Here is a 69,503-nt window from a genome sequence, read left to right as displayed (position 1 = left end):
ACAATGTCCTACGTCCATGCTAATGTAGGAGTGGGGAAATGTTATGCTTACTACTGTTTCTTTTAATAATTTAGTACAATTAATAAGAATAAAGAATACACTTAACAATATACAACAAATAACATTAATGTACGATGTAGTTTAACACTGTTCTCAACTATAGTCATTTTGGTATACTTGAGCACATTGATAAAGAATAGGATAAACTTAACAATATACAACAAATAACATTAATGTACGATCCCGTTTAACACTGTTCTCAACTATAGTCATTTTGGTATACTTGAGCACAGTGATAAAGAATAGGATAAACTTAACAATATACAACAACAATGTACGATCCCGTTTAACACTGTTCTCAACTATAGTCATTTTGGTATACTTGAGCACAGTGATAGAATAGGTTAACACTGTTCTCAACTATAGTCATTTTGGTATACTTGAGCACAGTGATAAAGAATAGGATAAACTTAGCAATAATACAACAAAAAACATTAATGTACGATCCAGTTTAACACTGTTCTCAACTATAGTCATTTTGGTATACTTGAGAACAGTGATAAAGAATAGGATAAACTTAACAATATACAACAAAAAACATTAATGTACGATCCCGTTTAACACTGTTCTCAACTATAGTCATTTTGGTATACTTGAGCACAGTGATAAAGAATAGGATAAAATTAATAATATACAACAAATAACATTAATGTACGATCCCGTTTAACACTGTTCTCAACTATAGTCATTTTGGTATACTTGAGAACAGTGATAGAATAGGATAAACTTAACAATATACAACAAAAGACATTAATGTACGATCCAGTTTAACACTGTTCTCAACTATAGTCATTTTGGTATACTTGAGAACAGTTATAAAGAATAGGATAAACTTAACAATATACAACAAAAAACATTAATGTACGATCCCGTTTAACACTGTTCTCAACTATAGTCATTTTGGTATACTTGAGCACAGTGATAAAGAATAGGATAAACTTAGCAATATACAACAAAAAACATTAATGTACGATCCAGTTTAACACTGTTCTCAACTATAGTCATTTTGGTATACTTGAGAACAGTGATAAAGAATAGGATAAACTTAACAATATACAACAAAAAACATTAATGTACGATCCCGTTTAACACTGTTCTCAACTATAGTCATTTTGGTATACTTGAGCACAGTGATAAAGAATAGGATAAACTTAACAATATACAACAAAAAACATTAATGTACGATCCCGTTTAACACTGTTCTCAACTATAGTCATTTTGGTATACTTGAGCACAGTGATAAAGAATAGGAAAAACTTAATAATATACAACAAATAACATTAATGTACGATCCAGTTTACCACTGTTTTCAACTATAGTCATTTTGGTATACTTGAGCACAGTGATAAAGAATAGGATAAACTTAAAAATATACAACAAAAAACATTAATGTACGATCCAGTTTAACACTGTTCTCAACTATAGTCATTTTGGTATACTTGAGCACAGTGATAAAGAATAGGATAAACTTAAAAATATACAACAAAAAACATTAATGTACGATCCAGTTTAACACTGTTCTCAACTATAGTTATTTTGGTATACTTGAGAACAGTGATAAAGAATAGGATAAACTTAACAATATACAACAAAAAACATTAATGTACGATCCAGTTTAACTCTGTTCTCAACTATAGTCATTTTGGTATACTTGAGAACAGTGATAAAGAATAGGATAAACTTAACAATATACAACAAAAAACATTAATGTACGATCCAGTTTAACACTGTTCTCAACTATAGTTATTTTGGTATACTTGAGAACAGTGATAAAGAATAGGATAAACTTAACAATATACAATAAAAAACATTAATGTACGATCCAGTTTAACTCTGTTCTCAACTATAGTCATTTTGGTATACTTGAGAACAGTGATAAAGAATAGGATAAACTTAACAATATACAACAAAAAACGTACATTAATGTACGATCCCGTTTAACACTGTTCTCGACTATAGTCATTTTGGTATACTTGAGCACAGTGATAAAGAATAGGATAAACTTAACAATATACAACAAAAAACATTAATGTACAATCCCGTTTAACACTGTTCTCAACTATAGTCATTTTGGTATACTTGAGCACAGTGATAAAGAATAGGATAAACTTAATAATATACAACAAATAACATTAATGTACGATCCAATTTACCACTGTTCTCAACTATAGTCATTTTGGTATACTTGAGCACAGTGATAAAGAATAGGATAAACTTAACAATATACAACAAAAAACATTAATGTACGATCCCGTTTACCACTGTTCTCAACTATAGTCATTTTGGTATACTTGAGCACAATATACAACAAATAACATTAATGTACACCATTCCGTTCAACACTGTTCTCAACTATAGTCATGTTCATATACTTGAGCACAGTGATAATATGAAAAACATAATAACACTATAATATTTGTAGATGAATGACGCGGACACGTACATATGTTCATAAGTAATTGATATAAATTGACTTTTAAAAGTGGAATTAACACAAATGATTGTAGATAAATATGACGTGAATTGCACGTACATAATGTTGATGAGTAGTATATTTATATAAATCGACTTTGAAAAGTGAAATAACACTAATATTTGACTCTCTGTCACATTTACATATCACACGTTAGACCATTAATGGAATATGCAGCTCCTGTTTGGTGTAATATCCCAGATAAATTAAGTGATGAACTAGAAAATATCCAGATTTCTGCAGGTAGAATATGTACTGGTGCGTGGAAACATACAAGTCATAATGCATTAAGACAAGAATTAGGCTGGTTATCATTGGAAAAACGTAGACAATTTCTTAACCTAATACTGTTTTTTAAAATTATTCATAAGTTAACACCAGTGTATCTTTACTCCTTATTTAATTTTTCTGACAATATTGAAGTTTATAACTTGCGTAACATCCGAAATATAATAATTCCATTTTGTAAGACCACATCATATCGTTTATCTTTTGTCCCATCTATTATAACACATTGGAATGAGTTAAATAATGAAATAAAAAATTCCTCATTTCTTGTTGAGTTTAAAAAATTGCTACTGAAATCCAATTTGTTTGAAACAAAAAAACGTTCTTATTATGATACAGGTGATAAGAAGATTAACCAAATTCACACTAGAATCCGACTTGGTTTCAGCTGTCTCAATTCGCATTTATTCTTACATGGACTTCGGGACAATCCAAATTGTACTTGTGGCTTTAATGTTGAGAATCCGCTTCATTTCTTATGTTACTGCCCTAATTATAATACACAAAGAGATATTCTACTTGTAAGCGCTAACTCAATTATTGAGGATATCTTAGCCAAGGATTTTTCTTTAACATTTAATTTTACATTTTTAAGTGAAATTTTTATTTTTGGTTCCGATCTTCTTTCGAATTGTGAAAATGCTTTATTATTTTATTATGTACAACAATTTCTTGTTAATTCTGGAAGATTTAATTGATGTTTCTGTTAGTTGTTTTAAAATGTTGTATTTGGTAATCTGAGGCGCCTTGAAGCTAAGATGGTTCCATCTTGTAAGGCGCCTCTGTGTAATATACTGAATAAAAAAAAAAAAAAAAAAAAAAAAAAAAAAAGTTGTACACTATTGATCATATATGAATATGACGTGAATTGCACGTACATATGTTGATGAGTAGGCCTATATTGATATAATTGACTTCGAAAAGTGAAATAACACTGATTTGTAAATGAATATGACGTGGACAAGTACATTTATTGATGAGTATATTGATAAATCGACTTTTAAAAGTGAAATAACACTAATATTTATAGATGAATATGACGTGGACACGTACATATGTTGATGAGTATATTGATATAAATCGACTTTTAAAAGAGGAATTAACACTATTGATTGTTGACGTGAATTGCACGTACATATGTTGATGAGTGTATTGATATAAATCGACTAAACGTTAAATAACACTATCTTGTACAAGTACCCTCACTTGCACTGATGAGGGGCTAGTGTTGCCCGAAAACTCTGCTAACTTTTCTGGCTGTTTTACTTTATCGTTTTGATTTAGCTTTTCGCTTCTTTTTTTGTATCTCCATGGAGACCACAGCATTATTATTATTTCAGTATTTTGCCTTTGGATTTACTAATATTAAAAGTGAAATAACACTAATGACTGTAGATGATATGACATTTATGTTGATGTATATAGTTTTGTATATATAATATGCACACGTACATACGTTGATAGGTATTGATATAAATAGATTTTTAAAAGTACGGTAATAGACACTTTATTTGTAGATGAATACGACATGGACAAGTTGCAATAAATTCTATCGTTATATCGTATGTTGATGGGTATTGATATAAATCGACTTTTTTAAAGTAGAATAACACTAAAATGTATAGATGGATATGGCCTCAACAAGTATTGTATTAAGCGGTACTGTATATTGATAGACTTCATACCTGTAATGTCAATTAAATCTGGCAACAAGAATTGTGTTTGATCCTCCTAATAGTATTCTAATAATCTTGGTTTGTAAAGGAGGCATGAAAAATCTAAACGCATAGCCAGGGGAGGGGTTGGAGTTTCGAACAAACTTCCCTGTGCCCGTCCTACGGTTTTTGTGAACTTTTTAGTAGCGTGCAAACGCGACTCTACAGCCCACTATGTCGATCGGTCGGTCGGTAAACACCAACTCAAATTTGAGCACGCGACTGCAGCCATGTATAGGCCTATGGCCTGTTTATACTAGAAATCAGCAGTGAAAGTATATGTAAATAATATGTGTTAATATAGAATTAGTTTTTTTATTTTTTAATTTAATAAATAGTATTAAAGTTGATCTTATTCTTTATCACTGTGCTTAAGTATACCAAAATGACTATAGTTGAGAACAGTGTTAAACGGGATCGTACATTAATGTTTTTTGTTGTATATTGTTAAGTTTATCCTATTCTTTATCACTGTGCTCAAGTATACCAAAATGACTATAGTCGAGAACAGTGTTAAACTGGATCGTACATTAATGTACGTTTTTTGTTGTATATTGTTAAGTTTATCCTATTCTTTATCACTGTTCTCAAGTATACCAAAATGACTATAGTTGAGAACAGTGTTAAACTGGATCGTACATTAATGTTTTTTGTTGTATATTGTTAAGTTTATCCTATTCTTTATCACTGTTCTCAAGTATACCAAAATGACTATAGTTGAGAACAGTGGTAAACTGGATCGTACATTAATGTTTTTTGTTGTATATTTTTAAGTTTATCCTATTCTTTATCACTGTGCTCAAGTATACCAAAATGACTATAGTTGAGAACAGTGTTAAACTGGATCGTACATTAATGTTTTTTGTTGTATATTTTTAAGTTTATCCTATTCTTTATCACTGTTCTCAAGTATACCAAAATGACTATAGTTGAGAACAGTGGTAAACTGGATCGTACATTAATGTTATTTGTTGTATATTATTAAGTTTATCCTATTCTTTATCACTGTGCTCAAGTATACCAAAATGACTATAGTCGAGAACAGTGTTAAACGGGATCATACATTAATGTTATTTGTTGTATATTATTAAGTTTATCCTATTCTTTATCACTGTGCTTAACTATAGCAAAATGACTATAGTTGAGAACAGTGTTAAACGGGATCGTACATTAATGTTTTTTGTTGTATATTATTAAGTTTATCCTATTCTTTATCACTGTGCTCAAGTATACCAAAATGACTATAGTCGAGAACAGTGTTAAACGGGATCGTACATTAATGCTATTTGTTGTATATTATTAAGTTTATCCTATTCTTTATCACTGTGCTCAAGTATACCAAAATGACTATAGTTGAGAACAGTGTTAAACGGGATCATACATTAATGTTATTTGTTGTATAATGTTAAGTTTATCCTCTTCTTTATCACTGTGCTCAAGTATACCAAAATGACTATAGTTGAGAACAGTGTTAAACGGGATCATACATTAATGTTATTTGTTGTATAATGTTAAGTTTATCCTATTCTTTATCACTGTTCTCAAGTATACCAAAATGACTATAGTTGAGAACAGTGTTAAACTGGATCGTACATTAATGTTTTTTGTTGTATATTGTTAAGTTTATCCTATTCTTTATCACTGTGCTCAAGTATACCAAAATGACTATAGTCGAGAACAGTGTTAAACGGGATCATACCTTAATGCTATTTGTTGTATATTATTAAGTTTATCCTATTCTTTATCACTGTGCTTAAGTATACCAAAATGACTATAGTTGAGAACAGTGTTAAACTGGATCGTACATTAATGTTATTTGTTGTATATTATTAAGTTTATCCTATTCTTTATCACTGTGCTCAAGTATACCAAAATGACTATAGTTGAGAACAGTGTTAAACTGGATCGTACATTAATGCTATTTGTTGTATATTATTAAGTTTATCCTATTCTTTATCACTGTGCTCAAGTATACCAAAATGACTATAGTTGAGAACAGTGTTAAACGGGATCGTACATTAATGTTATATGTTGTATATAGTTAAGTTTATCCTATTCTTTATCACTGTGCTCAAGTATACCAAAATGACTATAGTTGAGAACAGTGTTAAACTACATCGTACATTAATGTTATTTGTTGTATATTGTTAAGTTTATCCTATTCTTTATCACTGTGCTCAAGTATACCAAAATGACTATAGTTGAGAACAGTGTTAAACGGGATCATACATTAATGTTATTTGTTGTATAATGTTAAGTTTATCCTATTCTTTATCACTGTTCTCAAGTATACCAAAATGACTATAGTTGAGAACAGTGTTAAACTGGATCGTACATTAATGTTATTTGTTGTATATTGTTAAGTTTATCCTATTCTTTATCACTGTGCTCAAGTATACCAAAATGACTATAGTTGAGAACAGTGTTAAACGGGATCGTACATTACTTTTATCCTTTGCTTTACTGTGCTTTGATTTGATAAGCAAGTTTGGTTGCCCGCGCCCCGCCCCCATATGCTGCCTACTAAATTAGGATTCCCTAGCTTTTCTATAAAAATTGAAGTACCCACAATGCACGTTATACGGAAGTCATAGTCTTTTAAAATACAGACACAATAGTTTTTATCGTATTGTTTTCATTTAAATATCACTAAGATTGTCTTAAACTACAAACAACTAAAATTTGTGAAGGTATGCAAGTGTTTCTAAATATGTATTACTGGTAGTATTAATACAATTTGGATTATATCATTTTCCAGAAAGGTAGAAAAAAACATAAAATAGTTGAGAATTCTCAACTAGCCAGGATGGTATAGGAAATATAGCTCCCATTTTTTGTATTCTTAAATTTTAGTCGAGCGCCCTCTGTAATATTTGGCGGAGTCTAAACCACGTGACAGTGTGGTGGTGTATCAGGTGACTTTTTATAGAGAGAAAAACTTTTGACGTATCGCCAGCTGTATCTTTGTAGTTGTTTTTTGATAAACTGAGAGCATGGATTAAAGAATAGAAGGATATGCATCGACGTGAGATCAAGGGTTCCTTGACTCTCGCCGACAGACCGCGGACCGCCCACAATGTTATCAGTTTAATTAACCGCATGGTAACAACGAAACGGTCGCGTGCCTAATATATTGTTTACTGCACATGTGTGCAACGACATTTAACCTTGTTGGCTACGCTTCTTTCGCGCGTTCTTTGGTGGCATGATGTTTTTAGCGCTAGCAACAAAGGCGACGAACAATTTATACGACGACGAATTTAGTTATAACCTTTCTGATGAGGAATTGTAGATGCTATAATTGTAATTAGTATAGGTTTCTGCCGCGATTTATCTAGGTAGAGGCCTACGCTAATGTTTTTATGACATTAAAGTGCATTTTATGATAGCCCTACATCTGAGAAAATAACTATTTGTTGTCTCAGCCTACATGTACAATTACAAAATCAGCAAGGATACTATTACTAGGCCTAGGCTTACTAGTAAACCATATGATTTGCCGACATTGATACTGCCTAGGCTAATCTTAAGTGCAGTAGATAAAACGTGTAATCATGATCTATATACTCACCGTTGTCTTACTTCTTGTGTGAATAATAATAGGTACTTCGTTTGTTCGTGATTAAGTTTGCCCTGCGTGTACTTTTCAAAACGACCGCTAGGTAACGAATCGCAACTATACATAGCCAGCCAATCCCGGATCAGGGATCGCTGTTTTCATTCAATTAGACCCGGTGATTGGATGTGATGTGGATGGCATAACCACTAGCCAATCACCAGGCACTACAATTTAAATATAATCACATCGATGGAGATTTATGAAGAAACCACTGCTTAGCTATATATTAAAAACACGATTGTTGTATGGGTGAACACCGGCCACGCTAACAACATACATGGTCAAATGCATAATTTAATATTCTATAGATTAACGCAATTTTTAATGACAGAAGATGGCAGGCAAATAATGATAATTCAAATATAAAAAATGCATATTTTATTAATATTACCAACTACTTAAAATTACCAGTCGAAAGAAAGTGAACTTTTCGTAGTCCGATTGTGATGAAACTAATAAAACAGAATTATTCAGCAATATATTTTTGTTGTCAATTAATCATCGACGCAGACATGTCAATAGAACATTCAGACTGCGCATACGATTGCTACATGGTTACGTTTTGGTCTAAAAAAATGTAACAGTTGATTCTCAGCGTTTTACAGAGGGCCGCGGTTAGAGACACGGAGTTCAATGAGCGTGTTTGTTTGATTGGCAGCAGTGCTTTATAGGCAACAAGCGCGTTGTAAAATCGTTTGATGTCACCGTCGATGCATATCCTTCTATTCTTTAATCCATCATCTGAGAGCTAGCTATCACTTATGCCATCCTCTTGTAAGTTGTATAATTCATTTTGTACGGAAAATTCATTTAATTGATTGTACCGTTTGGTATACTATTATTCATATAAATAAATATCAATAATAAATATATAATTTTATTAATGAATGTTAGAGATATATTATAAATTAAAATAATTATGAATAGGGAAAGAAAGAAAGAGAGAGAAAGAAGAGCTCCCTCCTCGCCTAGGCTAGGCTGCCTCTACTCTACTCTCTATCCACACTCGATCCTCTCTCTCTCCGATCCAGCAGGCCGAGTGCAGTGGTGGTATCGTTAGTAGGCCTAGTAGTAGTAGAACTGTCTGAATCGTTGAATTTGGAGGTATCTGAGGAGGCGTACCTCTCTCTAGCTAGGCTAGCCTACTTAGACTTATACTAGCCTAGCTAGGGCCTAGTTACTCTAGCTAGGCTACTCTAGAGCTAGCTACTAGGCCTAGCCTACTACTAGACTCTAGGCTAGGCCTAGTAGTACTAGGAGTCTATGCCCTACAGGGTTAGGGTTAGGCGCTAGTCAGCTACTAGGCGTAGGCTAGGTTAGCCTAGCTTACTAATACTAGGCTAGTAAGGCTAGGCCCTAGCCTAGTTAGACCTGAATACAGGTCAATCCGTACCCAGGGCCATGCTATTAAACTCATACCCACCAACTCGTACCCAAATTTTGGCTTACCGTACTCGTACCCAAAATTTTGGCTCACCCGTACCCATCATTGGCTGACCCGTACCCAAGTTTAATGCTATTTAAAGTATATTTATATTACATTTAAACCCAGTTTTATTACATTGTTAGATACCAATCATATGTTCGATATTATAATGGCAAAAACTATTGACCTAAAAGTATAATATGTACAGACTCGTACGAAAAAGCCACAGCTTTCATCGTATTTGGTACGTCGTATTTGGTCAAGTTAATACTTGAGGGCGCTATTTTACATGGAAGATGTCAGTGGTCGGCTGTGCTGCATTCTATTTTTTTTTCATTTATGAATAGTTATTAATCTATTATTTTCTAAAAACAACTTTAATAAACAATGAAAATGACTTTAAGAACATCGATGTTCTACATCTTTCCTTCCAAGCTGGATGCATGGCTAAACTTATTATTATCATCAATAGCATTTAACTTGGGTGTGACTGATAGCAGATCACACTGATTCAATATGCTTAACAGTTTCAATGGTGTATTGGTTTAAGTTAAGGCCTAATAACATTTGTTAATATGATATTGTCATTATAATATTTAAAAAACAATTACAGAAAAGTACTGTCCGCCAACGACAAAAACAAAACAAATTTCAACAATCGTTCTTGAAGGCAATAATAGAACTTTGACTTTTGGGTGGACTATCCTAAGGTCGATCCTGGTAACAAGGGATTATTCTGCCCTTATGGCGTTACCATTCATAGTCTTTAAGGTATTCTGGCGTTTTTACAAGTCTGCCACTTCTTGTCTGTATGTTTGGGAGAAATTCTTTCTCTTGGTCATCTGTCATGTGTGCATTATGTTGAGTTGGTTCCATGTATGTGTTATCTTCAGGTTCGTTCATGGTTGATTCAGTTTCTGTTTTGGTGTTTGGTGGTTGTTCTTTTACCGCAAGCAAGTGCTGTCTGTTTCTTCGGATTGTTGTTTGTGGTAGCTGCACTTCACATGATCTTGGCTGTTCTAAGACTCGCTTAATTACTCCGATTTTTTGGTAGCCCTTTTTAGTCTGAACTCTTACCACTTGATTCTTTGTTAGCGGTTTCAACAACTTGGCAGTTTTGTCATGATATTGTTTTTGTTGCAGCCTCTTTTTTGAAAGTGCATTACTAACTCTTTTGGTTTGAAGGGCTCTAGGTTTCAATAGAGGTTTAGCTGTATACACAGTGCTTCTGGTTGTCCGTGACATAAGTCTTTGTGTTGGTGATTGGAGGTCATTGTCACGTGGCACGTTTCTCAGATTCAACAGGTTGAGATAGATATCAGAACCATCCTGTCTTGTTTTTTCTAGAAGAGCTTTTGCTTGCTTGACAGCATTTTCTGCAAGCCCATTGGATTTTGGATACTCCGGGCTTGAAGTTATATGTCTAATACCTCAATCTTCAACAAACTTTGCAAACTGGTGAGATGCATACTGTCTGCCATTGTCGGTTATTAACAAACTTGGTATTCCATGGGTGCTAAAGCTTCGCTTTAGTTTTAAAATCACACTTTCACTTCTCATATCATGCAGTGAGTTGAAATCAAACCATCCAGAATATGAGTCGACGATGACAACATAGTGTTTGTTGTTCCACTCAAACAGGTCAGATGCTACAATCTGCCAAGGAAGGTCTGGAATAGGGTGCAATTTCAGTGGTTCCTTTTGTTGATGTGGTTTTAGTGCATTGCATATTTTACAGTTCTCTACAAATTTGTGTATGTCACTCTGCATTGTGGGCCAGTAAACGATGGCCCTTGCACGCCTCGTTGTCGCTTCTACCCCAATATGTCCACCATGAAGGACTTTAACATATTCCTGTTGCAGTGATTTGGGAATCATGGCTTTGTGAGACTTCATTATAATGTTATCTTGAATTGTTAGTTCGTCTCTGTATGGAAAGAATTTCCGAATTTCGATCGGACAGTTCAATTGCCTAGTCGGCCACCCTTTCATAATAACGTTTTTAAGAAGCTGCATTTCTTCGTCTTTGATTGTAGCTGCTTTTAATTCGTCTTTTCGTCGCTCTGATATTTGTGATAGTGTCATTACCTCATATTCAAGATTGATGTGTTCTGTTGACTTGCAGGGTGCCCTTGACAGAGTGTCTGCCAGGTGTAATTCGGAACCTCTTTTGTAAACAAGTGTAAAATCGTAACGAAGAAGTTGCATCATCATCTTTTTAAGTCTTGCTGGGGCCTTGTGTAAAGGTTTTTTCATTATGGTTACAAGTGGCTGATGGTCTGTTTCGATGGTAACATGCTTTCCATAGATGTATTGGTGAAATTTTGTCGTAGCAAACACAATACTTTTAAGAAAAAGAAAAAAAAAAAAGAAAAAAAAAAAAAAAAAAAAGAGCTATTAAAATAGCTCTTTTTCGATTTGTGCATAGTTTTGTTCTGTGCTTGTCATTGTTCTTGAGGCAAAGGCAATTGGTTTTCGTTCTTGTAGGCAACCACAACCCAGTCCATACTTTGACGCATCACAAGTTAGTGTGATTTCTTTATTCACATCGTAAAATGCAAGGACTGGTGGGGAGATTAGCTTTTGCTTTAATCTTTCAAATGAGCTTTGATGATGTGGTTCCCATTTCCATATTACGTCCTGACGAAGCAGCTCTCGTAGTGGGGCTTTCATTTCACTGAAGTTGGTGTCTACAAACTTGGACAGATAGTTTAGCATTCCCAAAAACCTGCTCAGCTCGGTTTGGTTTTCAGGTGGTGGTATTTCAACAATTGCTTGGATTTTTGTCGGGTCTGGTTTGATTCCATCTTTAGTTATTAGGTGCCCAACGTAAGATACTTGGCTTGTTCTGAATCTGCATTTGGCCTTGTTCAGTTTTAGGTTTACTTCTTTGATTCTAGTTAAAACTTTGTCTAACTTCTCATTGTGATCCGCCATGTCAATTCCTCCTATTAGAAGGTCATCCACCATGGGTATCCTTCGAAGAGTGTCTCCATTGCCCTTTGGTATACTTCGCTTCCACTGTTTACTCCGTATGGTAGCTGTAAGTATTTGAATCTTCCTAGTGGAGTGTTAAAACACGTCGGGTTTGTTGATTCATCATCGAGTGGAATCTGCCAAAAGGAGTTTTTAGCATCGAGCACAGTAAAAACCTTACAGTTTGCAAGATTCATTGTCGCTTGTTCTATTGTACGCATGGAGTGGTGTGGCCTTTTTAAGGCTTTGTTTAGATCACGGGGATCGATACATAGTCTTATGTCATCAGTGTTTTTCTTTTTGGTTGTAACCATTGAAGAAACCCAATCGGTGGCTTCTTCTACTGGTGTTATGACACCAAGATCTGTCATTCTCTTAAGCTCGGTTTTTACTTTTTCTTCCATGGGTTTGGGTACACGCCTTGGTGGTCGAATGATTGGTGGTATATCTGAATCAATTTTCATTTTATATTTTAAAGGCAGTTTGCCTAATTTGCCATCAAACACTTCTGAAAACTTTGTAATCTCAGGAGCTTCAGCATCGGCTAGCTCGTGTACAATATCATCGTTGATAGTTATGAGGTTCAGTTTCAGAGAGTCGTCAAGTCCTAGAATGGGTGAGCAGTTTTCTTTCACTATGTAGAAGCTTGTGTTGTATGTTTTACCAGCGACAGTTATTGGTAGGTTTATTTGTCCCATTGTATGAATAATTGTACCACCGAAAGCTCTTAGGCTGGCACGCTTTGTGCTGTCAATTGCAGCTTCTTGTCCAATACCTTGTATCATGTGATGTGGTAAGACATTACACTTGGCACCTGTGTCTAACTTTAGAGTTGGAGGTTTGCTGCGTGTGGTGACGTTAACCTTGATATCATTTGCCTTATTGAGTAGGTCGATTTCAATTACTGGGTCAATTTGTTCCATTTCATAATCACACTCATCACTTTCAGGAAATTGGCTAATTTCTTGGACGTTTTTGTAACGCGAGTAGCTTGGACGCCTTCGCTCCTGTCGGACACTGTCGTCTGCATAGTGCCGATTTGCTGTTCTGCTTTGACATAATATAGCAAAATGACCTGTCCTGTCACATTTTCTGCACCTGGCACCAAATGCCGGGCAGTTTCTACGAGAGTGTGATTTTCCACAGCGAGTACAGTCTTTAATCCATGAGTTTGGACTAGGCCTAGTGGTACTACTAATATTGTTGGTGTACCTGAGATGGTCAACTTTTCTACTGAATTGGTCATAGCACTAGGAGTAAGCATTTCACTTGATTTGTCAGTGGCCTCGTGTATCTGGCAGATTTGTATAGCTTTTTCTAGTTTTAGGTCTTTTTCTCGGAGGAGGGCCTTTCTGACCCTATCGTTGTCTATCTACGACTATTCTATCTCTGATTAACTCATCTCGTAACTCACCAAATTCGCACGTGCCTGCTAATTTCTTGAGTGTGGTGACGTATGTTTGTATATATTCTCCACTACTCTTATTTGTTGTGTTAAACTTGTGCCTTTCAATGACAATGTTTCTCTGTGGTGCGCAATGTGCTTTGAATTTTTTCTTTACAATGTCAAGGTTTACCTTTGCTTCTTCGTTCTCAAAATCAAATGACCTGTAGCGTTCGATTGCCTCCTCGCCTGCTATATTTAGAAATATGAAGCACTTCTCCTTGTCATTTTTTGTACCGTGAGTGGCTGCTAGATACACCTCAAAATCTAGTTTGAATTTTCGCCAATTTTCGGCAACGTCTTTGACGCCCTATAAATGCGTGTTTTTTTTATAATAAAAGGTTAATCCCGGTCAGCAAAAACACGTAACACGAAATCTACGAGTAATTTGACCCCATAGCCCTGCATGCCTTACAGTACGTGTATATGATCCCCGATATGATCATTTCACTGAATTATTAATAAATACAATATATGGAAAACGATCATACGTCATTACTGGGTCGTCTCTTTGACGCCCTATAAATGCGTGTTTTTTTTTTATAATAAAAGGTTAATCCCGGTCAGCAAAAACATGTTACACGATATCTACGAGTAATTCTACCCCACATAGCCCTGCAGGCCTTACAGTACGTGTATAATTATGATCCCCAATATGATCATTTCACTGAATTATTAATAAATACAATATATGGAAAACGATCATACGTCATTACCGAGTCGTCTCTTTGACGCCCTATAAATGCGTAATAAATAATAAAAGGTTAATCCCGGTGTGCAAAAACACGTAACACAGGCTTTTTGCTTAAAAAATAATGCAACCAATTTTAAATTACCAATACAATAGAAATAATAATTATTTGATCGAATCTAATCAGGGAAGATAATGAGGTGATAAAAATTGATAAGTATAAAAATTATACGTTGTTGGTAGGCCTACTTTACCTGGGCTTAATTGAGAATTGTAATACTATACAACAGTTAAATTTTTTTATTAATTAATGTTCTCTTACGTAAATAAAGACACATCAAACATGCGTTTATAAAACTATAATACTATTAAATAAATGCCTAATTAAACGAAGTTTACAACAAATCAATGGTCATTTTTATTAGCACACATTTCACCGAGACCTGTAAAATAAAAAAACAATTTAAATATAAAAATATTCATACGGCAAAAGCATACCACTAGTTTTGCGCCGATCAACAAGTAATTATTCAAATTGGGTACGGGTAAGCCAAATAATGGGTACGAGTAAGCCAAATAATGGGTACGAGTAAGCCAAATACTTGGGTACGAGTAAGCCAAATATTTAGGTACGAGTTGGCATGGGTACGGGTTGGTTTGGGTACGGGTTAACCAAAGTGGGTACGAGTTGACCAATTATTTGGGTACGGGTTAGCCAAGTTGGGTACGAATTGGCATGGGTACGGGTTGGTTTGGGTACAGGTTAGCCAAAGTGGGTACGAGTTGACCAATTATTTGTGTACGGGTTAGCCAAGTTGGGTACGAGTTGGCATGGGTACGGGTTGGTTTGGGTACGGGTTAGCCAAAGTGGGTACGAGTTGACCAATTATTTGTGTACGGGTTAGCCCAGTTGGGTACGAGTTGGCATGGGTACGAGTTGGTTTGGGTACGGGTTAGCCAAAGTGGGTACGAGTTGGTTTGGGTACGGGTTGACCAGCACCCAATGACCAATTGTTGTCATATATGACAGCAGACAACTTCATGCGACATTGTAGCTTATATATCTCTTAAACAGAAATATGGGAGTAAATGTAAAGAACAGGTGAATTGGTAATTTTGGTCTTTCACTTTCATTCATGTCTGCCATTAATGCTCTGAAAGAACAAGTATTCATGTATTTTGTAAATGATAAGGTTCTAGTATATATTTATAAATGATCAGTACATTTTTATACATACAAGCCACCGTTTTATACAGTACTTTTAAAAATATTTATTAAATAGTGTTAATTACAATTAATGGTTTTGTTTTGTTGACTAAATATTTCATTGGATACTTCTCCGACAATTTTCTGACATATTATTCAAATTTTACATATTGTAATGGTTACATTGTATGATTAATTATCAACTTACAGCATGATTTCGTGTACAGTAGCTTTCTTATCTTACTAATCTCATGTGTGTGCTTGGTTGAGGAATGTTAATAGATACTCCATTTGCACTCAAACTATCTTCATTTACATTCTGAAAACATTACAAAGATACATAATATTGTGTTTTATTTTTTTGATTGAAATTCATGGATTGATAAGTACAGTACTGTAGTACAAGTAGTTTAATATAAATCAAAGTTACCATTGCCAGTAAAGCTTCAATAGACTGTAGAATTTTTATACCACAGTCATTATTGTCTCTGCTTTCATAAGTTATCTGAAAACAAACAGCATTGAATAATAATGAATACATATATAATAGGATATTGATTTAAAATACAAGAGGTAAATCAGTGTTTGAACAACCAACTTATTACAAGATAATTATATACTGTACATATATTGGTTAAACAGCTAATTTAATAGATCTACCTGTACATTCAGTTTGTTGAGTGGCCCAACCATTGCCACATTTCTTTAAAAATCTGTCAATGGTTTTATTTCCATTTCCATATCATCACTGTCACTGTCCATGATGAAGTAGTGTGTTCTGTGTTTATTTTAAAAAAATTTTTTACTACAGAACATTTGTTTTGATATATATGAAATAAGTATAAATCAAAGAGCTGCATAGGCAGGATATAGAAAAAAATCAAGATCAAATAAGTTAAAACTGCCTCAATATAGATTTATTCTTACGACATGTTTCGGGCATAGCCCATCATCAGGTGAAAAGAATTGTAACAAAGGATAACATAATATAAGTCACAAAATTACATAATAAAACAAATCAGCCAATCAAAGATGTTAACAAACAAAAGGCATAGTTATAAAGGCACGCCTCCAAAAGCTATGAAATAAGTAGTCAGGGTTGAAGTTTATGAAACTGTAAAAAGGCATTTCGTTAAAAAAATATCATTATATACAACAATAAATTCAGTAGAGAAAATATCACGTGATTGCGGGGCGCCCTCGCAATCATCTTTTGACAGCGTGAGCACCTCATCCTTTTCAACTCACGCTGTCAACAGATTACCACGCCAGTTTTTGGCTAAGTAAAATAATTTTAACTTTTACATTTACCAGTTCATTTTATCCTCATACACTTATAGGCTGTGTGTACTCACACAATATACTTTGACTGGAATTGATCTAACACCTTATCTTACCCCCATTTTGTTCGATTTTTCGTACTTTACTGTAATTATGTTGTCTGGTTGTGTCCTAGGCTCAACTCATTCGTTTCCGGTTTGAGCGAAAGCCTCGCTTTCCATCACGGCTTGGGTAATTCGTCCGACTCTATACTTGGTTCACATCGACCTTTGTCTGAATTCCGAATCAGCCATCACTATGATAATACTGTTCTTTGGGGGGTGCCCGGCCTAAAGATAAACGACCTAACTAATTTTGTAAATCAAGTGGCAACATTCAAACCAGATATTTTGATAATCGACCTCGGATCGAATGACCTAGTTAAAAAGTAAGGTCTGCTTTAATGCACGGAGCTTCTTATGCTAACTTATGCCAATAAATAACAACAATATTATTATCTGTTATTACTGCAGTCACTGTGGACAATCCGGAACCAGATTTTAGAGGAAAATAAATACATAATTAAACAGAATAAACAAAACAAAATGCCAGGCAATACACTGGTGACACCATTTATGCTTAATCAACATTATTTTCCCATTGTTTTACATTCAAAAGAAATAAATAATAACTTGTTGTTTTTCTTTCTTGATGCTACGCTAAACTGGCAAATATTTTGCACACATCGGCAGCTCTTCCTCAAACCCCCCTACCTTGTCAAAAACTTAAAGAGAAAATAATCTCCCACAAATTCATTGAGCTGCACAATCTTCTCGACTTCAACAGCGCAGCGGAAGCTTTGACGCTAACGTTCACTGGTACCTTTGAACTTGTGCCTAAGCCCAAATGCTGCTGCACCTTAAACGAATTTTATTTAAGTAAATACACGCAGGACATCTTTACTTATTTTAAGTATATTAAAGACCTCATGCGCAGTCATCCAAATTAATGGTACTTTTACGACTGACAATTTCGAATGGCTAGGGAGTACACACTTTGCTCTTGGTCATCGGTTCGAGCCGACTTCCTCTATAAACTAGACGCAACGAGCTCACCATAAACCTCTAACCCATCCAACCGTGGAGCGTCCACTCAGCTTCTGTATCTCCTACCATAACACTAACAGATTCACTAGATGTGTCCAGACAAACTGTCAGTATTGCCACTCGTTTTTCAGTGCTCGGGATCCCAATAATTCCCACTAGAATAAGCGCACTCCTATCTGGTTACAAACACCACGCTTACTTAACCCAATGTTTCGCTCATGGCTTCTACCTTACATGGGGCTGCTTTTACAGCAACTAAATCCCAAGCTATCATCAACAACCTTCCGGAAATTCCGTACCTGAAAAATGTCGTATCCTCCACAACCTCTCCTATCCCTACGACTCAAACGCTGTCAATTACAACATCCCTGGGTTTTGCATAACAGTTCATTATGAAACAATTTCCAACGCAATTGACATAATAGACAAATACAATCACCCGGCATTCATGGCTACCAGGACACCAGTGACGCATACAGACTAATACATTTACATCCCACTCAATACCACCTCACAGGTTTCACGTGGTTAGGCCAGTATTAACTACTTTTTTTTTCTCTTTCGTGGGGCCAACCCACTTTTACTTCATTCTTCATATTACACATTGTAGTTATATATAGAAATTGTATAAAATGTCATTAAAAAAATGTTTTAAATATAAATATATAAATAAAAAATAAATAAAATAATAATGAAACAATTAAAAATTAATACATGTAATTTTAAGAAATACATGTTAATAATTTTCTTTTTAAGTTACCCCATTTCTTTTTTGCCTTGTTTATGTTACAAGTATATTGATTCTGTATAAGATTTTTTAGCTCAAATCGGAACAAGTTCCAGACGACTTTTGATCTCATTTTTTAATGCTTTTCTAATGATTTAATAAAATTTGTTTTATAAATACAAAAAGTAAACAATGATAATAATTAATTGACATTTTCACTTTTTGTTCCAATAACAATGTCTAGCCAATCATGTACGGTTTCTTCAAGTGTATAGCATTTTAGAATCATGTTGTTGAATTTTGTCCATACTTTTTGGATACTTTTACATTTCAATAGCATGTGCTTGTCTGTCTCAATTTCGTTTTGGCAGTGTTCGCACATTTCTTCAGAGGATATTTTCCATATCTTCATTCGTTGTTTACATGCCAGAATCCGATGTAGCAGTTTAAAATTAAATTGTGCTACTTTTGTTACATGTTTCATGCTATAGACTTTTTTTAACCATATTTCATTCCACTTAAAGTTCACATTTCTAAATTCTGTTTCCCATTTTGATTGACAAAATGGTGTAATAGATATATTGTTGATAATGTGCTTATAATAAAATGAATTTTTATACTTTTTACAATATATTGTTTGTACTTCTTGTTTCTCTCTCTTTTTTATTGTTATAAATATTTTCTTCCAATTTGAGGGAATTGCATTTACAATCGTAAAATATTCAATTATTCCATTTTGTTGCTCTGAAAGGGTGGGTATCAATTCTGTCGGAGTCATTAATCTGTGATTAACTATTTGGTTATCCGCACTTGGCGGATAACCCCTTGTTATTGTCAGGATCTTTTTTATTTTTTTTCTCTTTTTTTTTCTATTTTCTTCTTTCTTTCCACGATTTTTGTTCGCAGCGTATCTCTAATTCTAGTCAACATAAGATTCTATAACTTTGTCATAAGATTGCCCTGTAGCTGTAGATGTGCAAGAAACTTTTTTTTATGAATTTGGAGTCGCGCAGCGTAAGTTACGTGCGATTTTATGAATTTCAATGATTGATCATAGATTGAAAACCAAAAGTCATTTTCTATTGAAACTTCGTGAAAATTTAAGTTATATCATGCGCAAACTTTCTATGGATTAAAAATGGCATGTTTGACATAAAGTTACGCGCGCACGCGCGTTTAAAATTTCAAATTGCGAAATATCCATTTCTAATCAACTTTCTACGCGTTTCAGGGCATTTTGAGCATTTCAAAAATTCCCAGGCGTGCGCATTTTTTTACGCGCGCGTGCGCACGTAGCGCAAAAACATCTTTTTTTTGCTTGATTTTTGTTTTTTCAGCCTTTTCTAGTAAATTTACAAACTTTCAATCAATTTCGACTTAAAATCACGTCATACGAGCACGTAGAATTGAACAATTTGCGCGCGTTTTTGAAGAAAAAGTTCAAAAATTTGTCAAAATTATGCCTTTTTTAAAACAGTCATAGATTGTAAACTACGAGGTGAACTTTTTTGAAATTACACATTCTGAAAGTTGATGAGTTGTAGATATCGAATCATGCATCGATATGGCTAACAGGACATAGTGACGTCATCGTATGGCCACTCGAATATAAAATATAGGATTTTTGTCTCTTTCGTCATAGCTCATCACATTTAATAGAGCGCATCTCCACTTATCCAAATTCCATTTCCCCCCATTTTTTTATATTGTCTATGCCAATCAATTATCTTTCGCATGATATACCGTTTTTAAAATTGTGATGACGTCATCATGTCCAAAAGCGTCAATAACTTGGGCCACTTATTTTCACATATTCTTCACTGTATGTAGTACGTATACAATATATAGTGTATACTGTGTATACTTAGGCGTGACGTAAAATAGAGAGCGCACTAACATTTTTTCAATGGCATAATGGTTTTCTCTGCGCAATATTCTAACGTATGACGTGCACGTGGCGTTTGCTCTGCGGATAACCTAACTCGTCCGTAGTGACGAGTTCAAATCTAGTATATCTTTTATTGTTTTATACCCTGCTTGTATCCAACTTTTAAAATATAATGTTTTTCCACTGCATTTTATAAAAGTGTTTTCCCACAAATGTTGTTTTTCAACTTCGTTTACATTTTGCAGATATGTAATACTTATATTGTTAAAATACACTAACACTTTTAACATTTCTTTATAAAATTCAGGCATACATTTCAGTTCTACATGACTTTCAAAATTGGGCTCACTAGTATTGACAGTATAATTAAATGGATACATATAATGTTTTGGTAAATATTTCCATTTACCTGGGTCAGGGCTTAACAATTTCTTAACCCAACTAAGTTTTAACGAACTAACCATTGTGCTAAGATGTACCTTAGACCACCTTCTAATATTGAATTTATAAGGGTTTTTCTTTTATTTTTTCTCTTTTATTATCCCACAAAAATCTATATAATACCTTTTCTACTTTTGGGAATACATATTTAGGCACATTTATGACACTAGCATTATATACAAGTTTGGAAATTGCAAATGTTTTTATAATAATTATTTTTCCAAAAAAATAGAGGTTTCTTTTTTGCCATAATTGTAATATCTGATCAAGTTTAGTGATTTTTTCATTCCAGTTCTTTTCTTCGCACCCTCTTTTATTGTAGCCGACATATATCCCTAAGAATTTAACTGGATTCTTCGTCCATGTTAGATTAAAAGGTGCTGTTTCATTATTTTTGCTGGAACCAATCCACATTCCTTTAGTTTTTTCTTTATTTAATTTTAATCCAGATATATTACAAAAAACCTCTATTTCTTTCAAAAAGTGTTTTAAACTAGTCTCGTCTTGTGTAAATAAGACGGTGTCATCTGCTAATTGACAAATTTTAACAGTAATTTCATTTACATTATCTATATTACATGGTAACATAATGCCTTTACATAGAGGATTATCTCTTATATTGTTAGCCATTATTTCAACAGCAAGTGTGAATAAAAGAGCAGACAGAGGACATCCTTGTCTTACTCCACTTTCCATCTGAAAACTTTCAGATAGCCATTTATTATTTGCTATAATACATTCTGTTTCTGTATATAACAAAGTAATCCATTTTGTAAATAACATTCCAAAGCCAAACTTTTGGAGGCATTTAAAAATAAAGTTTCTATCTAACGAATCGAAGGCCTTTGCAAAGTCTAGAAAAACTATTGCTCCTGGTAAGTTACATGTATTGGTCTGGAAAAGAACGTCTTCGACTAAACGTATGTTTTCTCCTCCAAATCGTCCGTTGATATAACCTTTTTGCTCGGAATCAATAATTGGGGCAATTACTTTTTGTATTCTACCCGATAGGGCATGGGCCATTATTTTATAATCTCCAGTTTGTTAGTAATTCTCTTTTTCCATTTTTAAATAATAATTTTATTATTCCCATTTTTTGTGTTTTAGGTAATTTACTTTTATTATAGCTATAAATTAAGGATGCACATAAAATTTCTTTTATATGATTCCAAAAAAACCTGTAAAATTCTACACTTAGTCCATCACACCCCAGACTTTTATTCAAGTGCATTTTATGAAGAGCACTTGTTAATTCATCTAAAGCTAGTAAACCTTCACATTGCATACTGTCATTTAATTAAAGTGTTTTGGATTTTGATTTTTCAAGATAGCTATATATTAACAGAAATATTTTTTTTGGAATATAAGTTTTTGTAAAAATTGACCTGTTCTCTTAAAATTTCATTAGTGTCGGTAGTGTACTTTCCATTAGTTTTTAATAGGGTAGTAATTTGTTTTCTTTTTCCATTATTTTTTTTCAAGGCCGAGAAAAAACTTTGGGATTTGGGCTCCTTGGGCCTCAGATGTGTATATTTCATCAAGTTGTTTTATTTTATTTTTTAATTGACAGTCAGTTTCTTGGCTGTAGGTTGAATCAAGTTTTTTTGTAAGTTCGCTAACTTCTTTTATCAACTTTTCTTTAGTATAATTTTTTTTTATTTTCTTTCTTGAACAATATTTACATGAGAACTCTTTTATTTTAACTTTTAAGTGTTCCCATAAGCTGTCAGGTTTCAAAGTTGTATTCATTTTTTTTTTGTCTTTTCAATTATGTGTATAACATTTAACGCATATATTTCATCATTCAAGACCTTACTGTTTAGTTTCCAGAATCCTGGACCTTTCTTTTTTTCATCATTTATTATTTTCAAAGATATAGCTTGATGATCAGAGAAGATACAAGGTCGAATATCTGTAGAAATGATGTCACCATTTTTATAAAGGGCGTTTGATATGCACCAAAAGTCTAACCTTCTGTACATATCCTTTCTTCTCCATGTAAATTGGGATTTATCTTTATGACTTTGTCTCCATATATCAATTAAATGTAACTTATTCATGCATTTTTTTAATGCTATTGGTGATTTATCGTAGCTATTCACGCTGTTTTTCTGATCTACCGTTTATCTAATATGCAATTCATGTCACCTCCTATTATTATGTATTCATTAGTTACATCACATAATGTGTTTATCTTATTTTCAAGTTTCTTAAAAAATATTGCTCTTTCTTGCAATTGTTTGGAGCATAAACATTTACGAGGTTAAAGGTGGTCTTATTATGAATAAAACATAGTATGAGAATTCTACCTTCCTCGGCAATATATTTACATGTTATGTTTTTTAAATCAAACCTTGTTTTAAACAGTATTGAAACGCCTCTACTGTTTGTTGTGCCGAAACTATGGTAGCTTTCGCCTTTCCACAACAAATCTATAGATTTTTTCTTTTTATCGAAATGCGTTTCCTGTAGGAATATTATGTCTGCATTTTGCTCTTCGCAATAGTTAAACACTTTTCTTTTTTTATAATTTTCTTGTATACCTCTTGCATTTAATGAGATTAAATGTAGGGCATTATTTTTTGGTTTTCTATTCACTTTAAAATTTTTTTTTTGGATAATAAATTTTATTTTATTACAAAACAGTTTTACGAATGCTTAATCTGACAATTATAAGTGAGTTATATCTATAGTAACTCACACAATTGATTTATGATGACTTGCTGCTACCTCGTCGTTTTTTTTTCTTTTTTGGTTTTTTTGCCGCACTTGAAGATGAATTTGGTTTCTGTTCACTTTGTTGGGCGGGAACCGTTGAATCCTCTTTTTCTTGCTCTTGTTCTTGTATATTGTCCTTTTGCTCGGGGTGACTTTGTGGCACGATGAACGAGGTAATTTTGCTTTGAACGTTGTTGCTGCTACTAGTAAGTCTGACGGGCCATGCATTTCATCTCTCTCGGTTGATTCTTTGTCTTCTTCACTTTCTTCTACGATTGATTTGTTGGTGATACCATCACTCATTTTGTGTTGTTGTTCGAATCATCTTTTTCTTTTACTATTTTATCAAACATTTCCTGAATGAAACGTTCACCTGCGGATGGAAAGAAAAGAGGGTCGTCATGCTTAGGTGTAGATACTGATGAATCAGACATTGGTGTGGTATTGTTTGCTTTTGTGGGTTGAATGTTATTGTTGTTTTCGTTTGGTCGTATTTCATGTGCAAGATCGATGGCCAGTATTACTACGATAAAACGCTTCCCCAAGGCGGCGGATCTTAGTGTCAAATATTCAATAAGTTTTCTGACGGAGTGAAATATATCCTTACAAAAAAGTTACAACAGCCCAATAACGTGAAAATATTAGACGACATCCTCGTCATTGAAGACACACACCAACTGTGTGCGAACTCCTTGAAGATATCCAAGGCGCTTGCTGACCGCGTTGGCATACCTCTAGCACCGCACAAAACAATTTCACCCACCACCACCATTTCTTTCCTTGGTATTGAACATCTGAGAAAATAAAATTACGTTACTCCCTTTGAAGTTCAAAACTTCCTCACACACTTCACTCAACTACATTGAGAGCCCTCCAATCTCTTATTGAAAAGCTACAATTTGCCACCTGCGTTATACCCTCTGGACTGGCGTTCCTAAGAAGGCTTTATGCCCTACCGGCCGGTCTAACTAATCCCTTTCAACAATTCTGCTTTCTGACTCAACAAAGGAGGATCTCCAAATTTGGGCCGACATTTTTAGACAATGGCGTTACCATTTTTTCTTACCCCTACAAAAACTGACTTGCAGCGTTTACACTTCTACTCTGATGCCTAAAAAAAACCACAAAAAAATGCATTTGGTGCGACCTTCAAAAAGTTCTGGATTCAATGTTCAACATTTTGGTTCTCGAAATTTACCCATCTATGTCATGCTTTCGATTTTGCAAATCAACTAGCCAACACCCATGTAGTTTTCCACTGTGATAACCTAGCTGACGTATATGTGCTTAAAAAAAAAAATCGTCATCAAACGAAAAGGTCATGAGAGTGGTTTGCGCTATCATCCGTTTGTTACTACATGAGCAACATTCATTTTACAGCCAGGCACATCCCTGGTAAGCAAAACAGGATTTGTGACGCTCAGACCATGCTAAAGGAACACAGTATGAACCGCATACCTCTAAAAATACCAAAGCACTTACAACCAATCAACTTCGAACCCCTAAACAACTCAAGCTCACACGAGAGATAATGTGGAATTTACTAAGCAAAGGAATGCTAGTATCTATAAAAGGAAATGGCACCATTTTAACCAATTTAGGAAATCACTAAGCCTTCCACTACCAGCGACTCCACAGACAATTGTTCTCTACGTAAGTAAGCTGACTAAAAATGCACTGGCGATTTCCACGATTCGAAACTACCTTAGCGCAGTGTCATTCGTGCACAGGGCATCATTTATGGAAGACCCTAACACAAATTCAGCAGTCAGCATTTTATGCAGAGGAGTAGCGAAAACAAAAAAAAGAACTCTTTATCTAAACCGATCTGCCGATCACCTCCGATACCAACGCTAATTGGACATAAGCGAGGCAGCATGAAATCCAAATACGAATCCATTCTCTACAGGGCCTTGTTCATAATCTGTTACTTTGCATGCCTCAGAGCCAGCTAAGCAGTAGTCTACAAGGCCGCAGAACACACACTAATTCTAACTGATTTCAAACACTCTAAGCGTTCCTCACCTCCTTTCGTCTTGCACCAACAACCCGGAAGCCCAATATACCCAGTGAAAGCATTGCAACGCTACGTCAAGATGCGACCACTGAGGGCAGACCTGTTCTTCTTGCTTGAAAATGGAACACCAGTGAATAGGAAAATGTTTTCCTCGACGCTTAAACAATTAGCTCGCCATGCTAGTCTGGAACATACACAGTTTGACACTCATTCTTTCAGAATAGGTCGTTCTACAGACTTTCACCAACTTGGACAATCTCACCAAGACATTATGACTTTTGGAAAATGGTCGAGTAGCGCTTTCAAGCTGAACATCAGACCAATCCACATAACTTTGTCAAATACAGCGTTGTAAACATGGGTGCTGGCTGGTTGGTATACTCTTAAGCATGACTGGGTCTTAAGCGTCAAGCTTAAACAAAGTTTGATACTTATTTTTACAGTTTATCGTTTTACTTATTTTATTTGTGTTTTCTTTCGGTGACAGCGTAGATTGCACCGCCAATTATAATCATATGTTCAATCGGAGTCTACAATCCAGGTAGACTAACGTAGGTTGTTTCTATATTTTTAGTGTCAACATAATTGCACCGTTTATAAAACTCAATTCTCAAACGCGTTCTGGAGTCAACACATGTTGCTCCGGGAAGAATAATGTAGATTGTTTCTATAGGTTTTTCGGTGTCAACATCTGGGTGCACTGCCTACCTAATTAAAATGTTTAAACACGACTGGAGTCAACACATGTTGCTCTGTTTTTTCGATGTCAATATTTGGTTGCTCCACCTATCAAACGCTAATGGTCAAGCGCGTACTTGAGTCAACACATGTTGCTCCAGGTAGACTATGTAGATGGTTTTTATACGTTTTGGGTGTCAACATACGTTTCACCATCATGCTTCTCTGTTTCGATTTGATCTGAATGGCCTGTCGTCGGTTCTACCTGCACTTAATTTGGGCTGCTTTGTTGGCCCCTTCATTGCCAACTGTGTTGGCCCTTTCAGAGCATCCCAATGTTCCTTTTGTGTCAAAGTAAAAGTTTACTTTACCTTGTTTTTTCCAACAGAAAACAAACTGCTACCCAATGCCATTCAAACCTAGGGTTAAAAAAAGGTACAATTGGTACTTTATTTTTTCACAAAATGTCGGTCAGTCAGTTATTCTCGTCCACTGAGAAAGTACTGTAGGTTTACCATTAATTATCAACGCTATGTTCCATGTGTAAAACATTCTAAAACTAATACTGTACCTCAGTCTTGTTGGGAATATCAATAATTCTTTGTCAACCACCTCTATTCCGCCATTAAGGTGTGAATTAATATATTTTTTGTTACGTTTCCGGCCTAAATCTGCCACAGCCTTCTGGGCATCTATAGAGCTGAATATGAATACTCTTGAGTTCATCTCCTGTTGGAGGCATCTACAAAAAGTGTTGATGTAATTTGTTTAGGTATAAGTACTGATGTATATTTGCATAGTCTTACAGTATGTACAAAGTAAAACAAAGAATATATATCGCAAGTTCCTTCCAACAGTAATGTTTACGTCGGGATGTATATAACTATAAAAAACCACATGATGCTAACATATTAAATGCCATTTGGATATTCAGTTGTTCATTTTATAAAATTTATTTAGTAAAAAAATTTAGAATAGGCAGTTAGCATCCACTACTGGGTGTGTTGTTGACGTGTTTTCAAAAAGGATAGTTTAAAAATATTTCAATATTTAACTTGTTTCTGGTAGAAAAAATAAATATTAACTAGGCTTGAACTTGTCACTTTGATGAGTTAGTTATCCGCACCACAAACGCCATGCGAATTACGTTAAGCCTGTTTTATAAAATGCGCACAGAAAAAAAGATTTATATGCTATTATGATCTGAATCACAAGAACATTGTTGTCAGTGTGCTAATTTGTCATTTTTTCAGTGCTTATTTTATTTTGTATCTCCATTGAGATCCAGCCACTGGATTCAAATAAAAAATCATACAAATAATGAATGTTTATGAGTGTGATGGCATAAATAATTTCATGAGGTGAAAGATGGTGATTTTTTCATCTTTTACCGAATAAAATTATTTGTACCGTAGCACAAATATTTAAAAAATCTATTTACAATGTAAATCTAGATTCTTGACATTTCATTAATAACATTGAATGAAAAGCCTAGCCTACATTAGATTCAGATGGAAATGTAGGGATAGGCTGGGATACCTAATTTGGTTTTTATTATAACATCTAAAGAAGGAATTTACCTACAAACAATGTCAACCGGAGATCACCAGTTCTTTTTTTTTTACTTTTTATCATGTGACCTAAATCCATCAATCCAATCAAATGACAGAAATCTATTTAGGTGTTAAATAAATATAAATAAATAAATATGAATACCTGACATAAAAATCAACAATTGCGCTTGAAATTCCACAATTTACGTTTGTTGATGCAACATCGGACATTAGTGTAGAGACTGTTTTATCCTTCATTTCCCCGCCTCGTTTGTATTTTGGCCATTGTAGAACACTATAATTTATAATTTAAAAGAAAAAAAATGTTGTTACTAATTTACTGTAATACTGAATAATATAAAGTAGTTTATTAAAAAAAAAGAATTCTTTTGTACAGTATAATACAAAACTTAATAAATAATATATAATAATAATTATTATTATTAATGTTTCTATTTTATTCATGTTGTTATGGGGTGCATGTGGTTGAGATTTATTGCATGCATTGCCTCTTGAGATATAATTTAAGAATTAAATTTACCATACCAAATAACGTCGTCTTTATTTGCTGTGCCACAGCAAATAAACTTTACATCTCCTGAGAAAATCGATGCATTTACACCCGCACATTCTGTATGTTGCCAGCTTTGGCAAGATGAACAGCAAATCATATCATCACTATCTCCCCTACTTATGCACATCCCAAGCTTATTTCCAACACAGTGGTTAATGGCTTTGGTGCATTTTTTGATCTTGTTTTCCTTTCTGAAAATGTGACAATAATGTAATGCTTGTGAAATATAAACAAAATGTATCATGGTTAGGACATCTGCATACCAAGCAGAAGGGGTAGGGTTGGAGTCTTGGTTCGGCGACTTTTTAAGAACATTTTAATTCTAAACCGCCCGGTGATATACTGAAATTTAATTATTTTGAAATTTTAAAGAGGAGAAAATCTGTGAGAATGAGAAAAACCCGGAACATCAAATAAGTTCATTATTGAAATAATAATAATAGCAACTTGAGATTTGCATTAATGGGACTTTGTGGTTCATTGATGTAGATTCCTCACTAGCCTTGCAAAAAAATATAGCAATATTGTCTAACTGATGCTCATGACAACATGGCGTTGATGTAATAAACGATTCGTCTGTGTTCATTTCGAAATGAGTACTTATTTTTCGGTTAATTGCCATGGCCGAGAATTGAATCTGTAGAAGGCCTAGAAAATAACCAAAATTAATAAAATTATTAAAATGATCACCTATAATTTGTCAAAGTGATGAATTAAATTCTAGTTTATTTATTTTTTTTTATCGATTAAAAAAGTCATGGCTCTTCTGTCATTTTACCTGGGTACGAACATTTTCTTGATGTCTGCATTATCTCAGCCTTGACTGCGTAGTTTAGCAAGTCAAAGGCTGACGGATTGTCTTTTGGTCTCTTTGAAAGCAACTCTGCTGATGACAAGCAGTCACAGATGTACGTTTGTGCGAAACCAACATCATAATTTTGACCATCATGTGGCATCATTGACAGAAGCTGTAATGAAACCAGTACACAGTTATGTGCTTGTAACATGAAATAAATATAGCAGAATATATAAAAGGTAGGTTAATTACTATACACTTACTTGATCAATAATGTGTTGGTAATGATCAACACTTGAAACTACAGCTTTGAAAAAATGTTGATGACCATACATTAGCTTGGAAAGGGAATGGAAAAGGCAATCTCCGTTTCCGTTAACATCTACTGCTAAACATCGGATACCATTTAAAAAAAATTTTCTTGTCAGGAATCTGTGTGAAAGTTTTAACAATTTACTAATTCATTCCATGTTATATGTGGTTTAATCACAATTATCAACGATTAATTGATTTATTACTGTCCTCAGTTACAGGTAATTCATTAATGTGAAAAATGAAATGGAATTCTTTTCGAAAGAAAACATCTTTTATAATTGGATAAGTTTCACTACAGGAACTTTCAATTAGTTGGCAAATATAGATCACTGTTATACAATGACATGTAAAAACAAATGTTTTTCAAACCGTTCCATTGGTGTTATCAATTTTTGGTTTGAAGTTCTCTTGGTACTTATCAGTCTTCAATATGTCAAATAGTTGTGGCAGAATACTACTAACAGAATTGACTTCATCTTCAAAGTCTTCTCGGCAACTTTTTGAGGCCAGATTTTTTAAAATTCTTGTTGCCATCTAAATATACAAAATCACTGTGGTTATTTATAATTATAGCATGGAGAAATAAGTTGCCGGGAATTGCCAATTTGCCGACAAAATTCATGCTGGTGATCAATATATGTTATAGGTTGTATAGTACATGTTTTATTACATTTAGTAGTGGAGTTCACTAGTTAGAAAAATATAGTAATTAGACATAGACATGATTATAACTACAGTACTATCTTATATATTTACACAATCAAAATTGTACCCACAAGTTGTATCAAACAATTTGAAAAAAAAAATCAACCGCTGCCGAATACAACAATAATGGTTAACTTTTAAAAATAAAACGCGCGGATTTCGCATACAGCACAAATGCAATACAATAACAAAAACCTGTATGCTTTATGTGACATATTGAACAACTCTTTAGTTTAATTTAATCTTGCGTGGTCGCATCTCTGCAAAAGTTTGTATAGCGTGGTCAAAGCTGATAGATTTTGCGATTTTTCTCTCTATTGATAGAATAGCTAGTACAGAAAGCCGGTCCTGTCCCATAGTAGATCGCCTGTAATCTTTGATGATCTTTAGCTTTGAAAAGCTCCGTTCCGTCTCTTCCGAAGTAGAGGGTATTGTACAAAATATTGCATAAATTGGGCATTACAATCCGTAGAGTCGACTGGAACAAGTACTTAAACATATCTTGTGCCGATGCATTTTGTGGTATTTCGGTTGTAGGTGCATTCACAATATATTGTTTCCATGCATCATACTCGGATCTTACTGCTGGATCGATATCTGGGTGTGGACCAGATCCATAAACTTTGGAGAGGTCTTCCAGCTCCTTGGTGACTGTTTCATTGTCTCTCTTTTTCATTAGAGATGGCGTCAATAGAACACTGAATGCCTTTAGAATGTCACGATTTGCTGCAAACCGTTCCTTAATTTGCATCCGACACATGTCTATGCAGCCATAAATACATTAGCTTTAAAGGACTCTTCAGGTGTGAGTACATCATCTCCTGCCAGTTCACCGCTTTGTTGCTTTCGTCGTCTTTGACGATGTTGTTTGAACTCCGTTGGAATTTCGCACTTTGATGCAAGTTTCTTTGCGTTGCTCATTAATGTCTTGTAATATTCGTCGCTTCTCTTATCTGCCAGTGCTTTTTCAGCATCGTCTATTAGTTGTAATGCTGTATCTATTGCAATTCCTCGCTCTTGCAATGCAGAAGCCACACGAATTGTCTCAAGGATGTCTTTGAGAACTGTAAAAGCTGCAATGAAGTCAAACGTAGACACACTTTCCAAAAGACCAATTGCATTCAACACAATTTTGCTGTCATGTTCCTCTTCTGCAATTTCCTCCAAAGCGTCTAACAATGCTGGTAGAGTTTTTTCAATTGTCCTTAGGGAGTCGCAGTGACTAGCCCACCTGGTTTCTGAAAGTCTTTTCAGGGATGATGGATGCTGTATGTTTCGCTCTTTTTGACATCTGACAAAGATAGAATCTCGTTTTGGACTAGCTTCGATAAATACATACAGTCGTTCTACTATCCCGAAAAAGTTCTTGCACAGGATATTGGATTTGAAAGCAGCTACAAGGACTAGATTAAGGCAGTGATTGCTGCAATGTACATACAAAGCTTTACGATTTTCATTCAAGACTTTGGTTTTCAAGCCATTATACCTGCCTGACATGTTACTAGCTCCATCATACCCCTGACCTCTTAGCTTCTTGATACCAAGTCCCCATGTCTTTAACGTCTCACATAGACATTTGAATAACGCTTCAGCAGTCGTAGATTCGACATTTTGGAACTTGAGAAACGACTCGTATGTTTCTCCTTCAAGGGCATACCTAAGAACAAACGAGACTTGCTCAACACGGGCACAGTCGGAAGTTTCATCCATGATTATGCTGTAACAGTCGGCCTTAATTATACGATCTATGATGTGCTTCCGTACAGTAGTTGACAGTGCTGCAATGAAGTCATTCTGTATTATAGGAGAAAAGTATCGCTCATTTATTTTCGCTTCCTTCACGTGATTTTGCAGTACAGGGTCGTATTTCGCTAGTAATTCAACTAATTCAAGAAAGTTCCCTCTGTTTAATGATTCTTCGCTTTCGTCATGTCCGCGGAAAGGCAGATTTTGCTTTGCCAGGAAAAAAACAATCTAGTGAGAATTGCACGGTTTTGCTCAATTTCCTTTGTTTCTGCAACTTGGCTTGTTCATCTAGTTGTTCAGAAATGTTTCCTTTGGCTACAAAATCTTCCAAGCAATGGCAGCTGCAAGATGAGGCTTTGAGTGTTCGTGCTTTGCAATTTTTTCTAATCCCTTCTTCCAATTGGACACACCATCTGTTGTCCAATTATCTGCCTCACTACTCAATTTGGTTCCTCCAAACACAGAGCATGCAAAACAAAACATAGCATCCTTTGCTGGAGAGTATTCTAGCCAATCTCTGGTGACATTTCCTGATGGTAGTTGACGCGTGTACCATGTATTCTGGAAGGAACGCATTCTATTATGTTGTTTTTTCGTTCGATAAGTAGGAAGCTTATATTTTTATTTTTATTTTTATTTTATTTTATTTCATACTCATCCAACAGCGAGTAACCCGCCAATTAAAGGATGGATAAACTATTTAATAATTTCACAAGACAAACATATACACAAGATGCTCTACATAAACAAAGACTTATTATTGAGTCTTTGGGAGTGGAGTTGTAAATTGTCATGAGAAAAAACCCTGACATATGACAGGACTTGAACCCAGGACCCTTAGATTGGTAGCCAAGCATCATAACCACCAAGCCACAGCTCCACTCCAATTATTAATGCAGACCCATGTGACACATTTGCAGCTTTGATGTTTCTGTTTTATATCCTAAATTGGTCCAATGTGCAGGATCATTAGGTTGCATTTCTGTCCAATTAATTGAACTTTGTACACTTTCCGCTACTGGTACATCAGGCTGTGAAGACTGGGATTCAGCTAGCTTAGACATATCAATAGACATGTCTTCAGGTTTAATTGTGTCAGATTCAGAAGATGATGAAAGCTGCATGCTTTCTTGTGTACTCTCACTGCCGAGCTCATGTTCAACATGCCCAGAATATTGCGAAGTTCTGGCTTCTGCAACATAAAACACAAACTGACAACAAGGAAGGGGTGTCTTTTCAATAATTATGTTAAATAATGATAAACTTCAACTTGGTTATCTTTATTGTACGAGTTTAATAGCAAATAAATATCAACTTGACAAATATGTACCATAAAATTATGTAGCCTTATTGTACACTATACACTAAATAAATCACGTGCTGAGAATTATAAAGTTCTAACTTTAAGTTTAAGGGTATTTCTGAAATAGTAGTTTCATAAGCTTTAAGAGATAATATATAATTTATTTAGGTTTTCAAAACTTATTATAAAAAGAAATGAATTGTACGAAGGAGCGTTTACAAATCCTTTTTTTTTTTGGTTTACCTTCTGTAGCTGTATCTACTGTTGTAATGACAGCAGTTTCTTTAAATTCGACTCCTGGAAGTATTGCTGGCTCGGCCGGTTGGCGGGGGATTGTGGGCGAAGCATTCGCACTTGCTGCCGACGGCGTAGTTGAGGCTGAACTTTTTGGGCGATTTCTAGCTGCTAATTCGAACGGCGATTTAGGTGCATTTGCTACCTTATATTCGATAAATTTCTTTTTCTTGATGTAATTCATTTGGTACTTTCGGTTATGTATAGTACGATAATCATCGTCAAACACGGCGTTGCAAACACAACATTGTAACTTTGTTCGCATACGTTTTCTACTTGGTTTTTCCATCTTGGCAATACTGGTATCCGGGACTTTCGACTAGTATACAGTGATGTTGCAATAACAGAGTGAGATCAGTATTAAGATGTCACGTCACGTTATCTTCCCCAAAATCCGAAAGCTCTTTGAAATACACGTAAACACTTGACCGCAATTTTACAGACCGTGGGAAAATGGTTTGAAAGTTGTAATTTTATTTAAATTTAAATTTCATGATGGCTATCAAATATACTTTTTGAGAAACGGGTATGTAAATATCAACAATTTTTCTGCAGTTTATTCTTATTTGCCTAACTTAATTTTTTTTCCGGCACCTTTGTTTTGCCGACGGACTGCGATGTGCCGACGGATTCAAAATCCGGGCACCCCGCCCCCCCCACTGGATACGCCACTGCTTCTGAACCTGTACAAATTGAGGACAGGTTTAAATCAATTGTAATTGGAATCTATTTGGAAATTAAGCTAAGTTAGCTTAATTTCCAAATAGATTCCAATTACACCTTACAAAATTGTTCTATACCACTTTACCTTTTCAAGTTTCATTGGACTAGCTTTTTGCGGCTCATTTTGTTCAAGAATCTGTGTGATACAAGAGTAAGTTTTAAAAATGTACTCATTCTTTCCATATGTATGTGTTAAATTATCAAGACTAATTGATTTAACCCTGTCCTCAATTACAGGTTCAGAAGAACAGAAGAAAATGAAACACAATTATTTTTTACAGCAAAGTCTTTTATAATTGAAGATGTTTTTACCTTTTCATCGGTAATCTGTTTGCTACTTGGCTCCTTTTGTTCAAGAATCTGTGTGATACAAGAGTAAGTTTTAAAAATGTACTCATTCTTTCCATATTGTATGTGGTTTAATAAACATTTTTATTTGTTAAATTATCAAGACTAATTGATTTAACCCTTTCCTCAATTACAGGTTCAGAAGAACATAAGAAAAAGGAACACAATTATTTTTTACAGCAAAGTCTTTTATAATTGAAGATGTTTTTACCTTTTCATCAGTAACTTGCTGATTGTGTAAAAAATAGCAGCAATTACAGCAATTCTTTTTTGGAATAATATTTTCCATCTGAAAAAGTAATAATAGGCCTAGTAATACAATACAGTTGTGTATATCAGTGACATACTGTAGGTTTTAAAATTTAAAAAAATAAAAATTAATTAACATTAAAACAAACGATAAACTTGAAATGCCACCTTAAAGCACCTACCTTCCACAGGTTGATTTGGTGAGCCAAAGGGGATTCCTTGTGGCCACCACCTGGGCGTATTTGTCACCTTATACACTCCATGTCGTCGGTGCAGATCTAAAACATAAAAATAACGTTTTGTTTTATTTTATTACATAATATGTAAATATACATATAAAATGAAAATATGGTTTAGTTAATTTTGTTGTAGTTTTTTACTTATAAAGTATTGATAATTGTGTACCTTGATTTGGCCCGCACACCATCCTACTAACCAGAACTTAAAGTTCACTTGCTAGTAGTTTGTGGGTAGATTTTTTTTAAATCTTCCTGTACTTCTTCTTGTTCTTCTACTGTTGGTGGGAGTGATGATGCTTCTGAAAAATAAGGTTTATCCAAAGCATAATTTGTCTGAAAATGAAAAAATATTTATGACAGACGTTTTAGAAAAAAATGCATTAGCCTGTGAATAGTAATTGTATGGCATTCAAATTTGTATGCTACTCTATATGTATTCAGTTTTGACACAAATTCAATTTTTTATATCTTTATTTTTCTTGTTTATACTTTTAAATGTTTGAGGTGCACTTATGGAAAGCCAATTTTATGGTGTTTAGCACTCATAGCAATCCTCAGGGTGCTGCATCATTGTCATGTAATATATGTTGCTGTTTATGTATGAAAATTGAATTACAATAAAAATAAAATATAAAAATGAATTATGAATATTGCTTTAACATTTATAGAAATATACAGATATTAAATGAAAATAAACAGACAAAAAACAACTATAGGTTAAACATATACATATTAATTTAATTAATATCAATTGTTAGTCAATACATAAACATGCTAATCGTTTGTTGCTTGACATTTATTATATACATATGCCATTGGCCCCGAATACAGCAATATAAATAATATCAATAACATAAACTAATACATGTGTGTTAAATAATTTATAAGCAAAGTAATTAGCAAGGTTAACATATATGTTTGCTTTTTTACTTTACATTGTAAAATATATACTGTAGGGAATTTAAAGTATAAAAGTAATTGTTTTCTTAAATTATTCTATAAAAGGACATTGTATTAAAAAATAAAACTTGTTTTCTACTCAATCATTGCTATAAACTTTATAACAACTAATCTAAACTGTTATAATGTGTTTTATTAAAAAATTGTTAATATGAACATTTTCTTAGAGTAATGTCTTGTTCAAATTTACCGCCCCCCCCCCCCCCCCCCCCCAAAAAAAAACAATCTACCGTACTGAAAACTGAACCAGTCTTATAACAAAAAATGTTGTCTTTCAATAATTTGAAATTATAAAAAAAACTATTATATGTATCATTGACATTGTTTGCAACCCAAATATACCACAACCTACTAAAAAAAAAAGAGTCTTTACTTGCATGACAGTAAAAATATATTGTTTTGAACTTACCCTTAACCAAGTGTTTATTAACACATTCGTTGATGAGAGGTTTGACCTCTTCTCTTCTGAATATGTGACATAATTCTGGTGAACCTATACAAAAACCCCATTGGTATATTAGACAGCAGTAATAAAACAAATTGGAATTTCAAATTAAAAAAAAAAACAATAACATATTCTACATAATAAAAAATAAACATGTGTTATAAATTACCAGCAAACTGAAACAAGATGAGGCAGGCAACTGCAACCTTTCGTTTACTCAATTTGTGTACCTAATAATAAAGATATACACAACTTTAAATATTGTTATATTGTTACATTCCGTATTACTGGGTGATTGCAAACTAACTTTTTTGTTAAACTCATTATGTCAACTTCACCTACTATAAAATTTGGTACAAAACTTAAGTTTGTTAAGTTTTATAGACAATTTAAGAGTGAAGTAAATTAGATGCAAACTTTAACCCATCCACTTAGTGACTTACTGTTTGTTAGAATGTTTGGATATTAATTGTTTATTTAGGAAGAATTTATTTGATCATTGAGACATGGAGGTATACCTCCATGATTGAGATGAGATACTACAGTGATATGATTTGATATATTAAAACACAAAACCATAAACGCCTCCCTCAAATAAATGCCTCCTTCGAATAAACTTGAATAACATTTTATTTAAATAGGCCTATATAATAGGCCTAGATACGAAATTGTATATTGAATATTTTACATTTGCCTAAAACGCGTTCCATATGTACTAACTATGAAGTGTAGCATAGGCCCTAGTAATCAATTTTCGCTCCTTCGGGAATGTACCCTTTCTTCAGTAAACAATATTCTATACCTTTTTTATATTCTTTTTATTATGAATATTCATTTTTATTCAAAGACGATATAGTCCTGGGAAATTTTTTTTTAAATGGCCAAAAGCGATAACCCCGACAGCATTAACTGTATCATGAAAAGGTTGGATGTGAATGATGTGAATATCTTGAGTTGATCGGGTTTTATTTTACTCCGGTTATTAATTAGGCCTAGGCCTAACTCTAACTAAACTAGGATATACCTAAGTCTAAAATAAAGGATATAACCTACTTTCTTCCTAACGGAACCTATACTCCTCCTGGTATATTCGATCTTCTTAGTTTTTTCAGTTCTTTTTCCCATCCTAAAGATAATTGTCTAGACCGTACGTTAATAAAGACCACGCGTCGTAGTGCGATCGATGCGTCAACGTTATTAGATACAGTGCAAAAATAATGTTTCTTGATGATTGGCTGCAAGTTTAATAATTTCTAATAAATAAATGCATGCGTCTTTGTTTAATATCCAGCTGAATATACGTATTTATAATTCTCATTATACGCATCCTACAGTGTCTGAATTGATATTCAGATATACTGTGTCTATTTGTATATTAATAGTTAAATTAACTGTCAATACCGTATGTTGCAAATAGATCTCATTTCATGAGAGGAAGAATGATATTACGGTTAAAAAAGCAGATAAAAGAAATGTGCTCAGCTGTCATTTATTACTTAATTACTGATCCTTTCTGACATTGTAATTAAATTGTATTAATTATTATTATTGACGAGAGAGGTATACCTGTTAAAAGACGCGTGCATATTTTGTGAAAAACGAAATGAGATTATATCCGATATAATGATTGATATATGATTGATGAGGCACATTTTCAAAACTTTGGTCTTATATATAGCCTATAGGCCCTACTTTTATCATCAAGAAATTTTAATTACAAGCTGTAACAATAAACTTGGTTTTGAAAGGTTGCCGACCAGAAGACGATCTTCTGAGGACGATCAATAGTGATTGGATGTCGAGAAACAGCAACAGTTCTTTTCCGAAGTTATAGTAGGTACCGCGCGATCTTATGATATCAACTAGGTTTAGATACATTAATAGTAAATAAAACAATATTACCAACATCTCGGTAATGCTGCATCCTGAACATAAATATAACAATACATCAATACAAAATAAAAATAGAATTTTTGAGAAATACATACATTTTAATTTAAATAAAGTGTAAAACTATTTATTTGCATAGATGATTAGACTAAAAAACTAAACTAACTAAAACAATACCTGGTTGTTTTAAATCAGTATTTACTGTGTCTAATCAAAGATTGTATAGCGCCGCTACGCGGCGCTATACAATCTTTGGTGTCTAATGTAGCTCAAGCCGATTTTCCACTAGGCGAATTTGTTCGCGCGAATCGAAGGCGTCAGCTAATACGCATGCGTAGAGAAGGATTTGGAAGACGTAAACATGAATAATACACATGCGTACAAGCTGGCGCGTTCGATTCGCGCGAACAAATTCGCCTAGTGGAAAATCGGCTTGTTATTGATGATGATATAAATAGTCATAATTTGATAACTGAGCTTTAACAGTTAAACTGAATAAAACTAATTCAAACCTAAAAAAGCCATCCACAAACATCCTTCAAACCACTTAATATTATATATATCACTAATATAATCATATCTAAAAACAATTTTTAACTAATTTTTTCGAAATAGCAGTGTGACTTTTTGTGGGTAAAAAATGTCAATATAAGTTAAATTGATGGAATTCACAGTATAAACTAAGAAATTAAAAGATCAATGTGATATAGGATATTAATAATAATTATTGATGAGGTAGATATTAAGATGCGTGCTCAGTTATCAAATTATGACTACACTGATCATATCCAACAATGTGATATAGATTACTAATATTAATTATTGATGCCGTAGATATATAAAGATGCGTGCTCAGTTATCAAATTATGACTACACTGATCATATCGAACACTGTGATATAGGATATTAATAATAATTATTGATGAGGTAGATATATAAAGATGCGTGATCAGTTATAAAATTACGACTACACTGATCATATCCAACAATGGGATATAGGATATTAATAATAATTATTGATGAGGTAGATATTTAAAGATGCGTACTCAGTTATCAAATTACGACTACACTGATCATATCCAACAATATTTATTATTATTTTATTCATTTCGGCAATAAACATAAAATAATAATTACAACAACAAAAAAACATAGAAATATATATATATATATAATGTGATATATGATATTAATAATAATTATTGATGAGGTAGATATTAAAAGATGCGTGCTCAGTTATCAAATTCTGACTACACTGATCATATCCAACAATGTGATATAAGATATATAATGAGGTAGATATTGAAAGATGCGTGCTCAGTTATCAAATTACGACTACACTGATCATATCCAACAATGGGATATAGGATATTAATAATAATTATTGATGAGGTAGATATTTAAGGATGCGTACTCAGTTATCAAATTACGACTACACTGATCATATCCAACAATGTGATATATGATATTAATAATAATTATTGATGAGGTAGATATTAAAAGATGCGTGCTCAGTTATCAAATTCTGACTACACTGATCATATCCAACAATGTGATAAAGATTATTAATATTAATTATTGATGAGGTAAAAATTTAAAGATGTGTGATCAGTTATCAAATTATGACTACACTGATCATATTGAACAATGTGATAGGATATTAATAATAATTATTGATGCGGTAGATATATAAAGATGCGTGATCAGTTATTAAATTATGACTACACTGATCATATCGAACAATGTGATATATATTATTAATAATAATTATTGATGTGGTAGATATTAAAAGATGCGTGCTCAGTTATCAAATTATGACTACCCTGATCATATCGAACACTGTGATATAGGATATTAATAATAATTATTGATGTGGTAGATATTAAAAGATGCGTGCTCAGTTATCAAATTCTGACTACACTGATCATATCCAACAATGTGATAAAGATTATTAATATTAATTATTGATGAGGTAGAAATTTAAAGATGCGTGATCAGTTATCAAATTATGACTACACTGATCATATCCAACAATGTGATATAGGATATTAATAATAATTATTGATGCGGTAGCTATATAAAATGCGAGATCAGTTATCAAATTCTGACTACACTGATCATATCGAAAATGTGATATATGATATTAATATTAATTATTGATGAGGTAGATATTTAAAGATGCGTGCTGCTCAGTTATCAAATTATGACTATAACACTGATCATATTGAACAATGTGATATAGGATATTAATAATAATTATTGATGCGGTAGATATATAAAGATGCGTGATCAGTTATAAAATTATGACTACACTGATCATATCCAACAATGTGATATATATTATTAATAATAATTATTGATGTGGTAGATATTAAAAGATGCGTGCCCAGTTAGCAAATTATGACTACACTGATCATATCCAAAAATGTGATATAGGATATTAATAATAATTATTGATGTGGTAGATATTTACAGATGCGTGCCCAGTTAGCAAATTATGACTACACTGATCATATCGAACACTGTGATGTAGAGTATTAATGATAATTATTGATGAGGTAGATATTAAAAGATGCGTGCATGCTCAGTTATCAAATTATGACTACACTGGTCATATCTAACAATGTGATATAGATTATTAATAATAATTATTGATGAGGTAGATATTTGAAGATGCGTGATCAGTTATCAAATTATGACTACACTGATCATATCCAACAATGTGATATAGGATATTAATAATAATTATTGATGTGGTAGATATTTACAGATGCGTGCCCAGTTAGCAAATTATGACTACACTGATCATATCGAACACTGTGATGTAGAGTATTAATGATAATTATTGATGAGGTAGATATTAAAAGATGCGTGCTCAGTTATCAAATTATGACTACACTGGTCATATCTAACAATGTGATATAGATTATTAATAATAATTATTGATGAGGTAGATATTTACAGATGCGTGCTGAGTTATCAAATTATGACTACACTGATCATATCGAAAATGTGATATATGATATTAATATTAATTATTGATGAGGTAGATATTTAAAGATGCGTGCTGCTCAGTTATCAAATTATGACTATAACACTGATCATATTGAACAATGTGATATAGGATATTAATAATAATTATTGATGCGGTAGATATATAAAGATGCGTGATCAGTTATAAAATTATGACTACACTGATCATATCCAACAATGTGATATATATTATTAATAATAATTATTGATGTGGTAGATATTAAAAGATGCGTGCCCAGTTAGCAAATTATGACTACACTGATCATATCCAAAAATGTGATATAGGATATTAATAATAATTATTGATGTGGTAGATATTTACAGATGCGTGCCCAGTTAGCAAATTATGACTACACTGATCATATCGAACACTGTGATGTAGAGTATTAATGATAATTATTGATGAGGTAGATATTAAAAGATGCGTGCATGCTCAGTTATCAAATTATGACTACACTGGTCATATCTAACAATGTGATATAGATTATTAATAATAATTATTGATGAGGTAGATATTTGAAGATGCGTGATCAGTTATCAAATTATGACTACACTGATCATATCCAACAATGTGATATAGGATATTAATAATAATTATTGATGTGGTAGATATTTACAGATGCGTGCCCAGTTAGCAAATTATGACTACACTGATCATATCGAACACTGTGATGTAGAGTATTAATGATAATTATTGATGAGGTAGATATTAAAAGATGCGTGCTCAGTTATCAAATTATGACTACACTGGTCATATCTAACAATGTGATATAGATTATTAATAATAATTATTGATGAGGTAGATATTTACAGATGCGTGCTGAGTTATCAAATTATGACTACACTGATCATATCGAACACTGTGATGTAGAGTATTATTGATAATTATTGATGAGGTAGATATTTACAGATGCGTGCTGAGTTATCAAATTATGACTACACTGGTCATATCGAACACTGTGATGTAGAGTATTAATGATAATTATTGATGAGGTAGATATTTACAGATGCGTGCTGAGTTATCAAATTATGACTACACTGGTCATATCGAACACTGTGATGTAGAGTATTAATGATAATTATTGATGAGGTAGATATTTACAGATGCGTGCTGAGTTATCAAATTATGACTACACTGATCATATAGTACACATAGTCCTATGCAATTAGATTGATTTAGTATAGTACTACATCATTTGTTATACAGTATTAAGAATGTTGTTTCAGTGTTATTAAAAAACTTATCGAAATTTTTTTTGAATAAAAATATTAGTATTGATATCTATAAATTTATATATTATAATAACATGCTAGATATTATAATAATGTGATCTTTATTACAACTAAGAAACAATTATGTACGAGGATTATACACACTGATAGTTCTCAGTTATCAAACAAGGCCACCAGCCATAAGTCGCGTGCTAAAACGCATAGTGATACAGACAGACCGACCGACCGACATAATGAACTATAGAGAGTACAAAAGAAAAAACGACTACACAATATAGCTCATAGCCATATACATAAAGAGTTACGACATTGAAGATTAGAAGCCATTTTTGTGTCAAAGAATTCGCACGCTGAGGGCGCGCACGTCTCTTTTATATAGCGATTTCCTGTAGTTTTCCATGCATTATTTTTAGATTTTGTTGTCCGTGAAATAACGCTTACATTCCGTTTTTATTTTAATAATTAATTTTATAAATGGTATTGATTTGTTAAAATTTATATATATTTTTTATAGTTAAAAAAAAAAAATGCTAGGGCCTACATGGAAGTTAGGATACATCAAAGCATGAACCAATACAAATTCACCCCTCTCTTTATACAGTATAGTATATGCTCTCCGCGTGTTTTTAATACAAACTTTCAGAGACTCGTTCATTATTTCATTTGTAATAATTTGCCTTTATTATTTTAATATTGTTCATACCCTATTCAATATATTAACAAATATATCCACGACACTTTATTATTTTATTTAGTCACCAAAGCATGCATTATGAATTGAAAATATTACATAATTGTTATTAATAGGACGTACTTATGGGTTTCGTTCCAAAATCAATCAATCGAACTTTATAATGTACTAGCGCACGCGCGCGCAATATTCTTAAGTTTAAAGTATTTTCTTGCTCCTATACTTTACATGAATTAACGGTGACAAGTTTGACACAAATTGATCTGCATATCACGTGACTATAATCCAATGTCGTAACTCTATATATGGCTCTGGGCTCTGATATAGTCGAGCGCCCTCTGTAATATTTGGCGGAGTCTAAACCACGTGACAGAGTGGTGGTGTATCAGGTGACTTTTTACAGAGAGAAAAACTTTTGACGTATCGACGGCTAACTAGATTAAAAAATGACACCTTTATTTGCGATTGTTGTATTGTTAGTTGTAATTCAATGCCAAGGTAATAAAAGCCTAGCTAGTTAAATCAAGGTGTCAGGTCCAAAAAGGCTGTACTTTTACTATTTTATCTTATTACTTGCCCTAAATAGGGAGAGCTAGGCTAGGCTAGGTCCAGGACGGTCACTCTTATTTAGCACTCACTGGCAGCAGCTAACTACGAGACTCAATATGTGAGGGCAGGCTTTAGGCCATAACTTTTAAATACAGTATACCTAGTAAGCCTAGCTAGCCAAGGTCCTAGCCTAAACTGAGAGCTGGCTAAGCTAAATAATTTTTGTTATTTTCTTATTAAATAATATATATATATAGTTATAGGCCTAGAGGCTATATTTTCTGATTATTAATTATATTTATAATAGTTAATAGTAATACTAGAAATAGAGATGTGTTGTACTTGCTAATTAGCATATTGTTCACATAAAAAGTTTGCCTTACAACTTCATTATAGTTTTTTGTATTCACTTGTGACTATCATTCAGAGCCAAGCACCTGAAGATTGAGTTCATACTCATGAAACAGCCTGTAGTGCAATAAAATGTTCAGTTGGTAATTTACTAGCGTCTTTATCATTTATTTATAATTATTATTATTATTGGCATGTTCAATGGCATTATTTATAAAATAATAAATGAGTAAAGACTTTAATAGACCCTAACTAGGCCTACAACAATGTCCACCACTGAAATAAACTAAATAATTGCATGGTCAACAATCCTTCTTTTGATTACATTATAACATACACTTTTCCTTACCTAACGAGGCCTAGCTAGGCCTATGTATATACCATTTAAAAAAACCATTTTTAATACTTATTTAGTAAACTTAATTATTTAAAATGTGCATTTTTAGGAGATACGGTAACCAAAGGCACTGTGTATGTAGATTCCGGTATATACACATTTAAAAGTGGTGTATTAGACAAGAATGGTGTAGCTTACGGTATTTACAATGACACACTAAGTACAACAGGCTGGGGTAAGCTACACATAAAAGCTGGGTTCTCAAATAAGAAGTACAGTGATAGTGAAATTGTGTATGCTTCTGGTTTTCTAGAGGGCGCTTTAACTTCAAAGTAAGTGTTGTAAAACGGTAATCAGTGATTTTTTTTTTTTATTTAAAATCTTCACCTATGCAGTTTTAACAACAGTTTTCTTTAAAAATTTCAAACTAATTAGTCGCACAGTATAATATAATTTGAAAAACAATTTCATTATTTTTTTTTTTTATTGTAAATTATTCTTAGGCATATCAAACAACACAGTGCTAACTTAAATGATTGGGTCTTCTCGTCGACAAAAAATCCTGACGTTTTCAGAGATCGTCTAAAAGATTTTTTTAGCAAACAGGATAAATGGATGAGAAATATGATTCAGGCAAACAAGAACGATCCATTCTGGAAAGGTATCGGCTTAATCACTGCCCAATATGATGGTCTTATTGAAGGATACAATACATTTCCATATCAGGAAAAGGTAAAATTCTATATATTTCATTTAATTTATTCATGTCATTGAAACATAAAAAAATACATATAATAATACAGAGAAACAAAGACACAGCAACCAATAGATGCACTAATTATGTTTAAATAACATAGTGTAAAACTGACTCGAAATAAAATAAAGATCGAAACATTGAATCATGGGTTGCCTCTTGTTATTTTGAGTCGGGAAAGAGACAGGAAATCCAAAAAGTGAATTTAATTGATTACCGACATTTCATCCCTATATTCTCAAATGATGAAACTTTTGATTTCCAGGAAGCTAGGGAGCTTTCGATTTAGGAGCTATGTATAATGTGTTGTTGGTCGTCGTCTGGAACTAGAATGAAGGAATCCCTTTTTTATGCAAAATGTATGTATCCCTATAAGTGTTAAAATATTATTATAAAATAATAATAATAAATGTTATTCTTCATTTTTAGTTAGATGTATTTGACTTCCAAATCTTGAATGGAAATGGTGATGTCATAGATCTAGAACATGTTTTGATGCCAGATAGTGTTCCCGATTGGAGGAAGATGACCGACGAGGAGTTTAGTCAGTTCATTGTGAAGAGTGGCCATTGCTCTGCTCTCGTAAAGGTACTGTATTCCTTACCAATTCTAGCACAGTATATGGTCTTTGAATCTTGTATACAGTATTCTTAACAATGAAACACTGTATTTCCATATTTTGTTCTTTATATTAAAATAATAAAATTGGTACAATTACAGGTGTTGCCAGGTTATGAGGATGTTTTCATGGGTCATTCTAGTTGGTTTATGTATTCTGCTACATTAAGAATCTATAAGACGTATGTCTGGCAATTACAGCAGACGGTTGCCAGTAATAGAATATCATTTTCAAGTTATCCTGGTAAAGTATTATTCCATTTTATTATCATTATTATATTATTATCATATTATCAAAAACTAATCTTTCAGTATCAAAATAAAGTTGAATATTCTACTTAAGCTTTGTCTAGTCACTATCAAACTTTATGTGACAAATGTGATGCACCCATATATGGACATGATGATGTCATATCACTACCATATTTGGGAATATCACTACCATATTTGGGTACATCACACTTTTTTTGTTAAACTAGTTTGATAGGGTAGACAGAGCTTTAGCAAATCAAAGGCAATATTTCACACTAACCAGAAACCATGAATGGAAAAATAGAAATACAGTACTGTATTTATGTGTATTAAAAATGTCATTCTGTCAAAAGTCTAGAGTTACCTAATAAGGACCCTTGCTAAATGCTCAGAATGCATTGCTTTAAACGCTCCTAGTTCATGGGGAATGGTACAATATTCGGTGTGGTAGCTATCAGCGATCGACTGTCTGTGAATGATCTTACCAGCAAAGCGAACAATGCCAATATACAAATATGTTAAAAATTATATTTACAGGTTATCTGGAATCTTTGGATGATTTTTACATCTTGGGGAGCAAGATGGTGATGCTTCAAACGACGAACAACGTCTTCAATTCAGAACTATACACGCATGTGAAGCCAGAATCATTACTAGCATGGCAGAGAGTCCGACTGGCCCATCTGCTAGCCAACAACGGCTCAGAATGGGCTGATATTGTTAGCAAGTACAATTCAGGTAATTCATTATTGGTAACTTTTATGTTAAGCTCTGTCTAAACTATCAAACTAGTTTGACAAAAGTGTGATGTGCCTATATATGGTAGTGATATGCTTAAATATGGTAGTAATATGACATCATCATGCCCATATATGAGGAGCACATCACATAAAGTTTGATAGTGTAGGCAGGGATTTAGATTTGTAGGCTTCACCCACAGGATAAAGATACTATATAAAGGGTTCGACTTAAGCCCAGACCAAAGTATATTAAAAGTAATGATGCTCAGATAAAAAATTCTATCAAGTTCGGTTTTGCAAACTGGAGCTAGAAAATGAACACATTTACATGAAAAGAATTGTTTTTATTCAAGGAACCTACAACAATCAATACATGATAATAGACAGAAAGAAGATTTCTAAAACACGGATAGATGATGGTGCATTGTGGGTAGTTGAGCAGATACCAACTCTTGTGGAATCAGGTGATCAGACTGCAATACTGAGAGCTGGTGAGTGTATTTGTAGTTTGGTTGGTAAAGCTTTATATGACAAAAAAAAGTGATGTGCCCATATATGTACATGATGATGTCATATCACTACCATATTTGGGTATATCACCACCATATTTGGGCACATCACACATTTTTGGTGAAAATAATTTGATAGTGTCGACAAAACTTAATTGTGGTAATTTTAAACAAATTTTTGTTTGATCCTTCATTAACAAAAACTTACATGTATACTTAACTAGTCTTAAGCTCTGTCTACACTATTACATTTTATGTGAAAACAAAATATGATGTGGCCATATATGTACATGATAATGTCATATCACTACCATACCACTACCATATTTGGGCATATCACTACCATATTTAGGAAACAAATACATTTTTTTTCTTTAGGATATTGGCCATCATACAATGTACCATTCTACGAGAACATCTATAAACTAAGTGGCTATCCCGAGGTCGTGAAGGAACGCGGTACATCTTACTCGTACCAGTTAGCACCGAGGGCAAAGATTTTCAGACGCGATCAGAGTTCAGTTGTTGATATTGAGTCATTTAAAGCAATACTAAGATACAATGGTAAGAAATGGATACAATTGAGTGGAGCTTCATTATTATGTAATTCACAGCCTCAATGGGACCTCCGTTGTGAAATCTGACATAATAAAGATATAATTAAAATCTCATCTATAACATACAAGCTCTTAAATCTTGTAATATATCTATATAATATTACTACCTCCAAGGTAAATAATTACCAATGAAGATTGCATAGTACACCTATATTACCCATGGGTAACTGATATGCTGCTATCACAATCCTACTACGATACTTTATCAATATGGATACACCTTTGTTGTATATTAATTTTTTAAAATAAATTTAATTTTATACATTATTTTTTACTAGATTACAAAGAAGATAAATATTCAGATAATGATTCATGTAATACGATTTGTTGCCGTGGTGACCTGAGGGCAAATCCAACTCCAAGTGGTTGCTATGATACAAAGGTAACAATAATTTTATTTTATTACTTTTGATTACCATGAATTATATTAAAGAAGGAGTTACTGGAGTATGTTAGTACTCCATAGATATTACTGTTAAACGAGAAACTTCTACGACATGAAACTTCCACGACATAAAACATCCGCGACATGAAACTTCTCCGAATTGGTTACATTGGCCGTTGTTGCGAAATAAAACTTTTGGCGAATTTGAAAAATAAAGTAAATACTGTTATATGTTATAAAGACGCAAATATATAAGCTATTAGTAGGCCTATACTATACGTTCTGAAAATTATTCGAGGCATGAAACTTTCACGAATTCCAATCACTTGTGATATTCTCGAAAGTTTAATGTGCGCGAAAGTTTCTGGTTTTTGCAGTATGCTTGTATTCACCTTATTATGCTTGTGTATTATGAGTCATAATTATACAATTTTTTGTATAGGTGACCAATATGGAAATGGCAGACAATTTTGTTGCTTATGCAATAAGTGGCCCAACACGAAGTCATGGAATCCCACCATTTAAGTGGACAACACAGTTTAACGTATCACACATTGGACTACCAGAAGTATATGACTTTGAGTTTGAAGAAATGAAGAATTATTTTGATTAAAGATACATAGTTATTTACAGTACTGTAGTACATTTGTGAAAAGCTCTTTTTTCAATTTTACATGTTACATTTACACAATAGTTCTTCTAGCTTCTTTTCTGCAATAGAAAAACTACTCAATTAATGATAATGGCTGAAAGCTGATTTATGGTATTAAAAATAGTTATTTCAAGTGTGCTCATTTGTCACTTTAGTATCTAACTTAGTTTCTTAAAGCCGGGAAGAGTGAAATTAAATTTAATTTCAGTCTTCAGGATAGTCGAATACTATAAAACTCTGTCTACACTATCAAACTAGGTTGACAAAAAAGTGTGATGTGCCAAATATGGTAATGATATGACATCATCATGTCCATATATGGGCATATCTTATTTTTTTGTTACATAAAGTTTGATGGGTTGTACTTTGCTGTAACTTCACTACTAATTATTTATAGCATAATAAATGTACTTTGGACATAAGTTAATGAATGATGACAATTGTTGAAACTGGCATATATATTATGATGTACAAACAAATAATGTAAACTGTTTAGTTCTTTATTGAAAAAGTGAAAAGAACAAAACAATAAATAATAATAAATAAACATCTAGGTATTTTTTAAAAAACTGGTAGGTCTATTACATACAAGTATTACCGATTGGATATTTAAACATTCTGTACTGATATTTTTTATTACAATAAATTGGACCTTGAAAACAGTATAGCATTCAACTTATTATTTTTTAATTACAGTAATTAGAACTTTGCGTCTTAAAACCGTACAACATTATGAGTAAAAACTGTGTCAAATACTCCCTTAAGGATCATACTTTGAACAGGAAAAAAGCATTATAAAATCAAGATGGTGTGAATCAGCTTAGCGGCGTGACTTTGGTGTTTCACCTTCTGAAGATAAAAATCTGACAACTACACAAAAGATGCATTCTGAATCTATACCGTGTACATGATGTAAAGTTTTTACAGTGTCTTGTGCGGCTAACTGCTATGAGCGCTGTCATAATATTATTTTTCTGATTTCCTGTAGTTAGATAAAGAATGTTTCAGACTAGGTCTGCTTAATTTATGAGCCAATCAGAATAGTATAAATTTGGTTGGAAACTTTTGGAGGCAACATTTGATCCTCCTCAGAAGCCCCTAATTTGCATGTCAAGTATAAGTAGTAAATGTTATAGATATTAAAGAAAAAGAGAAAATAATATGATAGTAGAAAGACGTATAGAGTATAAAGAAGAGAAAATAATATGATAGTAGAAAGAAGTGTAGAGTATAAAGAAGAGAAAATAATATGATAGTAGAAAGACGTATAGAGTATAAAGAAGAGAAAATAATATGATAGTAGAAAGACGTATAGAGTATAAAGAAGAGAAAATAATATGATAGTAGAAAGACGTATAGAGTATAAAGAAGAGAAAATAATATCATAGTAGAAAGAAGTATAGAGAAGAAAGGTCTAGACTGGTAGAAAGTTGTATTGTATCAATATGGAGTTACAAGAAATAAAAGTTGATATAGTAGAATATATTTTTGTGTGTGGAATCATTTGGCAGTCAGTGTACGTCGCGTGAATTAAATACGCCAGAGAACGCTCGGAACCAACTCTAAAAATTCACTACAAGCGCTTACTGGCTAAAACCAAGGGGCTCCAGAGCATGAGCAGTCCAATGCAACTACCGATGGGTTTTTTCCCCTGCGTTACAGTAAACGTAACGTAAAGTTTGATAGTGTAGATAGAGCCTAATATTATAAATCATTTACAATAGAAGTGATGACACGAAACATGATCTAAAAACATTTGAAAATTATGCATTTTAAATTATCCTCTTTGAAATTACATTGATAAAATATTAAAACAAATTTTTTGTTTACAAAAGGAAAGCAGAAATGAATAAATGAAACCGAAAATGAAATAGTTGTACAGTATTAATTAAATAATAATAAATAATGTTTGTGACATGAGAAGAAAAGATATATACGAAATAAACATTGAAAGGGAAGAAACTGAAACATCGAACATCTTTTCACATTAGTAAAATAGTGTTCTTAACTTAGTGTGTAATTTTTTTTTAAAGAAATAAATAAATGCTCATTACAAATTAAATAGCATTTAAGATGAACATTGTTTGTGCAATTTATATTTTACACAATGATAGAAATATCAAAATGGTTAGTACTAGAAAATCATTAGAAGCAGGTGTTCTTATGGAAGCGTGTACATCGTTTCCGTGGCAACATCACCCATTTGACGTTAAATCGTAATTATTCTCGTCTCATTTTTCTAACCCTCTGGTTACCACGGTAAACCTTTTGTTTGTGTTTTACTCGCATGTTTAATTACAAGAGAAGTCTGGGAATTAGCAGATGAAACTTGAACTGCATTCACAAATGAAAAAATGTACATGATTTTGACAATGTAACAATGTCGAGAAAAGGTCATAGGTATATAGGTTTAAAATATAGGGATTATGTAGTAACCTATGTCAACCATTGAGCTGGAGATGACATAATCATGGCATATACAAACGATGTACACTATGTTGGTTGTTATTTCGCCTTGTTATCTTGCCTAAGCAAACAAAAGAAAAATGGTGGGTTGGTCAGAATAAATTGTAAAAAAAAATATTTTTAGCTAATTTTATGTTAATGACTTAAATAATTATATATCTTGCCAAAAATCTACTACTGGGATAAAATACATATATGCATGCATACATGCAATTCAAACTGAAAATATAATGCTTATTTACAAAACAAAAAGTAGTTCCATAAATTACATAATTTTGGAATACATAATGTATTTCAAATTGTAAATTCCCCCATTCTTGAAACTTGGACATTTTATATGCATATTATGCAATAGCAGATGGAATTTTACAAATGTTAATTTTAATGAGTTTTTTTATATTGTAATCCAATATTAATAACAATTGCTATTTGATGCTACTCTATATCATTTGATGTTTAAAGTTTAAAGGGACAGTTAACAGATGGCATACTTTTTAGATGATAAGTTTAATGGGACAGTTAACAGATATGGTATACTTTCTATACAATGAGTTTACAGGGACAATTGGCAGATATGGTATACTTTCTATAGGATAAGTTTAAAGGAACATTTGGCAGATATGGCACACTTTCTAGACGATATGTTTAAAGGGACAGTTTGCAGATATGGTGGCACATTTTTAGAGGATACAAAGTTGGAGGAAAGAATTACAGTTGACAGATTGATCATTTCCTAGTGATAGTTTAAAGGGACAGTTGACAGATGGCATACTTTCCAGAGAATAAGTTTTAAGGGACATATTAGCATTGAAATCCACAATCATACTTTTTTTTACCCACTTTTTTTTAAATAGAGCCATGGAACATCCTATCCATGGCAAGTTAAAACTTTCATAAATACTTCATTACACATAGAGCAACTCCTGATAAACTTTAAAAAGCAAACAAGACTATTATTTGTCACAAATTGACTTAGCAAATTCATAAGCTATGATGTTATTTAATTGGCTCTTTACTTTCCATAGTACCTTGATAATTTCTTTATTAAAGAAAAAAAATGCATGATATTATAATCTTTATATAATATATTTATGAAGAAATGCCACATAATATAACGGAACAAGTGCTTTTAAACATATTTTATTCAACTATGTTAAATTAGGCATAACTGTAAGAGAGTATTCACATGGGAGGAAGGTCAAAGTTCATTGACTAATGTAACATGGCAGTTGCAGCACCCTGACAACAGTGAAAGTTATAATCTGAAGCATTCTTTCACTAAGTTTAGAATATAAATAATTCATTGTCATCAAGGAATTATTATTGTATAAATGGTTTTATTGCTTGTTCACACTTGGGTTCCATGAAACTGTATCACCATGGAGGAATTATTTATTTCTCTATGGATAACACTGAATATACTGAACATATATATATCAGATCAATCTTTTTAACATATGATGTGTTTAAGTGCCATCATAAATTGCAGTGGTGGTGGCATCCTCACTCCAAATTGAAAAATTGGAACCTAAATGCCAAATCAGACAGCATCATACGACGAGTCGACGAGTCTCGTCGCGCTGCAACTCGAGACAGCACTGACGAGACGAGTTGTCTTTATATAGCATCGGGCATAGTTTTTAGGTCGTTGAGAGAACTTTATACATCGTTGGCCTTAAGAAAATGTATTATAAAATGCATCAAATGTATTAGATCCAAAATTGCAGTGCAGGATTACGTTCAGCCCGTTATTTCACAATTGTTAGGCCCTCGGTGCCCCTATTTCAACATGCTGGACCTGCCAAATTTAAAACTAAACTGAAACGGACTATTAATAATTAATGAATAAGAGCAATACGATCCGGATGAGAAACTAATGGAAAGTTCTGAAAGACACGGCAGATCAGTCCATCAAAATGAAAACACAAGGAAGAACCTTTTGTGAGATACTTGTACATAAACAGATAACAAACAGGACTGAAATCATAGCCTCCTTTGCAGAGGTAATAAAGAAGTAATGATAAAACCAGACTGAAATAAATAACACTAAAATCTGTATGTCTTTGGTCGTGGGCATTATTATTATTACTACTATTCTTAATCTATCTTTGCAACAACAGTTTCTGCAATACATATACAACTGAGTCCAATTTAAAAATCCTCCTTTCAATTATGTGTTATGTTCCTATGACACCTGGACAATGTCAGCCATTTTTTCTAGAAATGGTAATCAAACACAAAGAATATCATACAAATTTGTTGTATGAAAAGAGTTTTACCAAGATTCAAACCTGTGACCTTTAGCAGACAGGGTCATATCATACCATTATATATATTTTGTACAACAAGACCCTTACAATCACTGTCTACCTTACAACAATACCCTTACAATCACTGTCTATCATATCTTTGTACACAAACTGTAGTCACACTTTACCATCTACAGTAAAACAAATCTGTGGCAATAGATCCCAAGTTTATATTCATTAACAAAATAAAAATATGAAAATTATCATGAAAGTACACACAACATTTACATTACTAAAATTCATATAAAGAACATTTAAAACATGGTAGTTGCATAAATACAAGAACATCCAGAATAGCTATTTTTAAATAGCTATGTGGATTTAAAAATCCACATATCTGACAGATTTGTGTCACAAAATAAATTATTCCCAGGTTTCATAGGAACAAGCCACATATCTTCCTCAATTTATTCATACATTTTCTACGAAGCTGTTGTAAATATCTAATACTTTACTATTATACCTTTTTCTCTATAACAAAATATTAGTATCCACTACTTTATTAAAATGGACACATCTTAAGTACATGATATAAAACATTATAAATGGTAGTGGTAGGTTTGGGCCCAGAAGCTTTGTCAGGGTAGGGGTATAGAAATAAAAACAAATTTGAATTAAGGGCATTATGTTCAAATGAATGTAAGATTACGGAAAAACTCCACTTCCATAGATCCTTGTTGAAAACATTCTCACTGAAGGAATTGAGTTATAATAATTCTGCATTTCTGAATTATTGTTCTTGAAAAATAGGCCTTATTAGTGCGTGTTGCAAAAGTTAACACATTTTTTTAACTCATTTTAAAACACAAATAACTGTTATTTTCAACACTCTGTAGCCAATTTGGTCTTTTTAAAATGGGAAACGCTTACAATAGTTATTAGTTAGGCCTATTAGTTGTCAATATTTGCCAAGGAAATGGAGGTAATTTTTCACACACTACTTAACCAGTTATTTCTTATTATAAATAAACAAATCATAACAAAATTTACTACAGTAAAATATTGTTAATCTTATCTACATATACGATGGAGAAATAAGTACAGTTCTTATTTTTGCATGCTTATACTGACCTGGGTATAAGATTTCCACCTTTGGTAATGTTTAGGAGATTAACTTATAACCAAGGAAGGTGCGGACTTTATACTAAAAGAACTAAATGCAGTTGGCAACACAGATCTTTGTACATACAAAATTACTACAAATTTTGGTGTTAGCTTAAAATACCCTAAGGTGGCCATACATGTAGCGTGCATGGGCTCATTCCCAGAGTGGACCATTACACCTCAAGGTGGGCACTATACCCGAGTCAGTACGAATAAACAATATGTTTAAGGTGATTCTACTGAGAGTATAAGTACTTTATGGTTTATTAGGCATGATAGGACAATGCACCATTAATCTCAAATAAACAACAGATAAATGGATTTAATGGACTAGTCTAGTTAACAGTAACACTTTAAGAACAACTAAAGTCTTTCAGCATAGTGTAGTCACCGTTAATTAGAAGTCAATATGACAAAACATACGATGTAAAACTAAAGGGATATCATATCAACATAGTCTTTATGATACAACATCAACACTTTTGGTATTAAACATGTCTTTCAACAAAGTTTTTTTTCAACATACTTGCATGTTTTACAAAGAAAAGTATGTCAATTTCTTTTTTTAGAACTAAAAGTTGACATAATTTGCACATACATTTATGAAGAATGTATGCAATTAAACACAAATGTATTTACTGTTGTATATTGCCCATTAAAATAGACATAATTGGTCAAGAAATTAGAGCATTTAAAAAAAGGTTGTTCAATTTTCCTTCTCTTACAGTTACAACCATGTTTGCCAGCACCAAATGCTCTTTTTCAAAAGGTATTTTTCCCGTCTGTTCTGATCATTATCAATGTTGTTGTCATTATAATCAATAACTTGGTTTAATTAGTTCATCCTAGAACTGCAGATTCTAGAATGAATTTGTTGTATCATTCGTTCAAAGCAGGGATATTCTATTCAACTTGGCTTCATCTGTTGAATAGCACAATCAATCTTCTAACTCATGTGAACATATTTGTACTTGATGCGATAACATTTGGTTAAAATTTGGTGAATAAAAAGAATTCTGTAATAAGGAGGATATTTTACTTTCCAAATTTGTTTGATGAAAATATCATTATTCTGCTCAAAATAGCTTTTTACAGACAATAACACTTGCAGCAACCTACGCTAACAATGTTAGCGTAAAAATGACAATTTTATCATTGTGTAGGTGTAGTGCATGTAAAAACTTGTTGCGATCTTTTGACACATCTCGCTCAATGTAATATACATTGTGGGTGAGGTCATATGTATTATATATTTATATTAGAAATATCAGAATTATACCATATCGTGATGCTAAACTACCTTTTTTGTCAAGAAATGTTGTACCGGACAATATTTCAATTGTTGTGACTTTTTTATACATCTACTACTTCTTCTTACCAATAAACCAAGGAAGACAATACATTAGTAATAATATAATAATTTCCATAAATATATATATATATATATATATGCAGGAAAATAACAATACTTGTATTTATATCTTTACATACTCTACAAAATAAAACAATAAAATCGTAATTCTTCAAATAAATAACCAATTTGTATATTTTAGCAAGAACAAGCACTTTTAAAACAGACACACATTAATATTTCCTCCTAAAATAGGATACCGGTCTAACCATAGAGGTCTATGGTCTAACCATAGAGATATTCAATCAGTGGTTCAGATATATTCATATTCAGCCACAGTGGGATTTACACTCAGTGGTTCTTACCTTTAAGTGATTTAGGAGGCAAGTGAGTTAATACTCCTATTACCATAAAGTTTACTCTCTCACCATAGCGATATCTATATACACTAGACTGGTTAAACCATATAGATATCCAAATTCACTGATCCAGATACGAGATATTTATAATTATTGGTCTCACCATAGATATATTCTCAGTCACTGTTTCAATCATAGAGATATTCATACCTATTGGTCCAACATCAGAGATATTCAAACTCACTGGTCGAACCTGGCATAGAGATATTCAAACTCACTGGTTTAATCATAGAGATATTCATACCTATTGGTCCAACATTAGAGATATTTAAACTCACAGGTTGAACCTGGCATAGAGATATTCATATTTACTGATTAAAATCATATTTTACTAAATGATTCAACATAGATATTTACGCTGGTCCAACCATAAATGTCACTGTAAATGATCTAATAGAGATCATGTCTGGTTAAAACCATAGAGCATTCTCTCTTTCAATCCAGGTATTGTGATGCCGATTGGACCTCTTTTCACCAGGAACATGGTACAAGTTAGTTCATTATCTTCACAACTCCATAAAATCCTCTGACCGTAACAATCCATAGTAAGAATGGGCTATAACATCTTATAGAAATCAATTATTAAACCGACTTTCGTCCCTTCAATCCGGTAATTCCGTCGGCATCAAACCACCGTTTAAATTTGATTTATAAAATACATTCCATAAAACAACAAACAACATGGTTAAACACCACAACATCATTGCTATCCACATTGTAAACCGCTCATGTAGTTTCTGATCGTAGTTCCGTAAAATTAGAAGACCAAAGGTCAAACCTATAACTACTCCCATCAAATGTGGAACAAACGAAATTGCTAAGAGTGCGTCATTGGAAAAACGTCGCCAAACAGCAACACCGAAATCGGCACTTGCTAAAAAAAGATAGTAAAGAATCATTAAAGAATTTGTTTAAAGGTCTTGTATAATTCAAATACATAGTTAACAAATGCTCATAGATTAAAACAGACAAAATCAGAGAAAACAGTAAAACATTATAAACATTCAATCTAGCACAACTCTATAAACTTTATAAATTAAGTTAAAACCAACCAATTTATTTTCAAGAAAAATTTAGTGAGGAAAATAGTAAATAATTAAATAAACAGCTTATTGGTTTGTATGGCGAAAATACATACTTAAGAAATGGTTTAGACATGCGATTATTAGTTTTAAAAAAAACAAGAAAATCTGAAATACGTAATATATACAAATCTTAACTCATACAATAGAACCTTATTTTTAACAATAATAGAAGTAGTAGTATCGGCACATTTTTTAAGGGAAATCTTAGAAACGTTACGGTGTTTTTTTCCAACAACATTTATGAATGTACAGCCATGGTTCTGTGTAGCATTTTGGTTGAAAAGGTTCCTTCTTAAATGAAAGGGGTGGAGATACTAAAGTGAAGATGTTCATATTGGTGTAAATTCGTATTAACATACAATATTCACTAGTTTTTCTTTAATTACATCACTAAATAAATCAACATAATAAAACGGTAAAATAATAGTGAAGACAAGTTCTTTTTTTCTTTCATGCAATTTCCTTCATCAGATCGTATTACAGTGTCATAGTATAAATAGCCATGTCCACTCACGATCAAGTAATATGTAAAAATTCTGGATATATGTGGCTTGAAACGATATCAGATTGTCTAAACTTTAATGAACGAAGCTCAGAAGGTGTTTTGTAGTGCAGATCATTTTACCTTGTTACATCGTATATGCATAGTTTTAGGAGTACAATTGTATTATAATACGAACTTGTATCTAGTGCCCGCTTTTGATAATTTATAGACTGGTTTATATGGGAAAAATTAAAAAAACTATACTCACCAAATATAATAATAATTCCTAATTTTATTGCACCATCACGGATTCTAGAATAATGCTGCAAAAGAGAAATATTCAGCTAAATTATACATAGTCAGAAACAAATACCAGAAAACACTTCTTAAAACTCTGTCTAGACTATCAAACTTTATGTGACAAGAAAATGTGATGTGCCCATATATGGACATGATGACAACATATCACTACCATATTTAAACATATCACTACCATATTTGGGCACATCAAACTAGTTTGATAGTGTAGACAAAGCTTAAAATGGCTATTGACATTAAACACTTGGATGGCTGCAATCAGTTTTAAAAACAGTTATAAAGACATCAAGAGCACTTGAGGTTCATAAATGAATGCAGAATAATGGACAAGCTCTACTTGTTATGGTTAGCCAAAAAGCACTTCATATATGTGTATATAAGTAGATAGTGTAGCATATAAATCATAAATATAAAGAGTTTGTTTGGATTTTGTTAAATATTTTATCCTACTCTGACTTAAGCTCTATCTAAAAACTTTATGACAAAAAAATATGATGTGCCCAAATATGGCAGCGATATGTACGAATATGGTAGTGATATGACATCATCATGTCCATATATGAGCACATCACATTTTGTTGTCACATAAAGTTTGATAGTGTAGACAAAATTTTAGTAGTAGTAATTACACATCTACAACTATCATCAAGTTTGTCTGGTACTAAACTCATTATTGCTTACTGTTAGTCTGTTTGCTAGATGGCCTGCCATCAAAGCATAGACACCGGCTGATATACCACATGCATAACTTGAAGGATCAAATACAGACGACCCCATAGAACCTGAAAGAATAAACAAGTATACGTATAGCTAGTGCAGTACTCTAGGTTCTGGCGATTCAGATTAATATTCGTTACAATTTTGGCACACATGGCATGTCATACCTATGCTTGAGCTGGAATCACTGTCTAGCCTAAAATTTGAGGTCACAACAGACTACTCACTCAAAACGTGGATGATGCGCATAAGTTACGTTTGATGCAGGAACACATCAACACTCCTGCTTTCTTCGTGAAAGGATGTGTTCTTAGAAACAATGACATGGACTCACAAGAGAAGATATGATGTATACATACATAACTAAAGCTATGTCTACACTATCAAACTTTGTGACAAAAAATGTGATGTGTCTATATATAGACACAATGACATCATATCTCACAACCACATATCACTACCATATTTGGGCACATCACCTTTTTGTCTAACTAGTTTACCTCCGCCAAGGAGGTATATGTAATCGGTAGCGTGTGTTTGTTACTTGGCAAAAAGAATTTTGCCAAGTATAGTATTCACTTTGTTTGTATGTATGTATGTATGTATATATGTATGTATGTTTGTATGTATGTTTGTTTGTTTGTTTGTTTGTTTGTTGGCACGATAGCGCCTACAGTTTTCAAGTTATCGTTCTGAATTTTTGGGTGTAGATAGTTATGTACTTTCAGACCATGCCTATTGAAAATCAACAAAATTGGTTTATTAATAACTTCACAAATAACAAAAATGATATTATTTTCAGACCGGCTAGTGTTAAAAGATAGGAGACAATTTTCAAAAGCCGGCGAGCAGTCTTAAAGTAACAAGTATACTGAAATTGCATTTTCTCGAGAACTACTTGTCCAAAAAACTTCATTTTTGTACAAGAGGCAAGAGTTATAATTTGTGATTTGTAATTTTAAAACATAATTTGATTTAATGTGCACGTTTTTTGATGCCAGTAGTTTAAAAAACCTATTTTCTTTTCAAATTCACTCGTTTGATTTTTGCGTTGCTGTTCTATTGTTAGTCAACTGAAGCTATTGTTAATTGAAAGGCTTGTTACATAACCATTAAACCAAACTCGCATACACATGCTTGTAGGTAGTGAAATTAGCCTAAATCACAAACAGCATTAAGACACACACAAATATATATTTTTTTTTACCGGAGAATCTTATGTAGGATAATTTTACAGTAGACGGAGGTATGCACTCTCGGAGTGGCTTTCTAGTTTGATACTGTAGACAGAGCTTTACCAAATTGCATAAAACAATGTTCACAATTCCTGTATGGCCTTTGTATATTTTCACAAAGCAAAACTATGAATATGAAATAATATGGAATATTTCCACTCGCAAATATACCATTAAAATGTATGATGCTAAATTTGATTTCCTTCTGAATTTAATTTGAAATATAGGAATCACAATTATCCATTATGATACATTGTGGAGATATGCAAGTTTATACAATATCAGTATTATACTACTAAAACAGTTTGGTAATAAAAGCTGATGTAATATACAATGGTGGTAACAAAATGAGAAGATGATGATTCAAAATCTTATTTTCTATATAACGGAGCAAACATTCAAAATCCGGCGGAATATGCGGAACGTACCAAATCACAAATTCAATTTATTTTTGTTGTTTTTACAGTATTTTTACAAACCAAGCTTTGCTAAAAAAAAACTCATTTTTGATTGTGAATGTGCAATGATGCATGACAGACCAAGTGTCTGCATGAGCGATCATCACCAATTTCCCATGAGCCACCGCTAAATGACATATCACGAACGATAAATAATTATCGATGGTAAAGAATATAATTCACTTTCTTTCAAAGTAGAAACAAATACGTTAACTGTATGAAAATGAGACGGAATATATGTGGCGAACAGTGGCTATAATGCAGCACATTTCAAATACTTAAAATATAGGAAATCTACAAAATATTTTTTTTTCAATTTATGTTCCCTCTGGTTGTTTTATCATCGAATAAGCAAAAATGATCACAAATCTTACAAAATCAGTAAAATATTGGGGGCTAAAAAAATTTTTCATAGGAGTTAGAGGTTAATAGAAGTATTGCTGCAATATTTAATTTTTTATAATAGTATGCATTTACATATATGTGTGTTTATTTTTCGACAACAAACACAAGAATATAAATATAGGCCGAAGACATTTTTACGGGACAATTTCAAAAACAATAGAAGGGTTTAAATAAGATAATTTACATGTTTCATTTAATTTATTTTATGGTACACTCAACTCTCCCAATCCCTGACTTCTTTTAAAACGGGAAACTCCTCCAATACTAGAATTTTCTTGAAGTCCAAACAATCTCAAATTCATTTTTACCATTAAAAACACATTCCGAATACCAAATTTTCCAGAAAAACACACATATTGGCAACCCTAAAGGTGTCTGGTATTGGGAGAGTTGATTTATAAGTTAAACTGAAATCTAATCTTTATTTATTTTGTCAAATCTTAAGAGAAAATTTAAGAACATAAAGAAAGATTTAACATCCCTACCTCCCCCAACACTAACCTTACTCTACCGATGCCTATGACTCCATAACTTAATTCCTATCCTCAACACTTGTACATTTAAACTTCAATTAAATATTCTATTATACAATACTCTATTTCAACTTTAAATTCATATGCTTATGATGAACTTAGCCCTAGGGAATACCACATAAACTAATGTATTACAGAACGCAACTTTAGTGCGCATTAAAATTGATTTTATTTCATCATTATTTTCTTCTTTACAGATATCTTAAATTATATTTTATGCGATATAATTGTATTAAATTTACACTGGAGCTTAAATATTTAAAAAAAATGTAAAATAGAAAAGAAAATTGGAATGCAATATGATGTCATAATTAAATATCGAACAAAATACATAAATATAGTATAGAATTTTCTTGTAGGATTTGAACCATAAACCTCTAATGGACAAATCATGTTGCGATCAGATTAGAATTATTTTTTCGCTTAACCTAAACTAATGTGAGCGCGCTTTTATGCAAAATGTGGATGGGTTTAAAATGTGTGAAAGTATTACCACAGCTGGTTCTATGGTTAGTCTCAGTATGCCGATCTTAGATGTCAGGTATAATACACCATCAAAAAAGGTCAAAGGTTGGTATTTCACAGACAAAAAATTGATAGATAAAATATGAAACAAATTTGAATCTTAACAACAGGCCAATGCTTTATAGTGGCATTATGTGAAAAAGGGGGAAATCCTCATAAATAAATGCCAATCGCGGTTATTTAAGTTCACTGTAATTCTGGGCTTGTAGGTACTATATAAAAATATTCATTTCTCACTCATGGATAACAAATTGCTATTTACAGAATCCAGTGATGTCATCGTTGACATATATAAATAAACAATCTGATCTTTAATTGATTTGTTAAATATTTATGTTTCAATAATTTTTTATTATTATTGATGGAATAAAAATAACTGTAATTGCCTCAGAAGACACTCTGAGCCACTCAGCTTATAACACTGAAAATACATAAATCAAAAAAAGAAAAAGAATAGAATTACAATGTAAGATATACATAAGATAACACAAATATTTCAAACCAGATAAATAATAATTTATATAAACCTGTAAAGATCACAATGATATTATACAAATAATGAATGTTTATGAGTTGAATTGGGAAAATATTACAGGAGTTGAATAGGGAGAATATTTCATGAGTTGAATGGGGAGAATATTTCATGTGTTGAATGGGGTTCATGAGTTGAATGGGGAGAATATTTCATGAGCTGAATGGGGAGAATATTTCATGAGTTGAATGGGGATAATATTTCATGAGTTGAATGGGGAGAATATTTCATGAGTTGAATGGGGAGAATATTTCATGAGCTGAATGGGGAGAATATTTCATGAGTTGAATGGGGAGAATATTTCATGAGCTGAATGGGGAGAATATTCTCATGAGTTGAATGGGGAGAATATTTCATGAGTTGAATGGGGAGAATATTTCATGAGTTGAATGAAGAGAATATTTCATGAGTTGAATGGGGAGAATATTTCATGAGCTGAATGGGGAGAATATTTCATGAGCTGAATGGGGAGAATATTACAGGAGTTGAATGGGGAAAATATTTCATGAGCTGAATGGGGAGAATATTTCATGAGCTGAATGGGGAGAATATTTCATGAGTTGAATGGGGAGAATATTTCATGAGCTGAATGGGGAGAATATTTCATGAGTTGAATGGGGAGAATATTTCATGAGTTGAATGAAGAGAATATTTAATGAGTTGAATGGGGAGAATATTTCATGAGTTGAATGGGGAGAATATTTCATGAGCTGAATGTGGAGAATATTTCATGAGTTGAATGGGGAGAATATTTCATGAGTTAGAAGATTTACTGTTCTATCATAGATATATTATATAATATCTCTATGGTTCTATTTTATGATGCGGACACGACAGTCAGGTTTTTAACAAATACAAATATTATACCTTCTCAATGAATACAAATATTTACCTACTCTTGCAAGTTGTGTGGGGTTCTTTTTTATTTCTAAACTGACTGAACATGGATGCTCTGTGTATTGTTAAACAAACAAGAGGCAATTACACTAAAAGCATATTTATAGTATTAAGGGGACACTCTTTTGGGTCCAAAAAGTATACTTTTTTACTGTATGCCATTTTCAGTTATTTATACTTATAATTTCAAAAAGATTAATGAGTGAGAACAGACCAAATTAATATCATAGAACACCATCGAGAGGTAAAATAAATATCCACATTCTTCTCAGAATGAATCAATCAAAATCAAATTAATGAAAATGTGAAAAATTGTCTTTTATAAAAACAACACTGTGGTAATGAATTTTATATTTCAACAAGAGTAAAACATTTTTTTTCATTGATTTAACAAAATTTTAAATTAAATTATGAAGAATTCAACGCCCTAATGAAATAATTATATTATACTAATTGAATCTTGCTACACAATGGGATATAAGGAAACAAATTGTTATCATGCATTCTCAATTACGCTGTTAGTGAAAATTGCGTCTTCAGCAAGTTTATTTCATATCATGGCTGGCTGTGTGTTTTACTGAAATTGAATGTATATTGTTTTGTGATTTTTATACAGATTTAATATTTTTACATTTCAAATTACAATTTTTATATATTGCAATTTGGCCCATTGGGCCTTCATTTGCAATAATGTTTCTCTTTGTGTTATAAAGTTAATGATAATTTCAAATTATCAATCGGCCATTGGGTATAAGATAATTCAATTGCGGGAAATGATTCAACGAATATCATTGCTTAGTGGAAAAAGTTGCAATTACCTGGAAACTGTTTTTTGTTACATGCAGTCATCAATACACATAATAAAGGTTGACTGCTAATTACGATATGTAAGCCTCCTTCTAAGAATGTATTATATTTACTAATTAGAAAAATATGATTTTTACTAGTGAGAATTATAAGTCATTTATTGTAGCTCTTCTTAGAAGAAAAAATTAATTTCATTGATTTTAAAAAAATGTGACATAGATGGAAAAAATATAATTAATTCTAGCATAAGACGACATATAAAATATTAGTTACTTCTCTGAAGTTTAATTTCTTTCCGACTCATAAATTACTTGGAAAACTCTAAGGTTATGTTACAGTTAGTGATTATGGGGTACCAATGTTGTGTTTCCCTGAGTGCCCATTTTTTCAAACATTGATTGTCTTCCATACTTAATAAAACATTCCTTTAAACTGCCTCTAAATAAATATGAGAGGTTTGAAGGGAAATATTATGCCATCAATGACAGGGTGATTGCATAGGGTAAATGTTTTTTTAAGGCTAAAAGGGGTAGTTTTAGTTATTGCCTCTTTACGTTCTTTAAGCTCTGTCTACACTATCAAACTTAAAGCTCTGTCTACACTATCAAACTTAAAGCTCTGTCTACACTATCAAACTTAAAGCTCTGCTACACTATCAAACTTTATGTGTCCCATATATGGACACGATGATGTCATATCACTACCATATTTGGGAATATCACTACCATATTTGGATACATCGCACTTTTTTGCCATAGTGTAGACAGAGCTTTACAAATGCCACGAGTGGGTGTTTTTGTTCTAGCTCAAGTCACAGGATCGACATGGTCCATGTGTGCTAAAATTTTGATTTTAAAAATATTATTATACTATAACATAGACTAATAATAATAATAGTTCATTCTTCTATAGCGCAAATAAGCAAGCTATCAATGCACTGCACATTATTACCCTGGTCATTTTTTGGATTAAACATGTATGAAAACATACTCTCATAAAGTTGTGTCTTGATTTAACCGATTTTATACACCTGGGTGGAGAGGATAGGGTAGTTTTGACACAAACTTGGATAGAATTTGTGTTACAAAAACTTAACTTATATAACAATATTATAATAAAACCGTATATGCACAGTGTAAACCAATTGCAATTTAATACTTTACCTGCTAAAACTCCAAAGAACAATATAGTTGCAATTCTTCTCGTACCATGAACAAGTTCCAATGGGAAACCAATAACAAGTTGAAATAGAAGATTGAAAATCAAATGTTCTAAGCTGTCAAGAATAAATACATGCAATAAATATCGAATTACAAAAGATTATCTTGAAAAATTTACAAAATACTCATTAAAATTTAATATAAAATTAACTCGATCATTTCAAAATATCTTAACAGTTAAATATCATCATTTAATTAAAATTTGTAAAGATTTCCAACCTATATTATGTATGGATTTGAACAATATAGCATTTAAAAACAAATTTTATGAATGAGCTTAATTTCATATTAATCTTGGTTAGATTTAAGAGATATATAAAACTATAGATTATTGGTATTAACTTTTATGGATACAGTATGACATCACAAAATAAAATGTAGATTTTAATATTCTGTACTAGATTATTGTTACTTAATCACTATATAGATACACTAATTCTAAGAATAAACTATACTGCATTAGTGTTAATTTGATTACATAGGTATATTTAAATATGTATCGTCAGAATAGATCATAATCTTAATATCATATTATTATTACTTTATATCAATATGATTGTCAGAATAAATGATAATTTAGCATTAGATTATTGTTGCTTAAGTATATCGATATAATCTTCAGAATATATAGTTTATGTCCAATGAATAACTTAAATAAACGAAGATGTCTTGATATAAAAATATGACATTTTAATCATCTAGAGTTACTAGGCCTTGAGGCAGGCAGTCAGTGATGTGTAGATGGACTGAATGTACACACAAGATATAATGCATTTTTAAGTGGTGTTAACTAACTTCATAGCTGTGTCTTATTGGCCTAGAGCATGATCTATTCATAATGCATAGTGTCAAAGGTGTGCTGGAGAAAAAGATATGGTAATCACAAAACCGTTACGGCATATTGACAATTGCATATTTGAAGACAGACCGTCAGATCTTAAAGGGGAACTCCATTTTAAAATTTCCTTTGTTTGCTCTAAAAAATAAATTGTGATGAGATAATGATGTAACTTAAAATCGGTGAAGCAGAACAATTAATGTAGAAGTACTTTTTCAAGTAATAATTTTAAAATACAATAATTGACCGGGTAAAAAATTCAATAAAAATGATTTTAGGCTTCTTCTTTTCTTATGCATATAAAAGGAGGGTCAAATGAAAAGTTATGTTCAATGAAATAACTAAATTTGTTCGCAACTAGTGTTATGTACAAATTACGTCAGGGTGAAACATCTAATTCTAAATATACTTATTTAAAAATCTAAAAATAGCTATTTAGAAATTAAAAAATAGATATTTAAAAATCTAAAAATAGCTATTTAAAAATCTAAAAATAACTAGTTCAAAATATTAAAATATATACTACCCAGCATGGAAGACAAAATAGGTGCAAAACCTCCAGAGTTGAATTTTCTTTAAAGGGTCAAAGACCAAGAAACTGTCAGCCGGCACTGGACCGGTCATCAGGTTCACATCCTCTTTCACTAATACACAACAATATACATAAAAACCAATCTAAGAGAAAACAAACATTACAACCATAAATAAAATGTGAAATTTACCTTACTACATTAAGATCGCAAGCATTGTCTTACTGTTATTTAGTATGTAGTATTCTCATTATTTGACATTTTTCAGTGCTGAAGCCATGAGAAATAAAGTGGTGCAGTGATCTTTGTGTGGGTGACAGGCTTGTCAAAGGCCTCTGTGATAGTAGTACTGGTGGCTATGGCTCTTTAATTCTACCACATAGTATTATTATCATTATTCTTTATTGGAAACTGGAGATAGCAGTGTCCAACATGGCACACAAAATGGGAAAATTTTCTCTATGGTTTTTATACCACACTGTATATACCTTTGTTGGTACCGTAATTTTAAGAACAATTTATGGCCTTGCACGGCCTTGACGAAAAACACCTTTTGGTGATCAAGTTCTCCGTGTTGAAATAAAGCATTTATTATTATAATATTATTATGGTACAAGCATGAAAATAGCAATAACAAACTTAGATAATATTTTCACTAAACTTTAAGAACACATTTTGACAGTAATAAAGGTTCAATAGAAAATACAAAAACATAGGAAGAGAAATGCTTATATTTGACAACTGTACAAGCTGTAGCATCAGGTATTAATAACTGATGTTTATAACATAGATTTCTTTCATTAGTTTCATTGAGCCTTTGCGATTCTTTAAATGAATATAAAATATTATGAAAATCCTGCCTTATGACATTCTACATAATTTAAAAACACACATAAAGGAAACGATCTCCATAAACAAAAAATGAATAATGGTACAGTATACTGCCCCTTGACAACAATCAGAGTTTATCATTGAAGAGAAGCAATTTCACAATGCAATATTTACACGACAAAGTCAAGGTTAAACGAAATCACAGCTTAAAAGCTAGACAATAAGATAATTGCATTTTTTGTTTCTTAAAACCGATCTACGCAAGCCACATTGTCTGCGAGTCAGTAGAAATCGTTTTGAGAGATATATTAGATGATTTTACGTTTCAGACGCATAAACAATTGAGATAATTGTTTACGATTAAGAAGTGAGGATGATGACCTAATGCTGAATATAAATATACAGTTAATTATCGGTGACAACACCTCAATTAAAGATGGTTGTAGGAATGAAAACAATTAACATAATTGTTTATTCTTCTGAGGTGAAGAAATCCACGCTTCATTTATAAAGTTAATTAAAGTATATTAGGAGGAACTAATATATCTATCTATGATTAAAAGTGTGACCGATTTGTGAGTGATGGTCATTATGCCGAAGGTCAATGGATACATAGATATAGTATAAAATAGGTGGAACAGATGAAGATGACAACCATTTAAAAATTAGTAATTGTGTATCATTTCAGTTTTTTCAATATACTGGGGGGTGACTTGATGGTTATGATGCTTGGCCACCAATCCAAGGTCCTGGGTTCAAATTCTGTCATATGTCAGAATTTTTTCTAATGACAAATTTACAACTCCACTCCCAAAGACTTGTAATAAGTTTATGAAGAGCATCT

At 32.6% G+C, this 69,503-nt stretch overlaps 2 protein-coding genes and 1 long non-coding RNA gene across 4 annotated transcripts in view; 2 read left to right on the top strand and 1 right to left on the bottom strand.

Annotated features, from left to right (window-relative positions):
- The first annotated feature begins 8,869 nt into the window (after positions 1-8,869).
- LOC140047787 (uncharacterized) lies at positions 8,870-36,270 on the top strand. 2 transcript variants are annotated; one of them, XR_011844971.1, is made up of 3 exons: positions 8,870-8,929; positions 34,981-35,118; positions 35,228-36,270. It is a non-coding gene; the product is annotated as an uncharacterized lncRNA (long non-coding RNA). The 2 variants fall into 2 exon arrangements; XR_011844970.1 differs by lacking the exon at positions 8,870-8,929 and adding an exon at positions 28,794-29,896.
- Positions 36,271-44,221: 7,951 nt separating this feature from the next.
- Positions 44,222-51,051, top strand: LOC140061335 (phospholipase-B 81-like). Its single transcript, XM_072107847.1, has 10 exons — positions 44,222-44,329; positions 45,178-45,400; positions 45,572-45,800; positions 46,252-46,410; positions 46,543-46,684; positions 47,230-47,430; positions 47,786-47,923; positions 48,320-48,505; positions 48,837-48,940; positions 49,386-51,051. Exons 1-10 carry the CDS (start codon positions 44,278-44,280, stop codon positions 49,554-49,556), a joined length of 1,605 nt encoding a protein of 534 aa, XP_071963948.1. The 5' UTR covers positions 44,222-44,277; the 3' UTR covers positions 49,557-51,051.
- A 5,964-nt stretch (positions 51,052-57,015) lies between these two features.
- The window catches only part of LOC140061325 (rhomboid-related protein 3-like), a 38,710-nt gene continuing 26,222 nt past the window's right edge, over positions 57,016-69,503 (bottom strand). The window contains exons 6-10 of the mRNA XM_072107838.1: positions 67,825-67,973; positions 66,404-66,516; positions 59,813-59,913; positions 59,082-59,136; positions 57,016-58,118 (exon numbers count right to left, since the gene is read on the bottom strand). Of these exons, the coding sequence (XP_071963939.1) occupies positions 57,847-58,118; positions 59,082-59,136; positions 59,813-59,913; positions 66,404-66,516; positions 67,825-67,973 (690 nt within the window). The 3' untranslated portion in view covers positions 57,016-57,846. The remainder of the gene's footprint in view (positions 58,119-59,081; positions 59,137-59,812; positions 59,914-66,403; positions 66,517-67,824; positions 67,974-69,503) is intronic.

The sequence above is a fragment of the Antedon mediterranea genome, chromosome 1, assembly GCF_964355755.1.
Source record: "Antedon mediterranea chromosome 1, ecAntMedi1.1, whole genome shotgun sequence".
In the NCBI taxonomy this organism is placed as follows: domain Eukaryota; kingdom Metazoa; phylum Echinodermata; class Crinoidea; order Comatulida; family Antedonidae; genus Antedon; species Antedon mediterranea.
This window is presented reverse-complemented; position numbering and strand designations above follow the sequence as displayed.

Coding starts and splice junctions, on each gene's coding strand:
- LOC140061335 (XM_072107847.1), top strand. CDS start 44,278: ATGACACCTTTATTTGCGATTGTTGTATTGTTAGTTGTAATTCAATGC. Junction 45,801..46,251: donor CATTTCCATATCAGGAAAAG/GTAAAATTCTAT, acceptor CTTCATTTTTAG/TTAGATGTATTTGACTTCCA. Junction 47,924..48,319: donor GACTGCAATACTGAGAGCTG/GTGAGTGTATTT, acceptor TTTTTTCTTTAG/GATATTGGCCATCATACAAT.